Source organism: Staurois parvus, unplaced genomic scaffold (assembly GCF_062004578.1).
Source record: "Staurois parvus isolate SC_StPar_1 unplaced genomic scaffold, SC_StPar_1.0 ptg000227l, whole genome shotgun sequence".
NCBI classification, from domain to species: Eukaryota; Metazoa; Chordata; class Amphibia; order Anura; family Ranidae; genus Staurois; species Staurois parvus.
In genome coordinates, this window is record NW_028318023.1 from 109,296 (window position 1) to 181,384 (window position 72,089).

At 40.9% G+C, this 72,089-nt stretch overlaps 1 protein-coding gene across 1 annotated transcript; it reads right to left on the reverse strand.

Moving 5' to 3' along the window:
• Window positions 1-22,568: 22,568 nt before the first annotated feature.
• On the reverse strand, window positions 22,569-28,226 carry LOC149460495 (interleukin-8-like). The gene is made up of 4 exons (XM_089679608.1): window positions 27,925-28,226; window positions 24,653-24,788; window positions 23,613-23,696; window positions 22,569-23,071 (listed from the first exon to the last, which is right to left on the reverse strand). The coding sequence occupies exons 1-4, from the start codon at window positions 28,106-28,108 to the stop codon at window positions 23,044-23,046; spliced, it is 432 nt and encodes a 143-aa protein (XP_089535734.1). The 5' UTR covers window positions 28,109-28,226; the 3' UTR covers window positions 22,569-23,043.
• Between the last annotated feature and the right edge of the window lie 43,863 nt (window positions 28,227-72,089).

Below are 72,089 nucleotides of genomic sequence, written 5' to 3' on the forward strand. Positions count from 1 at the left end.
CCTCCTTAGGAGTCTCTAGAGATTTGGGTCCCCCTATAGTCATGCACAGCCAGGCAACACACATTTTCCACAGACTTGCATCCATTTTTTAAGGTGTTCATTTATGATCTGTACATATTGGCCCCTAATGTCTATGGTCCTTTTTTTAGGGGCTGCCTAATAGGGACTTGGTGCAAACTCATTACGTTTTCTCTTTATATGGATTTCACATTAAAGTGAAGTATTACATTTGACATTGGCTTTTTATCCCTTTGGGGGTATTTGCTTATTGTTAAATGCTCCCTATTTTATGGCATTACAAGCAATATCTCTCTTTTTTTATGCACCATATCAAATATTGGGCTGTTGATCTTGACATTACATCTGTTCTTTTTCACCACAAGATTTTATCGTGAAGTTCTGCCTGCCAGTCCATTTGCATATTGGCCCCTCATCGTTAGCTGGCCATACAAGTAAGTGTATGGTTCCTTTTTTGAGATGTAGTATATTACCCCTACCCCGTCTATCTTATTAGCACATGATTATTTTGTAGGCCTATTAACATCTTCAGGAGACCTTATTTGTGACCTTCCTAACCTCCATATATGTAGGGTTTTGTGTCTCTCTTGGAAGTGGACATGGTGTATAACTATTGTGAGTACTGGCACATACAATCTATGTAGATGCCTGACTGATGTACTTTGGTATATATACTACTTTCTGGTGGTGTCATATTTTTTCCTCCATAGGATCGATTTACTATATATCTGGCCCTTGAATCTATTTTGGCTTGCCCGTATCCTGGTCTCCTATGCCTATTCAACATATTTGTCTGTAGACCTAATTTTCATGTTTTTATATGCAGTAGCACTATTCTCCCTTACATTCAAGCTATGGTCCTGAAGAAGCCCAATGTACAGGTGAAACGCGTTGACCTTTTTTTTTATCTCTTATTCTGTATCTAATACCTATGTTTTAGGTGACTATGATGTATGCAAAGGAGTTATTTTTAATTACCTGTGTCTCTTTCCCCTTTGCTTCTTTTTTGGGGGTTATGTATGTATCGTGAGTCTCATACATGGCATATGACTCTTCTATGCTAATAAATGGTTGTATGTATATTATTGTATGGTCTCTTACTGTGCCCAAAAAATCCGCTAGTTTTGCCATGCTTTTATTGTCCGGTCTTTTTTCTTGTTATTACTAGGATGTAGCACTAGGAAACTCTTTTATTATTTTGCATTTTCCACAGAATTGCATCCAGGAGACAGTAACCAGTCATTGAGCTTGTTTTTTTGGATTTTATTAGGGGATTTGAACTTGGATGGGGTAAGGGGTGTATAGGATGGAAGGGAACTGCATCTGAAGACAACTTCCCGGAATTATGTACATGTCCTTTTAGACAAAATTCCTCTTCTTGGAGAGCTCTCCAGCCTCTCTACTTTTCACATTTCATCTACAACCCAAAGAAATCAATCCTCTTCTTTTTTTCTCTGGCATTATGACATAGTCTAACATATGTTCCTTGTTATACTTTATCACAATTCATTCAATACAGTAATTGTTTTGAAAGCCTTGTGAGTTTACCACAGTTTCTAAGAAGTTGCAGAGATTGGACTGCTATTGACGTCATTTAACATATTTGAAATATACAATCACAGTTTTGCTCAGAAGTAAATGTCTAAATATTTAGTACCAAATACAAAGGAAAGTAGTTTTCTATAACTGATTAAAATAAATAAATAAATAATTTTAATGGGCAGCCTAAATTGAGACAGATTCTTTAGAATAAAACACATAGAGTAAAAGCCCCTTGTTAACCATACACATACTTACATTAGGGTATTGCAGTCTGTTGGGATTTAGGCCTTGTATTTCCTATTTGTATATTATGCCCCAGCTCTTCTTGGGTTTGTATTATTTGAAATGCACGAGTGACTTACCCATCTCACCCAGCATGTGGCCAACACTTATGATAGCTGTTGATATTTGCTCACTTGGTACCAAGACTTTACAGCTCTACCAGCGAGCCAATGGAGCAAGTAAAAAACGTTAGTTCATTTGGTGTTGTGTGTTATTGCCTGAAGGACTATTCAGAAACATAAAATTTCATTAAAGAAAGTTTCTTTTAACCACTTACCCTCTAGAGGATTTACCCCCCTTCCTGACCAGGCCATTTTTTGCGATACAGCGATGCTCTGCTTTAACTGACAATTCAGCATGCAACACTGTACATATATGAAATTTATGTAATTTATTTCCCCACAAATAGAGCTTTTTTTCGGTGGTATTTGATCACCTCTGCGTCTTTAATTTTTTGCGCTATAAACAAAAAAAGACTGACAATTTTGAAAAAAAAACCCAATATTTTTTACTTTTTGCTATAAAACACATTTAGTAAAAACATTTTAAAAATAAAATTTCTTCATAAATTTAGACCAAAATGTATTCTACTATAAGTCTTTGCTAAAAAAAATCACAGTAAGTGTATAATAATTGATTTACGTGAAAGTTATAGCACCTACAAATGGCGGTATATATACTGGAATTTTTATTTTTATTTATACTAGTAATGGTGGGGATCAGCGACTTATAGCAGGACTGTGGGACTGAGGCGGGCATTCTGACACTGGGGGAAAAGCAACTGCCACTGACATCCCCAGTGACACTAATACAGTGATCAGTGCTAATAAAAAGCACTTACACTGTACTAATGACACTGAGCAGGAAGAGGTTAACATCTGGGGCAATCAAAGGGTTAACTGTGCGCTGTGAGTTTTTTACATTATGTGCTGTGTTGCGTTTTACTACTGAGACATGCTGCTTTGAATTTCTCTGTTGTGCAGAGAAATACAAAGCAGTATGTCCTTGCTGACAGGAGAGAGACCTGTGTTGTTTACACACAGGTTTCTCCCATCAGATCACCGAGTCCCGGCCGAGAATCGTTCCTGGACATTGTGTGATGGCAGAGGCGAGCAACGATGGCTAGTGCTCCATAGCAATGTCCTAGCAACAGGGCAGGCCAGGGAACTGTTCATAGGAGCACAGTTTGTTTTTATATAGACTTTTTTTTTTAAAGTGGACTGACCCTTTTAGTAAAGAGAGCAGACCCACCAGTCTTGGAGTCTTCAGGGTGAGGTGAGGAGACCTGGCCTGACAGAACACCCAGAGCCAGTGTACCGTGCAATTACAAATCACTTATGTATATTTAGCTTTCTGCCTGGAGCTTGCTCTTTAATCTTTTTTACACACAATAAAATAAAACAGCAAAGTAAATCCTCTAACTTCCCCTCCCCCTGACCCATCCCGTTCTCTGGCCGACAGGTGCAGCGGTCTCTTCCCCGCAGTCTCCACATGCCAGGGACCAGTGAACGTTATTTGGGGTTAATCAGAGGCACGTTAAATGATGGCAGGAGTGTACTGACTCCTATTTAACATGATTTTAAATGTGATTGCTTTATTCTGAACACAGATACATTTCCAGTTATAAGAGGGTGTGCACACTTATGCAACCACATTATTTTAGCTTTTATGTTTACTTCCCCCCCTAAAAGATTTCAGTTTGTTTTTCAATAGAGTTGTACAGTTTATAGGTCACTTTAAATGTGGAAATTATTTATGTTTGTCTAATTTTTTTACATCACAGAAACCTGACATTTTAACAGGGGTGTGTAGACTTTTTATATCCACTGTATATACACACATATATATATATATATATATAAATACAGTTGTGTTCAAAATAATAGCAGTCAGACATCACTAACCTGATCAATCACTGTTTTTGGTAGAAATGATATTTCTACATGGCAAATAATTTACTAGCAGGTGTAGTAGAGTAATAGAAATCCAACAGACCCAACAGTCATGACATGCATGCTGCTGATTCTGTGTAATTGAATCACTAATTGAAAGGGTCATGTTCAAAATAATAGCAGTGTGGAGTTCTATTAGTGAGGTCATTCATTCTTTGAAAAACAGGTGGCAATTATTGCCCTTATTTAAGGAAGGAAGGCAGCAAATGTTGTACATGCTGGTTACACTGCATTTCTCTCTGAAATTCTGAGGAAAATGGGTCGTTCCAGACATTGTTCAGAAGAACAGCGTACCTTGATTAAAAAGTTGATTGGAGAGGGGAAAACATATAAAGAAGTGCAGAAAATGATAGGCTGCTCAGCTGAAATGATCGCAAATGCTTTTAAATGGCAACCAAAACCTGAAAGACGTGAAAGAAAGCGAAAAACTACCATTCGAATGGATAGAAGAATAGCCAAAATGGCAAGGACTCAGCCAACAATCAGCTCCAGGAAGATCAAAGAAGGTCTAAAGTTACCTGTGAGTACTGTTACAATTAGAAGACGCCTATGTGAAGCCAAGCTATCTGCAAGAGGCCCCCGCAAAGTCCCACTGTTGAAAAAAAGACGTGCTGAAGAGGTTACAATTTGCCAAAGAGCACATTGACTGGCCTAAAGAGAAATGGCGCAACATTTTGTGGACTGATAAAAGTAAGATTGTTCTTTTTGGGTCTAGTGGCCGGAGACAGTTTGTCAGACGACCCCCAAACACTGAATTCAAGCCACAGTACACTGTGAAGACAGTGAAGCATGGTTGTGCAAGCATCATGATATGGGGATGTTTCTCATACTACGGTGTTGGGCCTATTTATCGCATACCAGGGATCATGGATCAGTTTGAATACATCAGAATACTTGAAGAGGTCATGCTGCCTTATGCTGAAGAGGAAATGCCCTTGAAATGGGTGTTCCAACAAGACAATGACCCAAACACACCAGTAAACGTGCAACATCTTGGTTCCAGACCAACAAGATTGACGTTATGGAGTGGCCAGCCCAATCGCCGGATCTTAATCCAGTAGAAAACTCGTGGGGTGACATCAAAATGCAGTTTCTGAGGCAAAACCAAGAAATAGAGAAGAATTGTGGAATGTAGTCCAATCATCCTGGGCTGGAATACCTGTTCACAGGTGCCAGAAGTTGGTTGACTCCATGCAACACAGATGTACAGCAGTTCTCAGAAACAGTGCTTATACAACTAAATATTAATTAAGTGATTCAAAGGAAAGCAAAATCTTCAAACATTTTTCAGTTTATATAGTGAATGTTTGAGTTTGTAAAGAAGAATACAAACACTGCTATTTTTTTGAACAGTCTAATATTCACTTTTCTTCAATTGTTTTAGAGGAACAACACAAATTTGATATATTTTTCTTCATGTTTTGATTTTGAATAGAATGTGTAGTGTTCCCAATGCATTTGTGTGTATGGAAATAAAAGCTATTAGAAGGATTTTGAGCTTTATTCATTTTTTTCAACACACTGCTATTATTTTGAACACAACTGTATATCATAGCTTGTCAACGCTATAACTTTTAGACAAACCAATCAATATACACTTACTGGGATTTTTTTTTTTTTTTACCAAAGACATTTTGGTGTAAATTTATGGAGGAATGTTATTATTGTTTTATTGAATATGTCTTTTAGCATAAAGTAAAAAAAATGTTTGGTCCTTAATCATTTATATAATAAAAAATTAACAAAAACCCCAGTGGTGCTAAAATACCAGCAAATGAAGCTCCTTTGTGTGAAAAAAAGGATATGAATTTTGTTTGGGTACAGTGTTGCATGACTGCACAATTGCCAGTTAAAGTAGTGCAGTGCTGAATAGCAAAAAAATTCCCTGGTCATGAAGGGGGGTAAAATCTTTAGTGATTAAATGTAGAGTACTCACCCACCTTGTTCTCAGAGTTATTTATCCTTTGATTTGTTCGTTTTTTAGATGTTTTACAAGGCCTTGAACTGTACATTGATAAAATGGACATAGATTGCAGCATTCCATGGCACAGAGCTTGCAGTCTCTGTTCATCTAATAGGTTTCCTGGGCACTCTGTCTATATGAAAGAACCCCTTATCCACATATTCTACTATGTGTCACTTTACATGGCTACTGACACCCAAACGATCTGGGACCTGTTCTGGGAAGTCTGTGGATATTTTCACAGAAGAGGGTTTCATATTTGTGCTGAAAAAAGAAAATTCACCCAAATAATGCAAAGCATGAATCTTCTAAGATGGGGGTCAGCAACCAGTGATCATGACCAGGTGGTTGGTAGATCATGGTCTGGACTTGCTGATCCGCCATCCCAAAGCAGCAGAGTACAATGCAGAGGAACTACTTGTAAAGTTGGAGCTGTAGTAGGGAGCAAGTCTTCTTTGTAGTTCTGGCTCCTGTCCCATGTGAAGTGATACCAACTGATCTCCACCTCTTATCCTGGTGCCATCAGCAGAAAAGAAGAGATCTTCAGGTCAGTGTAAAGCAATACACTGGGCATAATAGTATATGGCTGCTTTCACGCTTTCTTACAGGTTTGTTGCGCTTAGTCATTGACTTCTATTATATCCCGTGGGTTTGGTGCACTTTCTGAAAGTACACCAAAACTCCTGAGTGCAAGTGATCCAAGTGTGTTTGACAGGTGGTGGTGGTGAGGCAATATGTTGCCTCCTCACCACATGATTTAAACCCATGATTGCTGTGAAATGCGTGAGATTGTGAAACGGTAGTACAGCAATTAGAGGTTTAAATCAGGTGTGAGGAAGCGACACTGTGCCTGGTGATCATTTATCAGTCCCGTGTTGTTCACGTAGAGCTCCACCTCTCTAAGAATCCCTGTTCTAAGACAATACCTAAATATATGAACCTGTTCAGAGGTCTATCTATTCATACACAAGAATACTATGTGGCAGATGTATTTCTATTTGTGTGTTCACATTGTTAAATTCATTTTCTTTTATTGTTATGCTGTGTATTTTATCTGAACAATAGACTTTAACTTATTGTAAAATTTGAGGCTGAAATCAAATATGGAACTGAATATGAGACAAAAATTATGCAAGAGGAAGTAATGATACATGTCAAAATGAAGAAGCTCCTAACCTCCCAAGAATTATTTGCAAAGGAAAAATACATATTTGTTCTAAGAAACAATTATATATAGCATTTAGGACTTGTTCACACACTGTGGTAATGACTTCAAAGAAAAAAACATTTTTTTTACTTGTTTTAGTTACACGTGAAAGTGATGAATATTACTTAACCCTCACATATACTTTAGATCTTATTGTAATTTCAAACATCTTTTTCAGTATTCTTTAATCTGCAGCTTTCATTAAAATAACACATAGTTGACAAAATTAAAAAAAAAAAAATTTAGGGACACCTTTTTTTGCCATGCATCCAACAGGCCTTTGTAGACAGAGAATGTGCTTAAGGGCAGGAAATCATTTAAAGTGGATGTGGTTCTACAAAAGGCATATTGGCATAAAAGATAATATTCAGAGAGTAGTGATTAATGATTCATACTCTGAATGGTCTAGGGTTGTCAGTGGTGTACCCCAAGGTTCAGTGTTGGGACCCTTACTTTTTAATATATTTATAAAGGATATAGGGTCTGGGATTAAAAATCCCATTTCAGTCTTTGCAGATGACACCAAGCTTTGCAGAGAAATAACGTCCTTACAGGATGTCTCCAATTTACAAGCCGACCTCAATGCACATTTTAATTGGGCAACTACTGTATGTGGCAAATGAGATTTAATGTTGATAAATGTAAGATTATGCACTTGGGGGCTAAGAATATGCATGCATCATACATACTAGGGGGAGTACAACTGGGGGAATCAATGGTGGAGAAGGATCTGGGGGTTCTGGTAGATCACAAGCTTAATAATGGCATGCAATGCCAAGTTGCGGTTCCTAAATCCTCTCTTGTATTAAAAGAGGTATAGACTCCAGGGAGAGAGATATCATATTACCCCTGTACAAATCATTAGTAAGACCTCATCTGGAATATGCAGTTCAGTTTTAGGCACCAATTCACAAAAAGAACATTGGGGAACTTGAGAAAGTACAGAGAAGGGCAACCAAACTGATAAGAGGCATGGAGGAGATCAGCTATGAGGAAAGATTAGAGGAACTGAATTTATTCTCTCTTGAGAAGAGAAGATTAAGGGGGATATGATCAACATGTATAATTACATCAGTGGTTCATATAGTGAGCTCGGTGTAGAGTTATTCACCTTGAGGTCATCACAAAGGACAAGGGGGCACTCTACGTCTGGAGGAAAACAGATTTCATCTCCAAATATGGAAAGGTTTCTTCACAGTAAGTGCTGTGAAAATGTGGAATAGACTCCCTCAATAGTTGGTTCTGGCCAGCTCAGTAGATTGCTTTAAAAAAAGCCTGGATTCTTTCCTAGATACAGATAATATAACTGGATACTAACATTTTACTAACATTATAGGTAAAGTTGATCCAGGGAATATCCCCTTGCCTCTCGTGGAATCAGGAGGGAGTTTTTTCCACTGCAGGAGCAAATTGGACTATGCTTTTCTGGGTTTTTTGCCTTCCTCTGGATCAACTGTGGGTATAGGATTATAATTTTTTTTTTTTTTTTTTTATGGGTGAACTGGATGGACTTTTGTTTTTTTTTCAGCCAGACTAACTATATAACTATGTTAATCTAATGGATAATTAAATTTTTAAAAATACTGTATACACAGTAAGATTTAAAATAATAACACGTCTAAGATGGCAATGTTCATTAGTAAATTTATTTATGTATCTATATAGCTAGCTATATCTTCTAGTCTGTACAGCCTACATAAAGTATGGCAACCCAACAGCTCCTTAAAAAAAAAGGCAATAAACACCAATTATGTACCAAACACATTTGGTATAAAACATGTGGAAAACATTATTTGGCATCAACCTTTCTGTGCTGTTTTCCCAGTTGTGATTGCTGATGGGTTGAAGAGGGGTGAAAATAAAGGGAAGGGGGGGGGGGCAGGAGGTGAAGGGGGGTACATTGGGGCTGTCTGCTCCTAGAAGGTGGACAGCTGGTAGCAATATGTTATAGTATGCACTCAATGTAGATAGTTGAGAGTAGCTCTGCAGATTGTTGGTGGGGACACAAAAAGGGCACAAATCTCCCCTTTCACCAGTATATCACACACTTACCACCCAAAGTCCCCTCCTTCTCCCACCACGCTCAGTACCCCCGTCGACCCTTATGTATATATCTCATACACAGTGCCCCCCCCCCCCCCTGCACTTTCACCTTTCACTGTAGACACACTTCTCAAATGTAGCCCAGATATATCCCAATATTACATGGTATGTGACCCTTTGCATTCTTATGTATGCTGAATGTATCCCCCGGTATTCTTATAAAAAGGAGATCTTTACCCCTATAATTATGTACAATATGCAGCATCCATGTAAGAATATATATATATATATATATATATGCCATATGATCCTGCAACCAAGTTTGTTGATTCCCATTAACGACCCAGCTGTTTTTTTTAAACACTTCTTTGTCTGCTCCTCTATGGACCCTATCTTGTTTCACCAGCAATGTTTTGTTTGATGCTCTGGTACCTCATTGCCTGCAATGTACTGATCCAACCTGTTCCAGACTTCGTCTCTCTGTCTGTTGATTTGGTACTACATGCCCTTCACTTTCTGGCCTCTTCTCATTTCCTGACAATCTCATCATGTCCTTCATCTCCCTGTTAATCTGAACCACTTGACAACAGCACTGTCAATTTCCAGTGTCAGCAACATCAGCCCTTATCAACCCTTGTGTCACTTTAACTCTACATTCCCTGTCCTTTTACCCAGGGGTATATGGAATGGAGCAGTAGGAAAATGTGTTCTTATCATTCCAAGCTCCTTATCAAGGTACGTGACAGTAGCCATAGACTAGTCATAGACAACCCAAGTGGTAAATTATAGTGCAAACCAATGAATGCATCCTATCAGATGTAGTCATTGTTTGGCAGCTCTTCTGTACGCAGGCAGCTGTGAGTGTGGCAGCTGCTGCACATAACAACTGTTCTTTACATGGGGGAATCAATTGATTGAATCAAGTTGGGTAGTGCTAGCTTAAGGCTGGCCATACATTATACAATTTTCTAGTACAATTTTCTTTTAGATTTACCAAAACCATATAATATGAGGTATATTCTAAACACTTTCAATCTGTAAGCAATCAGGCAGGCCCTTACATTACATAGTTGAAGGTAAATCTAAAGGAAATTGAATAAGAAAATTGTATAATGTATGGCCAACCTAAAATTTAGCAAGCAGGAAGAAGATTTTTATTTGCAGAACTCAATAATTAATGTGAGCTCTGACTGATCCCTTATCTAATGGGCTTAATCTAAGGTGTCTAATGAAGTAAACCTCAAAGCAGGAAGTTTCTGATACTCTGTCTCCTTAGCTAACCTATAGTACTTTGGGAACTCCATGTCACCCGTTTGAGTTCTTTCCACAAGACAAACACTATGCAATATGGCTCCAGGTTGGTCCACTTTTATCTGTCCAAGCATGGTGCCAGACCAGCTTGCAGCTGTAGATTTATTTATCTATTACAGGTACTTTTATATAGTGCTATCAATTTACACAGCACTTTACATATAAACATATGAATTATACATTCACATCAGTCCCTAACACTCAAGGGGTGTACAATCTAAGGTCCCTAACTTACATTCATACATACACATACTAGGGACAATTTAGACAGGAGCCAATTAACCTACCAGCATGTCTTTGGAGTGTGGGAGGAAACCAGAGTACCGGGAGGAAAACCACGCAGACACAGGGAGAACATGCAAACTGCAGGCAAGTGGTGCTGTGGTTGAGATTCATACCAATGACCCTAGTACTGCCAGGCAGAAGTGCTAACCATTTAGCCACTGTGTCAAATAAAGAATGTACGATGTCTGCACTCCAAGTAAAAGTTCACTTCTTTACTATAGAGATTCGATAAAATCAAATACAATGTATCTGTATTTTTGTATTTACATGTACAATATAAATATTTAAACAATATGGGGTTGATTACTTAAACTGGAGAATGCAAAATCTGGTGCAGCTGTGCATGGTAGCCAATCAGCTTCTATCTTCAGCTTGTTCAAGTAAAGCAGATCTCCAGTCAAACCTGAAAAAAAATATAAGCCAGCAGCTACAAAAACTGTAGCTGCTGATTTTTAAAAAACAGTCACTCACCTGTCCCACAATCCAGCTGTGTCCTGTCCGGTTTCCGACCTCTGAAGATGGCCAGTGGAAGGGGCAAAACGTGTCAGATGCGAGCCGTGGTGATGTCATATCCAGCCGGTGGAGCGCACAATGGTGTGTCACTTCCGGTCCGGCATTTTATGCTTGGAATCGTTTTATTTAATGTGAGTGTTATTAACACTATTCGATTTTTTTAAATAAAAAATGGAATCACACCATGTGGCCCCTTCCTTTACTTTCCATAAATGAGTATCTGTATCCTGTGACTGCTGATTCGAGGTATCCTGCCACTTGAAAAGGACACCAATACAGAGGAGGACCACAAGCCCTATTAAACTCTGTGAGTTAGTGGGATCACTGGCGGGGAGCACGGCATGTGAATTGTCACCTTAATTAAGAAGATTAATACACCGGCACAAATTAACAGACTGCACTTTTGCACAGGTTTGTGGTCTATTATTAGTGTTATTGCATAGGTTTGTTTATATTGTGTATTATGTTTATGGTGATGTAATTGGGCAGTACTCACCTACCAACATTTATACATTTATGAGGGTCAGTATCCTATGTAGGAACAGCAGCCATTATTTGTAATATTGTTTACATATTTGTTTATAATTTATTTATTTATTTAGTTTTTTTAGACACAATCATGGAAAACAATTCTTTTTAATTTAAAAATACTAGATATAGTCCTCAGAGCAGGATATAGGTTTTAATATAAAAATCACTAGCAACTGTTGAAATGTCACAAGTGACATAATGCAAAACATTATAAAACAGACCTTCACCGTATTTCTTGCTGAATATAGCACATAAAATGTGCACACCTATTATATTATTATTTATTTATATTGTTTATTTATTGCATTGAGCAGTGTTTTATTTTGATTTTCAACTTTAAACATTATATATGCTAAAATTTGCCGTCAAAGTGTATCTGTAGCACTCTTGTAAAAATATGCAAAAGAAAATGTCAGAGTACATTTTTTTAATATACTGCATTTCTGTGTACAATATAAAACATATATCTATTTTACTGAAAAATAATTGTATGATCAATAATAAACATTATAGTAAAATACCCATTCTTCCTTCACTATAGAGAGAATACCATTAGTGAGGTTTCAGGAAACTGTTTCAGTGTCTGAGCTGCTTGTGCGCGGTGTTTGAACATTTGGCAGCATGTGGTTCCAGTGGCCACCAACAGATGTCTCTCTGAAACTTGTAGACCTGTAGCAATAGTCAACACCAGCATAAGTGTCAGTGTTTCCGGTTGGTTCATGTACCTGTCAGTGTCATAATGAACACCCCTTACCAGCGCACTATTTCCCTTCCCCATTCATTAATCACACAGACATGGTGCATGGCCTGAGGATTGTTGTACTAGGGGTCTCTAGAACCTGGTGGGGAACTGAAAGACTAGTTCCCCATCAGGTCAACTTTACTTTTTACATATTAAAGAGATAAAAGATTTGCTACATAAGGGTATATATCCCCCTTGGGGGAGATCTCAACATACAGTTACTGGTCATAGGTCATCGACTTACCATATATTCAACAGTTGGGTACTCCAAAGCCATGATCGTAGTGGGTAAAAACATATAGGGGACCAAGAAGGCCTCCCTTAAAGAGGCTTTAAAAGAGAGCCAACCGTGGTGTAACCAAACCATACAGCTTTATTGAGATCAAAAATTGGTGTAAAATTAGGTCAAAAGACCAACAATTCTCCAATCACCATGAAAATAAGGCTATATAACATTGTCACCTTACGTTACAAGCCCAAGCTCCACCTACACACACTGCTATTCATACATAGGATCTAGTGGTACATGTAGCATAACAGGCCAGTCTCAGGAACAGTCAGTCAGTGTGGACTGATTATCGCATGGCGGACTGATCAGATTGACCTATCTGGTACCACTCTAGGAGGCACCTCTATGGAGGGCCCTTGGGCTCCAGCCTTTGCATGTCTCCATCTTGGATGGTGGGAGGAGGATGTAGTATAAGCCTCGCCAATGTTCCTCGGCCATGTGTGTTTGAGGTACATTGATGAGGTCTTGATGTTGTGGAACGGTTCTACACGTGAGTTGGAGAGGTTTATGGAGGAACTCGGGAATAATTCCCGCAATATAAAATTAACCTTCATAGCGGATGCTAGAGAGATATCACTATTAGACCTTTCTATTAGGATTGAAAACTCAAGACAAAAATCTTTTCGAAAAAGACAGCAGTGAATACACTTGTCTATGCTTCTAGTCACCATCCTAGTTCCCTGGTTAGAGGTATACCTGTTGGACAGTTTATGAGAATTTGTAGAAATTGCTCTGAGGATGACGACTATAAGTGGGATGCGGGTGACTTCTGCAGTAGATTTAAAGAGAGGGGATACTCACACCATACACTTAGAGAGGCCAAGAAAAGAGCAGCCAGCAAGGAGAGACAGAACCTCATTACACCTAGAGAGGTGGTAAACGGGAAAGATAGACCAACTGATGGTCCAGTGAGAACTATTACCCAATTTGGTGCCCACTGGAATGAGGTACATGAGATCTTCAAACGGCATTGGCATATATTGACATGCTCACATGAACTATAAGCAATTGTAGGCCCAAGACCATTTATGGTCACTAAAAGAGCAAAAAATTTGAATGACATGCTTGTACAGCCTTTAAGGGTGGCCTTCTTGGTCCCCTATATGTTTTTTGCCTACTTTTTCCATATTTTCATATTGGAGAATGTCTAGTACACTTTGTCTCTGTTATTTTGTTTCCCTCCCTTCACCAGACAGAGGGATAGGAGTTTCTGCAGTAGGAAGGATATTCACTATAGAATGTCACTATAGGACTTTGAGCAGCCCAATTAAACCCCACCCACCACCCAGGGGACACAGAGAAAGAAGATATAGATTGATGTGCCTCATGGGAATGACAAAAAAAGGAACTAAGGCAGATGAGAGATGTAGTCTCCACACTGTGACATAACCATGTGGAAGGAGGCAGCAGAAAAGGAGGAACTTCAACACCTAGGATGCTTTGGGAGAGGAGGCAGTGCAAGAAGGAGGGAAAAGAGAACTGAGAGCCCGCATGAGGAGAAGAATCAAATGTGGAGAGACAGAGCTTGCAGGCACTAGTAGGGGAGTGTGCTGTAGAAGTAGAAAAGGATCTACCAGGCTGGTTGCCTGCTGTGAAGACTGAGAAGATACCATTGTTGTCTGGGATTGCTATCACCTGTTTGTGGAAAGGCTGCTGTGAACTCTGAGTAAAATTGCTGTTTTGTGCTCACCAGAGGTTGTATTTCTGTATTGTGCCTGCTGGAGGCTGCACCACTGCAGGTACTGTGCAGTGCTGCTGCTGAGGACTCCAGGGAGAGAGACGGCTGAAGTTTCATCCAACACAGGCTTGAGGGGGAAGCCTTGTGCATGCAACATAACCCCTGGCCAGGCCTTAGGAGGATGCATCAGGATCATAGGGAGTGGTGGGGAGCCCTTTGGTCACTTGTTTAATATTGACCCAGCAGCTGTTATTTCTGTTTAAAGTTGCGGCCTGTGGAAAGTCAACTTTGCATCCTTTAATTTTTTCCCATCACATTATAAATTTTCTTGTGTGAAAGTGTGTGCTCCAACAAAAGATCCAGTGCCCCCAATGCCAGCTCACTGTACTTAGACCCATTGGCCACTGGTTTAGATAATGTTTTTCATTAACTCTTTAGTCTTTAACTTCTTTAACTCTCAGTCAGGTTACCTAGCTGTTCTTCATAACAGATTTGTATCTTGTCTTGTTTTTTTGTTACAATTATATTCTGTCATGTTACAATTTTGTGTTGCTTTTAGGTGTTTTATTGAGTTGTATTATCATTGTTTGTTGCTCCACTCTTTTCTTCCCTTCAGGGCTTTTGGTTGTTAATTAAAAACCATTTAAAACCATAGGTATGTTCGGGAGTGTAGTATTTCTTTCAGAGTCATGGACACTGAGAGCAGGGGACCAAAAAACAGCTTCGTCGAGGGTGAGCCTTACAGGGGTAATGACATCACCTTTATCCCCGGCACCTTTGTTCACATTTAACTTTCAGCTGGAGGATTTCCAGGCCAACAGTTGAATGAGACCAGAGACTGTCATGTTCACTACAGTTTCCCTGCACAGGCATGTCCCACTCTGAGCACTGGTGTACTATACTTCCATTTTTCAGCGTGAAACTGGTCTTACATACCACTAGTTTTCTCATTAAATTTAGTTTTATCTTAGAACTGGCAGTAATTCTAAAAACCTGCAGCTGTCTCAGGGACAAGCTCTTAAAGTCAGTGGTGTCACTAGGGTTGGTGTCACCCCTCCCAACAATTTTTGTCCAATATAGCAGAAGTCCTGACTATCCTGGCACGTAAAGAGAGAGATGGGAAAGTTGGAAAGAGATGGAGGAAGGGAGAGAAGAAGGAGAGAAAGGGGTGTGGGGAGAGAGAGGGAGTTCAAAGGGAGGGGGAGTTGGGGTGAGGGGGGGAGAGAGAGAGAGAGAAAGGGAAAGAGAAAGGGGATGTAAGGGGGGGAGAGGGAGAGAAGGGGGTGAGAGAGAAAATGAGGGGTCGAGAGAGAAGGGGGTGAGAGAGAGGGGGTGTGAGAGGCAGGCTGGGGTGAGAGAGAATGGGTGGGGGTGAGAAAGAGAAGAGGATGAGAGAAAGGGGGGTGAGATAGGGGGGTGAGAAAGATGGGCTGAGAGAGAGGAGGGGTGGGGGTGAGAGAGAGAGTGGTGAAATAGAGATCAGTATCTGTGTGATAGTGATAAAGCAATGCGCACTCACCGGACGCGCATAACAAATGCGCCTTATATATAAATCATCCAGATGTCGTCTGATGGTGAGTGGTCCTCCCTCTATTGGGTCTGAGGCAGATGATCCTCTTCCACTAGGGGTCCCCCTATGTGTTCCTGATGGGTATTATCCCTCTGGTTGGTGACGTCACGGCGTGGTGTGGCTCCTCCTGACGCGTATCGTGCTCTAGCACGTCCTCAGAGGGGGGTCCTCAGATTGGCGACCCCCCTCTGAGGACGTGCTGGAGCATGATACGCGTCAGAGGGAGCCACACCACGCCGTGACGTCACGCGGCCGGAGCAACGTGGAGCTCCGGCGGCCATTTTACTACACCAGTCGGTCAGTCCCCTAACAGACTACTGTCTGCAACGATTTTAATGTTTGTTTACCCTGATGCATCTTTAATAAAATCTTTTTCAACGTACTACACTATGGGAGTGTCTTTGTCACCCCCTGGGGGAGTACTCTAGCCCACAGATCCACTCCAAGGATGGATTACTACTACCCAGACCAACCAGAGGGATAATACCCATCAGGAACACATAGGGGGACCCCTAATGGAAGAGGATCATCTGCCTCTGACCCAATAGAGGGAGGACCACTCGCCATCAGACGACATCTGGATGATTTATATATAAGGCGCATTTGTTATGCGCGTCCGGTGAGTGCGCATTGCTTTATCACTATCACACAGATACTGGACATCCAAGTCACCCTAAGCACTTATTTGCTGGACTATCCTTTGTTATTTTTTCAAACTTTTTTGCATATATATTTTTATTAATGATCCAATAAGGACTTATTGCTCTTCCATTGTTTCTATTATCGAGCGCTGCACTTTCTATATACATTGTTTTCTCCTAGGGTCATTGGTACCTTCTTTGTGCATAGCAGCTTGTTGCTTTTATACTTAGGCACTCATACTACTCTCTGTATACTGGTGAAATAGAGATGTTGGTGAGATAGAGGGGGGTGAAAGAGAGGGGGATGAGAGAGGAGGTGTGAAAGGGGGAGGTGAGAGAGAGAGGGGTGTAAGTTAGAGGGGGAGAAAGAGGGGGGCTCCCCCACATACTACACCAGGAGACCCTCCCAAAATTACGCTTGTATAATGTTCTACAACTTTCAGATGCCTGTAATGTACCCGGATCCTATGAGCATGGTTACCTGATCACTACATCAGCCATGGTGAAGTAGTCAGTATCTTGTCACGTCATCTAATATCACAGAGTCCTCTCACCTTCCTGCTGCCCGCTGGCATCATCACCGGTTGCATGTAGAGAGACAAAATCACAGCCCAGGACCTAGATCTTCTCTGTAACTACTTCAAAGACCGGGTGCTGCTGCTGCTTCCTCCTCTGCTCCCCTCACTGTTACCAGCAGTCCCCTGCTCATCCTGTCTCGACGGGCTCCCCTCACCCTCCTGCTAGGCCCCCCTTTGAACCACAATACTGTCTGCATAATGTGTGTGGGTTTCAAGCATACACATTATTCAGACAGACCTAAATATACTGCCCCTGTGTGACATGTGGAGCCTCTCATGGGACCACCTCACTGACCCCAGGCCACTGTGCCAGTGCCCGAATGGTCAGTCCACCCATGGAGTCACCCCTCTGGCAGTTGTCACCCGGATGCGGTCTGCATCCCCATAGCAATGCAACTGCTTAAAGTGTTGGTAGTTAGAAGTAAAGTTGGTGCATGTAACGGTAAAGCAGGTGCAAGGTAGTTTGTAAGGAAACTGCTACTAGAAAATTGTTGTTAGGACTTTATTGAACTTCACTAATTGAATTTTATTCTTGTGTATTGTAAGTATTCAGTCTGCATAGCTGCAATCTTGGTGACATTTCAGTACAAGATTCCTGCAGTGGCATGAATGATATGTAGAATCATTTCTCAACTTGAATCCCTTAACCATATTTGGGGATACACAGATTGATAAATTTGCAAGGAACCGTACTTAGATTAACTGGGGTTTCAGAATAAAAGTATGGGTTGTAAAAACTGACAGTTGAAGTGCCAGAATGAAGGTATGAAGAGGCTTGGAAGTGGGAAGTGTAGAGCTGTGCTTTAGAGCGTATTTCCAGTTTTGTGGTCAAATTGGGCTAACACTTGTTTTTTATTTATTACACGTTCCCATTCACATAGCATAACTTAAATTAAAAAAAATTAAAAATGCATTTTACCTTTTTTTAGATGCTCTTTTCTGGAAACCCCAGGTCTGAAAAATCCTACATAGTGCCCCTGTTTATGAGAGGGGTTGGGGACTTGTTTTTGTCATAATTAGCCCAGTCTGTACCTTACTGGCAGATTTTATTGTTACCTGTAAATTAGATAAACAGGGCTGCCTGTCTTAACAACAGAGTTAAGGTGGGAATACATGATTAGAAAATCAGTCGATCGGTCATCAGAGGCGTTCGTTCGTTGGTCGAAATCGTGGCCCTCATTAACCAATCTAAAAAAATCATTCGTCGGGCAATACGTAGTGTTGACATCTTCCGTAGAAGTGGAAGTGATGCAGTGTGTATGTGACCTTGTAGCTTTACCCTTCCGGCCAGAACGCGCGATATACACAACAATTAACAGCAATGAGTATAATATAGTTTATTACATTTTTTAAGCTCCTAGAAGCTGATATCAGCATTTTATTTCTGCTCCTAGAAGCTAACTAGTGTTATCCTATGTGTCCATGCACACTATTTTAGAGTTTTTGGAAGCTTTTTTTCCTGGCATAAAAAAAAGATAAATGCTCAGAAACACTACTAAAACTCTCCTAACATCTTTTTTCTATCTTTTTTTCCCTACATATACTGTAAAAATGCTAATAAAACACAAACTCTTCTAAACGCTACTAAAAAAACGCTATAACCAACCTTTTTTATCCAGCTTCAGCTTAAAAAAACGCTAGTGTGCATGGAGCCTTAAATATTTCCAGGCTTTGCTTGTTAATTTTTTATTAATGCACTTTTAAAAATGTTGTTCCTTACATTTGTCCCCCGTGTGCGCTTTGTACATTGCCATCCATTCAAAGCAATAGAAGCTGCCTATAGCATGGTATGTGTGATCCTGCACTAAACAAACAACTCAAAAGGTAAGAAATATTTTTAAAGGTTTTTTTAGGTTATTTGTATGAAACGGAATACAAAACATTAAAGTAAATGTGACTGCAAAAGTGAAAATTTATTTTAAAGAATCCACTGATTCATCTTCACTTGATCCATAATAATCATATTATGTATGGGAAATCTAACAGGGCTCTACCCAGATGTTCTGTATTGAACTGATAAACAAAGCTGGGAGTGTTCTCTGACTATACAGTTTCAGTGTATAATAAAACTGGATGCTGATCATTAGTCAAAGACAAGGAGAATAGACCTAATCATATAGGAAGAGAGGTAATTGTAGAAGAATAGAGGTACTTATAGGTAGCACTGAAAGTTTTCTTTGTGATTCTTAGCTTTTTCACACTCACGTAGGGGTGGCCAATATTACTAGTCAAATTTTGTAAGCTGATTCCTTCAAAATAATCCCCCCCCCAAAAAACAAAAGAGTTAGCAGGCGTTATTTCGTGTAGTGGGCTTGAGATTGTGCCCATTTCACACCATCTCAAAATGCATAATATAAACAACAAATAAAAATAATAAAACACAAGATATGAATGTGGAGGAGTTTTGGCTACTGTCCTTTATTGGAGCTTACCTTGAACTTTTATTAACTGATAAACCATAATCATAAACATTGTATAAACAACAATTTTAGTCTTCAAGACACCACCATAGGCACCATAGATTGAATAGAATTAGGCATCCTAAATCATGTGAATCACTATTCAACCACCAGGCCTTTTAAAATCCTGTAAGTCAAAAAGAAAGCCATCATAAATTATATAAAATAATTTTCACCCACTTGGTGGGTGATATTGCCCTCACAGAGGATAAGCTGTGGCCAAATGGGTGGGCAGTAAGCTTGCAGCTTGCTGTTGTAGGTACAACTGCTGTGAGTCTTATGTCCAATAAAATCGTTTATAATCACCTTTAATAAAGTGCATGTTGCCACATTTCATATTCCTGATATGTGTCTGTTGTACCATGTACTTGTAAGAAAAAGTATCCTGTTCTCTTTGCATTGCTTCCTTTGTGTGAAATACCTGGTGATCCTGCCAGTCCCCCCACCTTTCTTCAAACTGACCATGCTAGGTATGGAAGCACATCGCATGATCAGTGTTCTTCTTTACATTCTACCCGGGGGCACAGCCTGCGTATATGCCATTGGTCAGATTTCTGCTGACACACCCTCCTGTACAGCTTGTCACTGGAAAGATTAGTCCTGCAGACTTCACCCCCAATTCTCTATGCCCCCTATGCAGTTGAGAACAGAGGTCATGTGAACATAAAATGTGTGCGTGTGTGTATATATATATATATATATATATATATATATATATATATATACACTATATTAGCAAAAGTATTGGGATGCCTGCCTTTACACGCATATGAACTTTGAGGGCATCCCAGTCTTAGTCTGCAGGGTTCAATATTGAGTTGGCCCACCCTTTGCAGCTATAACAGCTTCAACTCTTCTGGGAAAACTGTCCACAAGGCTTAGGATTGTGTCTATGGGAATGTTTCACCGTTCGTCCAGAAGCGCATTTGTAAGGTCAGGCACTGATGTCAGACGAGAAGGCCAGGCTTGCAGTCTCTGCTCTAATTCATCCCAAAGGTGTTCTATCGGGTTGAGGTTGCAGGCCAGTCAAGTTCCTCCACCCCAAACTCGCTCATCCATGTCTTTATTGACCTTGCTTTATGCACTGGTGAGCAGTCATGTTGGAACAAGAAGGGGCCATCCCAAAACTGTTCCCATAAAGTTGGAAGCATGAAATTGTACAAAGTGTCTTGCAGGGGCGGACTGACAACTCATGGGGCCCCCGGGCAATAGGGGATCATGGGGCCCCTGCGTTCTTGCCCAAACTCAAAAAAGCCTATGGAAAAAGGTACCAGGGGCATCTCATGGGGCCCCCTACTGACCCTGGGCCCTCGGGCAGTGCCCGAGTTTCCAAATGGTCAGACCACCCCTGGTGTCTTGGTATGCTGACGCCTTAAGAATTCCCTTCACTGGAACTAAGGGGCCAAGCCCAAACCCTGAAAAACAACCCCACACCATAATCTTACCTCCACCACACTTTACACTTGGCACAATGCAGTCAGTCAAGTACCGTTCTCTTGGCAACTGCCAAACCCAGACACATCCATTGGATTGCCAGACAGAGAAGCATGATTGGTCACTCCAGAAAACATGTCTCCATTGCTCTAGAATCCAGTGGCGGCATGCTTTACACCACTGCATTGCACTTGGTGATGTAAGGCTTGGATGCAACTGCTCGGCCATGGAAACCCATTCCATGAAGCTCTCTATGCGCTGTTGTTGTGCTAATCTGAAGGCCACATGAAGTTTGGAGATCTTTAGCTATTGACAGTTGGTGACTTCTGCGCACTGTGTGCTTCAGCATGTGCTGACCCCTTTCTGTCATCTTACGTGGCCTACCACTTAGTGGCTGAGTTGCTGTTGTTCCCAGTTGCTTCCACTTTGTTATAATACCACTAACAGTTGACTGTGGAATATTTGTGTGAAATTGCTAGGAAATTTCCCGGATCGACTTATTACACAGGTGGCAACCTATCACGATACCATGCTTGAATTCACTAAGCTCTGAGAGTGACCCATTTTTTCACAAATGTTTGCAGAAGCAGACTGAAAGCCAAGGTGCTTGATTTTCTATACCTGTGGTCATGGAGGTGGTTGGAACACCTGAATCCAATGATTTGGAGGGGTGTCCCAATACTTTTGGCAATATAGTGTGTATGTATGTATGTATATGTATGTGTGTGTATATATATATATATACATTTAAAACCTTTGAGATTGACATCACCTGGTCTTCCCAGACGATGACTGAGAACAATCCATGACACTGGCAGGTCTCAGCTTGGCAAAGGGGGCAGTGCATGCTATAAATTCTGCAGGGTGCCCAAACTTTTGCAGACGCCATTTTTTTGTTTTCTGTTAGTTTGAAAGTGTAAATGATGGAAATAAAATCTAACTTTTGTTGACATATTATAAGAATGTCTAATCTGTAATTGGATGCCTTTTGGAAATGTTTCCATCTTTCCTTGGCTTCTTTATGCACATTAATACATATTTTTAGCTGGGGTGCCCAAACTTTCGATCCCCACTGTATATATACACACACACATTTTGCCTTGCATTTCTATTTTAAACTAAATGGATTGTTTTATAAATTATGAATAAATTCACATATGATTTTAAGGAAAGGACAAATATACTAAGGAGCAATACTTCATCATCTAGCTGCTGGCCCTGCCATACCTTATATATTTGTCCATGAGACCGGAATAAACAGACAGAGGTTGAGATATAATTTTTTTTTATACTGGTATTGCACCTGAAAATACTGGTTTTAAATGTGCAGTATGTAGAAAATATTTAAGGTGAAAGGAATATACAGTGATTATAATTACAAACGTGTTGCAGACCAAGCCTTTTCTGCAAAAAAACAGATTTTTATCAATGTAAAGAAATAAAGCTAAAAGACAACTCCACTGAAGAAAGCACAAACAGTAATAATGTGGTTATATTTATGAATGTAAAAATGAAATTAGACACCAACTGTATTGTTCAAAGTGTTTATTTATAAATAAATAAAATACACATAAATACAACCAACATAATATATATAACCGCCGAACACACATTATAGTTAACGCAAGTAAACTAATATGAATGTAATATTCCTCCAGTCAATTTACTATAATTATCGTATTTAAAAAGTATGGATCCTAGCTGCCTACCTTTGTAGTTATGGCACATTGAGTTCCCTAATAATAAACTGATTTATATGCTCATATTATTGTACCCTAACAAAATATGAAGCTCATTAAAGAGTCTTCTTATATTGCTAAAGTTAAACCAAGATTAAAACAATAATTTTACAGTAGATAGCAGTCATTTTTCTAACTGTCTCACTGTATCAAAATAAATACATAAATATAATTATTAATGAGATACAAAATAAATAACAACAGCAGTATAAACAGTTATAAAAATACAGGTGAGGATGCGTTCCTGAGAAGGTAGGAAATTTCATTTAAACAGCTTCTGCCTCATTTTGCTGTCTGTCAAAAGAAACAAAAATATTGTTACAAAAAAACACATGAAAATGTTATGTTATGTTAACAGCTTTTAGTTAAATACTTTTTATGGAGAGGATAATAACAAAATGCCTTACAATATCATTGTTTTATAATGTTAGTTGATTAATAAGCAATAAAAGTCAGTGCTTTTTATTAAAAGCAGAACCAAAATCCCACATAATCAAAAATGTTTAACGAGACATCCAGTGCACAAAGGGATAATGATTTTTTCCAATTACTTGCTTTTATGCTAATCAGAGAGCACTTTTAGGAAGATTCTTATAATGTTTTTTATTGCTGTTTGAGCCTTCTTGTAACTGTGATTTTTTTTTATGTGACTTTTTCTGGATACCGTAGGGACAGGAAATGGTGTCACAGACAGAAATAAACTGAAAATTTTATCTCTTGTCCCTCTATAAAAAACTAAAATAAATGTTTATACGGTAGCTGGGATTGAGCTTTAAATCAAAAAGGGCAAAATGTTATAATCATTTTGTTGTTCTCTCTGTTGTAGAATGAATACCTTTCTAATATTAGCTTGATAATTCGCTCTACCCAAGAAGCAGAAGGATCCACACAGACCAGTTTTCCATCTTTTAGAGTAATTCTGAAAAACAAAAAACAATTTTGAAATTTTATTAACTGTGATGGATGACATCAATGTATCATTAATTTGTTTGCAGAATGCATGCACTTAGGCTCCTTTTTGTCCAGGACCAAAAGACTAATGAGCCAAATAAAAGCAAAGCATTGTGGGAGAGTGCTACGCTATGGGTTGCAGTATCTGCTGGTGTGGATACTACACTCCTCAATATGCTATGAGCCTTGCCAAACTGGACTTTCATGGTCATGAGAAGACTGAGCTTGGAAGGATGGTGGGAAAGAACTTCTTTAGATTTACCAAAACTATGCAATATGAGGACCTATTTAACCTATCCATTCAATTTGTATCCAGTCTGGCAGGATCTTGCACTACATACAAGTTTGTAGATCTTAATGAGATCGTACAATTATACTGTAACATGTATGGTGAGCCTTTAAAACAGTAGTAAACCGCAGCACAAAAAACAAAAAAAGGCCATGAGCAATGTAAGTCATACCACCTACTAGCATATTATAACATACTTACCTGAAAATGAAGCCATCCAGCGGTGCGCTGTCACTGCTGTAGGTGCCTCCATCTTCACCTGGTCTTCCTTTAGGGTTCGTGGGCTTCAGCAGTATGAATGGCCAAGCATGGGTATGCCGTTCCTTCAGAGTGCATGCACCGGTGATGTCACCGGCTGCTGCCAAAGTAAAAGTCTTCTAAATGGTGCATGTTTAGGAGATAATTACCATACCTATAGGTAAACCTTATTATAGGCTTACCTATAAGTAAAATTCAACCAAGGGAGTTTACTCCTACTTTACCAAACCAATGCTGAACAATGGGATTATCAATGGACTCAAAGATGGTGTTGAAACCACCAACATGAGGCATCATATATATATATTAAACAATGTCCCATCTAACAACAGCTAATATATGTAAAGTATATATATATATATTAATACATTACTTACATTACTTCAACATTTTTGCAGTGGGGACCACTGGGTATCACTTCTATATTCGCCATTATTTTGGTCGATATTTGTTTTGATTCAAGCTTGACACACTGGCATCTTAATTCTGTTGCTGATCTCACTAAAGACATAGCTGAAAATTAAAGAAAAGAAAAATGTATATAGTTATAACATTACATGATTTTTAAATTTGCCAATTTCATGAGAGACGTTTTCCTCTTTTCACTTTTAGCAAATAAAAATGGAACATTTTGAACTTCAGAGCATTGTCAGTTCATAAACATAGTAATTGTTTTCACTTTCAGCAAATAAAAATGCAAAATTCTGAACTTCAGGGCAATGTCAGTTCAAAAACATAGTAATTGTTTTTGCTAACATTTGCACTGTTGTCCATGGTTTCTGGTATCTGTGTCTTCTATACAGAACAATTTCAGGCATCAACGTTGGAAGGGACAATGGACGGTTAAGTGTAATGTGTTAATTGCATATATCTCCATGCTGTCCTTTCTGAGATACATACAGAACTAAACACATTACACTTACCTCCTGTTGTCCTTTCCAGAGATGTTTCCTGGAGTTCTCTATTAATGTTAGAAAATTAAAACTGTCAAATGTACTTTACACCTGGGCTGCTGAGAATGTCAAAGTTGACAATGTCCTAGAAACATGTTATATTGTAATGCCTTGTAATGCAAAACATCACATTACTTTGAAAGTGTTACTAAGCCCACAACAGAAAAACCAGTCTGTATATGCAGTAAAGCATGGTTGTTATACTCACTGTGGAACCTAAGGGGTTAATCCTCTGCATTGTGTAAAAAAGGCTGTTTGATCCTTTCTTCTCTGTTCCTCCCCTTTTTAAAGTGACCACCACTTATCTCCAGACTGAACTGTAGGCATGCACATGCTGAGTTTGGTGTGTATTGCTAGAGAGGTTTTTTTTTTCTTGGGAGAGTGCATGTGATTAGCAAAGTCCAATCAGCACTGTCCAGACAGAGGTTAGGTGATTTCCATCCTCCTAGAGCAGAAAGAAAACTCCTCCTACAATCTTTAGCTAGTGCTGGGCTGGACACAGATAGAAGCCACAAGACTGCTATATACCGCTGATGAGAAAAGGTATTTAGCAGTTTATATTTACTAAAATAATTGCTGTTCTGTGTCCTGTGGGAGACCAGATATACTGAATGCGGGGTCCTGGGTTTAGTACTGTGGGAGACCAGATATAGTGAATGCGGGGTCCTGGGTTTAGTACTGTGGGAGACCAGATATAGTGAATGCGGGGTCCTGGGTTTAGTACTGTGAGAGACCATATATAGTGAATGCGGTGTCCTGGGTTTAGTACTGTGGGAGACCAGATATAGTGAATGCGGGGTCCTGGGTTTAGTACTGTGGGAGACCAGATATAGTGAATGCGGGGGCCTGGGTTTAGTACAGTGGGAGAACAGATATAGTGAATGCCGGGTCCTCGGTTTAGTACTGTGGGAGACCAGATATAGTGAATGCGGGGTCCTGGGTTTACTACTGTGGGAGACCAGATATAGTGAATTCGGGGTCCTGGGTTTACTACTGTGGGAGACCAGATATAGTGAATGCGGGGTCCTGGGTTTAGTACTGTGGGAGACCAGATATAGTGAATGCGGGGTCCTGGGTTTAGTACCGTGGGAGACCAGATATAGTGAATGCGGGGTCCTGGGTTTAGTACCGTGGGTGACCAGATATAGTGAATGCGGGGTCCTGGGTTTAGTACCGTGGGAGACCAGATATAGTGAATGCGGGGTCCTGGGTTTAGTACCGTGGGAGACCAGATATAGTGAATGCGGGGTCCTGGGTTTAGTACCGTGGGAGACCAGATATAGTGAATGCGGGGTCCTCGGTTTAGTACCGTGGGAGACCAGATATAGTGAATGCGGGGTCCTGGGTTTAGTACCGTGGGAGACCAGATATAGTGAATGCGGGGTCCTGGGTTTAGTACCGTGGGAGACCAGATATAGTGAATGCGGGGTCCTGGGTTTAGTACCGTGGGAGACCAGATATAGTGAATGCGGGGTCCTGGGTTTAGTACCGTGGGAGACCAGATATAGTGAATGCGGGGTCCTGGGTTTAGTACCGTGGGAGACCAGATATAGTGAATGCGGGGTCCTGGGTTTAGTACCGTGGGAGACCAGATATAGTGAATGCGGGGTCCTGGGTTTAGTACCGTGGGAGATCAGATATAGTGAATGCGGGGTCCTGGGTTTAGTACCGTGGGAGACCAGATATAGTGAATGCGGGGTCCTGGGTTTAGTACCGTGGGAGACCAGCTATAGTGAATGCAGGGTCCTGGGTTTAGTACCGTGGGAGACCAGATATAGTGAATGCGGGGTCCTGGGTTTAGTACCGTGGGAGACCAGCTATAGTGAATGCAGGGTCCTGGGTTTAGTACCGTGGGAGACCAGATATAGTGAATGCAGGGTCCTGGGTTTAGTACTGTGAGAGACAGATATAGTGAATGCGGGGTCCAGGGTTTAGTACCGTGGGAGACCAGATATAGTGAATGCAGGGTCCTGGGTTTAGTACTGTGGGAGACCAGATATAGTGAATGCAGGGTCCTGGGTTTAGTACTGTGGGAGACCAGATATAGTGAATGCAGGGTCCTGGGTTTAGTACTGTGGGAGACCAGATATAGTGAATGCAGGGTCCTGGGTTTAGTAACACTTTAAGTTCAAGTAGTTTTCTACTTTTCTTTTACTGATAGCATAAAGAAAAATTGTAGTTGATATATATAAAAAAAAACTAGCAATAAACTAAGGGCTCATAATAGCTGGGCTGTGTGTAGTAAAAGTGGTGTCTCTACAATGGTCCAAAATGTCACACTATCTTGTAACCAAACCAACATTGGAATCACTAATGTACTTATGTACTTATGTAGAGTTACAGCTTAAAGGTGGTTTTACACATAGTTGCCAACATTCCTAGGAAAACAAACTGGTAGACAACTTTCCTGCTACAGTAAGAATTAGCAAAAGAAAAAGGCAATGTTCTTTATGGGCTGTCTGCTGTGACAGCATGTGTGCTGCCTTCTGCCCAATGGGACATTCTATGATACATAGGAAAAATATAAAGAATGGAATGTACTCTCCTGCCAATTGGGAACTTTTTAAGATCACTTTTATGTACGCATATTATATTGCTACTAAAATAATTTTCTACCCAGTACTTTTTTTCTAGACTGAAAACAAAGGTTAACTTTTTAGTTAAGTTCAAAAGTATAACTAAGAAATTATCATTACCTTCTGCTGCAGTGGTGAAAAGCAGGAAGAGGGCAAGGGTGGCACAAGCTGCTTTGGAGAACGTCATGGTTTTCTTGAGGATTTGCTTGGCAGGCTTCCTAGTTTTCTTTAGCTGTGCTGTCTCCAAGACCTTCTGTTTTACAACTGAGAAGCGAATAGAATTTATAGGATAGTGCCTGATCATTGTGATGTCATTATTGTTTGATTACGACATTGTAAATTCCAGATTCAGTAATTTGCTGTTTGTCACACTTCCTGAGTCACGATACAAGTACCTCACTTTCAGCAAACTGTTGGTTGTTCGGTCATTGTGCTTGATCCACTTGTATAAACAATAATAATTCTGTTTTGGCTGCATTTGTAGTAACATTGGCAAAAGGCTCCTGCATGTGTGCTCTGGTTTTTGCAGATGGAAACATAATTTTATCCAAATGCGTCTTGTGGATGTCAGACATTTGCAGAGATAGAACTTTAAAGAAGGTCAGACTGTTTCCACTTATTTTTATGAGAGAGGATGCTTGAAACTGTGGGGTTTTATAACCTTTCAGAGGGCTTGTTTCAAATAAAATCGCGTAAAACTGTAAGTATATAAATATGGTGATATTATAACTCTCCATAGATCACAAACATTGGGATCAAACCTGGGATACTACTAAGTCATGCTCTCACAATGCGACTGCTATTGAAATTGACTATAAAACACTATTTTGATGATACTCACTAGATTAGCACATATTAACCCTTATGCATCCTTGTTTGGATTTGTGGTCGTTCAGACATGGGCTCATTTATCCATAGTTGGTGGACTTGCCTGGTGTTCCATTGTCTTTGGCGGCAAGTGTTCTGCATCCTGAATAACTGTCAGGACCAGGATCTGAACCCACAACCTCTGTTGCATCTGGCAGTAGATCTTCTTGCTGAGCCTCCTGAGGTGCTGGACAGCTTTATGTCTGATTACTTGAACAAATTTACTTCCTGTCTTGTTTCTGGTGAACCTTGAACTGCTTGCTCTTTCCATGACCTTCCTTTCTATTTAAGCCATGCCTTTGCAATTCCTATTTGCTGGATTATTGCTCTCTTCTCCAGCTAATATCTTGTTCCTTTCACTCTTGCTGCTGTTTGTATCTTCCACTTGATCCCAACCTCCAACCACTTGTTCCTTGACTATGCTTCTGCTTGACCCCAACCTCCAACCACTTGTTCCTTGACTATGCTTCTGCTTGACCCCAACCTGCAACCACTTTTTCCTTGACTATGCTTCTGCTTGACCCCAACCTGCAACCATTTGTTCCTTTACTATGCTTATGCTTGATCCCAACCTTCAACCACTTGTTCCTTGAATATGCTTCTGCTTGATCACAACCTGCAGCCACTTTTTCCTTGACTATGCTTCTGCTTGACCCCAACCTGCAACCACTTGTTCCTTTACTATGCTTATGCTTGATCCCAACCTTCAACCACTTGTTCCTTGAATATGCTTCTGATTGATCACAACCTGCAACCATGTTTTCCTTGACTATGCTTATGCTTGATACCATCCTGCAACCATGTGTTACTTCTTACTTACTACACTCCTACTTGATCCCTATATGCTATATCTGCTATTAGGTCCCGGCTTGCTCATCTCCTGGACAGTGATGTATTTACCCCTTGTACTGCCCTAGCCAACACTAAAATACCACCCCCCCCCCCCACCAAATGACTATGCCTTTCTTTCAAATTGGCATGTAGTGCTTGGTAACTGATGGAAGCTTTGTAATCAAATCCTTCCTGATCATTTAGCTGAAGCAGGAGCTGACAGGCTCTCCTTGCACAGGATCAGTCATAGTAGCAAGTAGACTAATCGGAAACTTGCATAGGGTAGTATTGTCATAGCAAAGGCTTTATTAAATTAAAACAGCATTTACAAACAGCTTTAAATTTAAAGTGGTTACAATCCTCAGACATGCAATATGAACAAAGCATATCCCTCTATAATGTGTACTGGTCTCAATCCAGCCTCAGTCTTCACCTCTGTTCCTGTAAACTGTGTGAAGGGGGGTCCTTTGTTTCAAAACAGCTCTTAGAGCTCTTCTCAATGTGCTCTGCAGATTGTAACTTCAGCTTTCCACCACTTGCTTTCTGAAAGCTCAGACAAGCTGTATAAATTCTGCACTTTGAATAGATGCAGAGACGATGGGGCTTCAGGTAAACAAGTACAACGTATGTAGAAGGATTTGTTTTATCACTTTGTATCACCTTAGGCCAGTCACTTCACTGAGTATATGTGAGGGTTTACAAGCACTTTTAGGCAGCTGTGGGGACACTCAATAAAGGTGGAACTCCCTTGCAGAGACTTCACAGTGGCCAACTGCTCATCTTGATTTGTGAGGTATGTTATTTTTTTTAATTTTTATTTTTATGTCATCTAAGTTGTCTAAGGTCTCAGCAGTTATCTGAAATTCTGATATCAGCCATACTGAGATGGATTACTGCTTATAGGAGGGAGGTACTAACAGACACCTATTCAGTTCTATAAAGGCCCATTGACGCCAGCAGTGCTGGGTTGCCTTGTCCAACACATTCCCAATGCAAAAACAAGGCAATTTTCCTAATGTGTTATGTTTTGATTTCTTACCAATGCACTGCATTGGTGAATGCTGAAAAAAAGACGTTGCATTTTCAAGCAAACTTGCCAGTTTATAAAATGGAGCTGTTACTATATGGATGTGCTAGTTGCTATTTGGATCAGCTTTATGTGACATTTTTGCTTTGCTTACTAGTCCTTCAATGTGGTGACTGCATTAGTGTTGTTGTTATCCAAACTTTGTTTTTGTCTTTAATACCTGGAAATCTTGCCAGCAATGTACTACCTGAGCAGTATTAACCCTAGAACAGTACTATGAAATACCTTCCCCTCTTTTTGACTCAATAACGTAAGGGCTAGAAAGAGCCCAGGAAGTTATCAGCTCACCAGATTTCAGGCAGGATCAACAAGCATGTTTTTGCACTTATTGAACATATCAAACAAAACACTTTCAAGTGCATATTTAATTGACGAAAAGGAAGCAAATAAGGGAACTTGCTTCCTTTCTTTGTAAGAGTCCTGTACTTTCCTGGAGAACATTCCTTTGTGTTAGGTCTGTGGTTTGTTTCAGAATAATGTTAGCATATGTACATAGTGACAGTGTTATTGGATTTGGACTTGCTGTCTGGGAACTGTGGTACTTTTGCCATAATGCCTGGCATTTTAGGAGTTTGAGGATTAATGTGTAAGTATATATGAAAACAACTGAGCGACAGATAATTTTGCACAATTAAAGTGGATCTCCGGACTCCTCCCCAAAAAATTAAAAGTCAGCAGCTACAAATACTGTGGCTGATGAGTTTTAATATTAGGAGAAGGAGAGGGGGCCGAAATTCCGGCTTATATCTCCACGGCGATCTGACCCCGAAGTGGGAGTAGGTGCCTGTCAAAACTAGGTACTCGCTCCCCCCAAAAAAGTGCCCAATGTGGAAGTGGATGGGGGAGAAGGCAGGTAAGTGGAACTTCCCTTTGTGGGTGGAGTTCCGCTTTAAGTGCAGTTCATACTCTGTTAAACTGTGCCCAGTGTGGATGTGGATGGGGGAGGAGGCAGACAAGTGGAACTTCCCCTTATGGATGGAGTTCCGCTTTAAGTGCAGTTCATACTCTGCTAAACTTTGCCCAATGTGGAAGTGGATGGGGGAGGAGGCAGACAAGTGGAACTTCCCCTTATGGATGGAGTTCCGCTTTAAGTGCAGTTCATACTCTGCTAAACTTTGCCCAATGTGGAAGTGGATGGGGGAGGAGGCAGAGAAGTGGAACTTCCCCTTTTGGGTAGAGTTCCACTTTAAGTGCAGCTCATACTCTGTTAAAATGTGGTAATGGTATTGATTAAAGGATTAATGTATTGGCCTTAGGTAATTCCTAAGGCCAGTTAACATGCTTGTTGTGCACATTGGCACGGCTGGTTGATTTGTACTCTCCTTACATCAGAGTTCACAGATTTTCCCTTAAAACTGAACCTGCGGAGCTTCCACTTACATCTGAATTTGCACAGTTCTCCTTTACTTCTGAATCTGCAGAGTTTCCCCTTACATCTGAATCTGCAGAGTTTCCCCTAACATCTGAACCTGCAGAGTTCTCCTTACACCTGAACTCACAGATTTCCCTTACAGTGTAAGGGATGACTCTGCAGACTCTGATGTAAGGGAGAACTCTGGGGACTCTAATTTAAGGGGTGTGGCAGACCCAACCAGGACCGGGGCTTTTGGAGAGGACTAGGGGCTAGCTTTCTACCCAATGATTATGGCCCATGGAGGGAGCAGATCATTCTCTAATGAAGGATAACAACGTGATGAACGCTGAGAGCGAGGCTTGGGTTAATTCTCTGAGTAAAGGCAATACAGTTTCCCTTCTGGAGTGGATGGAAAGATGTAATATTAATTTTATACAGGTTAATGGTTAAAGAAAGAATGGGGCCCTCCTGCAGACTGGGTTGCAGAAGCTCCTCCACTTGGGACAGAAATATTTATCAACAATTTCCCTCAAGAAATCTATGAAGATAGAGGAATTCCACTTTTTCAGAGTGTTGGAATACTGTATGAGTTTTGTCTTATGATGGACAGATTATACAAGTGAAAGCAAACACCTGAAAGCATGTGTAATGTACTTCATGTATTAAGGGGTGGGCTTGTTGATGGGCTGTCTGCAGTGGACTCCCTGATTAAGCAAAGCATTGTCTGGGTGCTTGGCTGTTGATTAACTTACTGTTTTTGTATCACTGTTAACTGTTGGCTGTACTGTTTACCATTTGCACTGTTTAGGATAATGTGATCAAGCTCTTACCTAATCAGTGTGTGATGTTTATCCCATTGTGTGTTATTTTGGTTTATTGTTCATGTGGGGACTGCCCCTATTTCTGAGTGTATAAAAGCCTGTATTTCTGTTAAATAAAGAGTTCCAGTTTTGCAACTAAGCTAGTGTCTCCTAGTTTTGGGTGAAATGCTCAGCTATGATACCTTAGCCCTGTGTTCCAGCGGTGAGGAAGCAAGTCTCTGACGGAATCACCCAATTGGGGGTGACAGGCTGTCCATCACAAGGGGGAACACTGAGAATTCTGTTGTAAGAAGGGAACTCTGATGTAAGAAATGCTGCAGTCTCTGGTGTAAAGGAGAACTGTGATATAAAGGGGTCTCTGGTAACCAGAGCCCCCGCTTACATCAGATTTCCCAGCATTACACTTTAATCAGGTTTCCCAGAGTACCCCTTACATCAGAATCCACAGAGCCTCCCTTAACCAGAGTCTGCAGAGTGCCCTTCACATCATAGTCCGCAGAGCGCCCCTTATATCAAAGTCCGTAGAGCCCACTCCTTACATCAGAGTGCACGTGGTGCCCCTTAAATCAGAGTCTGCAAATCTCCCCTTACATCAGAGTCTGCAGAGTGCCCCTTACATCAGAGTCCACAGAGCCCCCTTACATCAGGGACTGCAGAATTTCCACTTACACTGTAAGGGGGATATCTGTGGACTCCAGAATGTAAAGGGGAACCCTGTTTATGTGGGGGGTGCTGATATAGGGGGAATGTTGTGGATTTGGGGTAAGGGGGAACTCTGATGTAAGGGGGTCTCTGCTCACCAAAGTCCCCCCACTTACATCAGTGTCCACAGAGCACCCCTTACGTTGGAGTCCCCCTTACATTAGTGTACTCAGAGGCAGGAGAGAAAAGGGGAGGAGGGGACACCTCACTCACAGACAGGGGATGGAGGGTGAGCTCACTCACCCAAGACTCAGGTATCGACTGTGGGCACCTCTGATCATCTAAATGCTGGGCTTCACACTTCCTGCTCACACATCCCCTTTCCCTGAAGCACAACATTGCCAGGGAGTGTGGGTGGGGCAGACAAAGGAGGAGGAGCAGAACCAGCTATCTCACCTCTCCTGTCCATGCGGTGTAGGGGGGAGGGTGGAACTGTCAGTGCTGGCTCTGGGCTGTGAGAGAGAGACTCTCTCAGCTCAGAACCCTGACGTGGCTGGGGAGCCACAGTCCTAGCTCTACAGCCGCCCACAGTGGCGGAACTTCATGGCCCGGGCACATTTGCGACCCTAGTAGTTCCACCACTGACTTGCATTAAACTTTTTTTTTTACATTTCTTCAGTTGCTTCCTGGTTTCTGATATAGGCCAAAATTATGTCATACATCCCATGAATCTTCATGGGCATTTTTTTCTTTCATCTGGAGCAGGAGAGCAAGGGTTTTCCCAGCTAAGCACACCCTTCTGCCTACATACCTGAGCTAAGGGCAGATGGATTCCATGAAGTATATACAACATAAATCATCTGCTCTTATTCAAGATGGCTGTGGCTAGAAATGTTAGAGGGGTATACTGTATTTCAAAGTGTTTTCTCAACAAAAAAAGAGCATGGAGACATGGATAAACTGGTGAGTTTGCTTTGAATCATAAAAACTAAATAGCATTTTCAGTTTGTGGTGTTAAGATAAAGTAGTGCCAGACCAATGGTGAAGAGAGGAGGAGAGAGCCAGGTGAAGGTGTGAACTGTGCTCTCTCTATCCTGTCTGTATACAGAATTTAACACAGAGCAGATACAACTGTACAGGGTTTGATTACTGCCCACCAGATTCCTTCACAGACTGCTTCTGTCCCAGGGTTGGGGGGAGGGGAGCATAGCCCACATCTCCTCCTGGCTCTCTCCTCCTTACTGCTGGAGATCATGAGCTTCCTGATGATGATATCTTATGAAATGCATTAAGTCCTGGCCATTGCCATCACTTCCAGTGGTTGGATCCAGTCTGTGGAACGCATGCCAGCTCAGACATGGTGACTGGCGGTGCGCAGCATTTCATTTGATTCATTCCATGCCTATTTAGCGTGCCGCTGGCACTATAACATGTGAGTGCAATTATTTGTTATAAAATTATTTTGGATCTTAAAAAAACTTGCTACACTATAGAAGCCCTTCTCTTTTTGGGTGTTTGTGCTGTCATATCCCGCTTGTAAGATATTGCTATGGAGAAGACTGTGGAGACATGAGTCATTTTGATATTGTGATATATGATGTGCCTTCTGACATTAAGCATCTGGTGAGTTATTACTCTTACTGAACGTGGTGAGCACCTCTGGATTATTGGATCACTCAGTCTACATTGGCTTTTCGGGCACACGGTGTGAAAATATACTTTGTGGAATTACTATTTGGACTTCTTCTCTTATGGACACTTAAAATTTTCACCTTTATATCGTTTTTGATGTTGAATGCTGCTTATAGTATTCTATTTATGTGAGTAATAATTTTTGTAGCACTTTTTTGAGTAATATTTGATACAAGTAGCGCCTTTTTTCAATTCAATTTACTATTATCTGTAGAAGGTTATGTTAGTGCTAGTGGCAGAAAACATTTTGTATGAAATGATAAACAATTCTTCAACATAGCAGGTGAACAGGTGAATGTGCTCTGAAAATTAAAACATTTTTTCAGTACATGTACACAAGTGGCAGAGTTGGATTTAAAGCAAAAAACTTGAAATCTGATGCATTGTACAGAAGTACAACATGAGTCAGTAGAACATTACCAGGTTGTACAAAAATAACGTAACATTGCAAAACTATGTGGGCAGCAACAATACCAGACTGTGTGACCTTTACCAGTGTCCACCTTCAATCTGGATTTGAAGGGCTTTTTGGGGCAATTGCACATATAATATGTTTTGGTTCAAAACTTCTGTATTATAAATAAAAAAGAAGTGTGCACATGAGGGAAGAGGTTTCCATTGTACTACTGTATATCCTTATCTCTGTCTAAAGCAGCCTTTTTCAGCCAGGGTGTTGCGGAACCCTAAGGTTCCTCCCGAGGTTGTTATGGGTTCCATGAACAGTGATTAGTGGTGAGTTGCTCTCCCACTTACACTGACCACCACTGTAAGAGACAATTTTACACTAACCAAAAATGTAAAGCGTCACTTCTACACTGACAACTCCTATCAAGGGACACACATTTTTTTTTTCATTTCAAGTTAATACTGAAAATTATTTTGTTCTACAGAGCAGCAGTGGTAAAAAAAATATCACCTGGGTGTCAAATAGGTTAGGTTGGCCACATTAATTTTTATCCAAATTAAAGATTTTACAGATGTTTTAATGTAACATGAGCAGGGTGGATAAAAATCAATGATTTTTTAAACAAAAACATCGGATTTTTTTGATTTAAATCGGATTTTTTTGATTTAAATCGGATTTTTTTGTATAAAATGCTTTTTGAGGAAAATATATTACCATCCAAAGGTTATTCCATCATGAAATAAAGTTTAGTTTTTTAATTATGTAGAATAAGGCTGTATATGTTTAATTTTTTTGGTAAATAAATTCCATTAATCCATTCACAATGTCATGCTCTTCCAGAGGTTTTTGTAAGATTATTGGGCAGTTTCTCTGCCTACAAAATATTATCACAGATGCTTGGTTTACTTTTGCAGTTCTCAAAACTGAATTTGACTCAGCGGAGATCACATGCCTCTTCTTCACAGCAAAAATGTTATAACATGAACAGAGTTAAGAAAAAGACCTTAATCCTAACTTCTACAAACCTATGATTACAGAATCAACCCCTTCAGTGCTAAGTTTCAAGAAGTTCAGTGAATAGAATAGAAACAATATTTTTCTGATTGTTTGGAGTGGAATAGATCTGCACAAGAAGAAAGTGAAGCTAAGTGTGAGGAGGAAGGGGCTGACAGTCTAAGTTTCTTAAAATATATATATTTTGTTTAGCCAAATTAGTTAACAAACATGGATGTTTGTTTAAGCTAATAACATGCTGTAATGTTATTGTTTCAGTTGAATAAATCTATTTAAATTGTTATTATTAAGGTAATGATTATTTTTCTCCTTCCTAAGTACAACAGAAAAGTTGTCCAAATATGAATAATTAACCTATTAAACTGGGGATAAAAAAACTAATATGAAAAGTTGTTATTCTAAAAATCTTCATCTACTTGCATATTAACCTCCTTGGCGGTATTCCCGAGTGTAGCTCGGGGTAACATTTCAGTACCAAAAGCGGTAACCCCGAGCTACACTCGGGAATACCATGCGGCACTGCTCCGGCATGTGTTGTTCACTTACCTTACCCCGCGCTCCCACGATGTGTCCCCTGCAGCGTCCCCGGCCATCTCCTCCGGCCGATGCCGGCATCCGGCTTCTGTGTCCTGTCCCTGTGACGTCGGGACGTACGGGCGCCGCCGCCGCCGCCGGCGGCGGGAAATTTAAAAATTTTAAAAAATGTCATTTTTTTTTTTTTCATTTTACACAGTAAAACATTGCTGTTTCAACCTATTTCACATACATATTGTCCCTAGTGCTTTGTCCTGCGCCCTGCCTGCATTTTGTCTGTTCTTTCTGCCTGGAAACTGAGAAATGTCCATGGCGTCCAAAAAGTGTCCCTTTAGGTCAAAAGCGGTTTAGATCAGCTACAGAACAGCGATAGTAAATCAGAACCACTTACAGAATTGAGTGATAATGATTCGTGGGGGAAATTCGTCATCAGAAACTGAAAACGATTTTGCGACTGAGCTCAGCAATGTGCGAACTTGGCGCTCTATTTCACATTTCAGTGTTTTTGGTTTGATTATATTATTGAATTAAATTTTTTATTATTTTTATATTATTTTTATGATTATTTATTAAATTATAATTTATGATTTTGTGTTTCAAATTTTATCATACCCGGGATGTTTACTAGACTCTTGTTCGGACAGATTTCAATGAGTTTTTCCTAAAAATTACAGCCTACAATAAAAAAAAATACATATTTCCATGCAAAAAAATGGTACCGCTTTCAGCACCAAAAATCTGAAATAATCATACCGCCAGGGAGGTTAAAGTTATACCAGCAAGAATTAGTCTTTATGTAGAAAACTAGGATTTAAATCAAGCCTTACTGACTAGTGATTTAAATCGTGATTTAAATCAGTTTGATTTAAATCAAATCCACCCTGAACATGAGCTATAATATTTATCATTTTTAGCAGGAGTTCCCCAAAATTTGACAATTTGTTTTAAGGGTTCTGTTAAAATGAAAAGATTGAGAAAGGCTGCTGTAAGGGTTCATTGTCATTTCTGCCCTCTAGTTACTGTTATCCTGGAATTGTCCTTTAAGTGCTTATAACCTAACAGGTAGTACAGGCAGATGAGGCTTGTTCAAATCAGAGGCTTTGGTGTTGGTAAAATATCATGTTCTATCCAGTTAAGTTACATTAGTTGTCAGATTTATAAAGTCATTTATGTCTTCTGACTGATTAGTAACACTGGGTATGTTTATAGTGGACTCTGGCCAATGTGTATTCCAGAACTACTCATGGGAAACTCAGGAACTTGCCCATCTCAGTGATTAATTTGTCAAGATTCTTGTAGAACAATCAAATATTACTAACATAAAATATTATCAAATTATTAAGGATTGCTATAGTGAAAAATATTGCATTCTGTTAAACATGGACATAACTACAGGTTATGCCCCCCCCTTCTTCCTTGAGACCTCCCCTCTGTCACACAGTATACATAAATCAAGGACAGATAGTATGAGAACTGTCAGAATAATCAGTACATTACTGGGGACCCATGCTGTGGACAGAATGTGTCAGGGAAGAGGGGGGCATCAGTGCAGCTAGGGAATTACCTTTTAATCTTGATTTCTTAAATCGTACATTAGGGAACACAGAATGAAGTATAAAGCTTATGCTGCAGTCTTCATGGATTGGACTTTGACAAACAAAGCTGTAAGTACATCTCAGCACTCCTCCACTCCCAGTTTTTGCTAGTGTCCTAGGAGATTAGACATCCTCTGTCCTCTAGGAGAACAAACAACGTTTGTTTTTTTTTTAAATCAAGATTCTATTTTTCATTTAACAATTCTCTGCAGTAGTTGCAGGGTCAAAAGAGGCTTATTTTACAGCTTTCTGAATTGGCTGATCCTCGGCATTGTCATTAAGGCCATACTGTACCTAGGTGTCACTGGGAAGAAGCATAGCCAACCTCCAATATGCTAGATCTTGCTGAAGGTGATTTACTGGGTACTAGTGTGCAACAAGTTGAGCCAGTGTTAAATAGTAATTCCAGATTCATAATTCGGCATTTATAGGACTTATATTATATTTATGACAAGCTTGCAAAATATCGGGTTTTTATGATTAATCACAATTAATATTAAAATGTGTGGTTGGTCTTGAACAAGTGATAATGTTGAATTCTTCCATTATAGCTGAGCCAGAAAAATGTCAGAGTATTTGGAGTTAAGTTAACTAGTTGGAAGGTGAGTATTTAGGACATTTCTATAGGTGGGCATAGCTGGTTAGAAGATCTCTGGTGTAGGATGTCATGGGAGTCAAAAGTGAACCAAAATAGAATTAGTATGAAATAATATATTCTGTCAGTATCTGTGTGTATTTAATTTATGTTTTATAAGTTAGTAATATGTATTACATAAACAGATTTTTCGTTATACAACATTATTGAGATATTATGTTGTAAAGATAGATTCTTAGTTATACTATCATTTAAAACAGAGAAACTGGTCACATGAGTAGGCTGATGCAACATTGTCAACTTATGAAGCCACGTTTCAGATCAAGAAGATCAAGATCCCCTCCCTTCAATGAAATTGCTCTACTAAGCAGAATTTTTTGCCATACAAGGATCTGAGTTCTGAGAATTATGATGTCTATGTGTAACATAAAATGACATCCTAAGAGATGCGAAGGACACAATACACAACACACAACATATACATCCAATCACACACATACAGACACACACACTCAAGAATGGCATGAAGACACTATGGTTATGCACAGATTGGCAAACTTAAACAGGTGCATTCTCATAGAGACGTAAGATCACGGCACTTCCTTCTTCTTGCTCAGACTCATGCTGCATTGAAAAGACAAGAAGCACATGGCAGGACAGCCATGACAATAAGGTTGACACATCTTTATAACTTCTGTTTTTAAATTTCTGTTTTACCTACACTGAACTGTTATTCATGATACATTTTACATTGTTATTTTAAGCCATTGTGTGATAAAATAAAATCACATTTTATTTTTACTTTGCCGACTCTTTAATTATCTGAAATCGTCTAAAGACACTAAACATCATTATATGTGTCTCAGAACATTCTACAGTCAGCCTCACAGATCTTTACAGGTCCAGAGCCACAGTGGAACACTGTCCCTGGCCATACTGTGAATGCATGTGCCTAGGTACCCCAATGTCTTCCTGTCAGCACGAGTCTTAGCCCCTCTGGACATTTTCTGGACTACCTGCTGCCTTACAGTGACCTTGTTACAGGGTCATGTTAATGGTATTAACCCTTCCTTCAACAACAGCAAGCACCTGTGTCAACTATGCCTTATGTAGCACCCACCTAGGTAGGTGCTAGGGTTAGATAGACAGAATTATATATGTTTTTGATAGGTAAATTTAGTTGTCACTTCGTAGGCAGAGTGGCTGTAAATATTTGTTAGAAAAGTAAGCATACTTAGCTCACTGTACTTGGTGAGCTGTGATCAGCTGCTAGTCTGACAAGCTTCCTCTGTATCCAGGACACTTTAGAAATTTCTGGATGATAGGTTTGTAAATATTCAGATGGCAGCATGAATATTGATACACCCTCAGTCTATCCCAGAAAGAGGGGCTCTAAGGCATGCTAGGTAACTATATATATTCAGTGAGCACATGAGGTCTGGGTTCTTTCCTGTCCGGGACTGATCCAGCCTGGAAGAGGGCACATTGACCTCCCAGGCAGCTACTGCCATGTGGCCTCAGGTGGGTGACCAGAGAGCCTGAATGCTGATTCTGCTATACTGATTGAGGGGATGTCTACTGAAGATCTGGTCTAGTAACACAGAGGAAGGCATCCCGCTGCTCTTGGGCCTTCACATCTCTAAAGGATCCTAGAAACTGAGGACTGTTTAACCCCCTCTTGTACTAGGAAGTCAGCTGCAGGTCTAGCAAAGGGAACACCAACTGGTGTTCCAAAGAGCTTTGTCCACCTGGCCTACTTATAAAGGGACACTGCTCTGGGGCTCTAAAGAAGTTACTGCTACTACTACTTTGTACTACTGCCTTAAAGATGAACTCCACTGTCTGATTCAAGCATGGACTCTAACATAGCTTGCCCTGAAGATTAAATAAAGTCCTCAATGTGCATAGCTCCTATTTTTGGAGTATCCCACTCATCTTCCTCATCCCTATTAAAATTCTCCAAAAATAAAAACAATAAAAGCAATACCGCTAGCCGTATGAATGAGCCTATGTGCCTGGCTGCACGACTAAGTAACTGTGGAGGACCTGGGCAGTATTCCTGCAGCTCTTTGGGAGTAGCACTACACTAGCATTACTAGCCTGGGTTCTCTGAAAAGCCCCCAGCCTAAGAGTTTTCAAGTGCATTCCCTACTGCAAGTGGTCTTGTGTAGTGATTGGCCCAACCTCCTCCAAAATGTTTTGCCAGGCTACTGAATAAATGGACAGTCCCTGTTGTGGACCCAGCCATTTCCTTTCTTGACAAGATATTAGTTGTCCCTGTTGAAAACATCCGTATTTAATCACTTGCCTACCGGGCATTTTCACCCCCTTCCTACCCAGGCCAATTTTCAGCTTTCAGCACTGTCGCATTTTGAATAACTATTGTGCGGTCATGCAACACTTCACCCAAACAAAATTTTTATTTTTTTGTTTGAGATATATAGAGCTTTCTTTTGGTGGTATTTAATCACCACTGGGTTTTTTATTTTTTGCTAAACAAATGAAAAAAGCCCAACAATTTAGAAAAAAGAAGTTTCGGTTATAAAATTCTGTAAATAATGATGTGCACTGATAAGGCTTCACAGATGGGCACTGACAAGCATCACTGATGTGCACTGATATGTGTTACTGATGGGCACTGATAGGCGGCACTGATGGGCACTTATAGACTGCACTGATGAGGAAGGACTGACAAGAATCACTGATGGGCACTGATAAGCAGCAGTGAATTGCACTGATAGGCAGCATTGATGGACACTGAGAGGCATCATTGATGGGGCTACACTGATAATCAGGGCCATGATGATCGTCTCTCCAGGAAATGCCAGTTATCGTCAATTCTCTCCTCCGGCTGACAGTGCATGAGGCGAGGACTGCTGATAACCGGCATTTACTGTTTACGTGTGATCAGCTGTAATTTGACACAGCTAATCACATGGTAAAGAGCCTACGTAATTGGCTCTTTACCACGATCGGTGATCTGCTGTGGCCATTCGTTGTGCCGCATGCTTCCAGGGACGCACTTGCATGGCTAGAGTGGGAGGTCTTCATATGATGTCCTGCCAGATAAAAAGAGCTCCCACCCATCCATCATTTCCCAATACGATGGGCAGGAGGCGGTTAAAGACCCAGGGGATAAAAATCTAGAAGCCATTTCTAAGACTATATTCTCTCTTGCAGGTCCAGCTCTGCAACCTGCTATTGCAACCATGTCCAACTAGCAGACCTTAGCTGTCAGGTCCAAAGGTAGGTCCTGGGATCCTAGATGTATCCTTACCTCCACACTGGGGGGAGTTACTCCTGGTTCTAATGATGTGGACAAGATTATTTAGCTGGCTGAGAGATCATTTGTGGCTAGGCTCTGAGGAAGAAGGTTATCCCTTTGAAATGAGTCACCCTTTAGGGACCCCGGTGTGGACCCCTGTGCTTTGGAGGCTGTGCTATTTGGCCTCAGAAGTGTGGCTTAATGAGCATTTTTACTTCTATGCTTGTGAGTATTTTTAAAATAAAAATCTCTTGGATAATGCACTAGGCTGGTGCGCCCTCTCTTTTTTCTGTTGTTTTCTTCCAGTTGCTACAGGACATCCCCAGTCCTAGAAGGCAGCAAGGCTTTATGTGACTATTCGTTCACCAAGTGGATTATTGCACTTATGCGCAGGAGACTATTCTTGTTGATGAGCGAATCTGTGCCTATTGTTGTGGAATACAAATCCACTAGAGAGACAGTAGACTTCTCTGGTACTTAATAGTATCAACAATGAATTCTTGTGCCTGGAGCAATGAATTTTAAGTAGGACTTTAGACAAACAGATGAATACAGAGTTAGGGCTAGATGTACATGTTCTATCCCATAGGCAGACTGTCTTTTGTTGCTCTTCTACTTGTTGAAGGCACCTCCTTCCCTTGCATAGCCATAAAGATGACTGGTTCCTGTGTGTACAGGTCTGATTTTTTAATGGTTGCTATGAGCTACTGCATTTGAAGCTGTATTAAACTCCCAAAAATGTACTACATTGCAGCTTTTACAGGTTACCAGTTTACAGTTACAGAGGTCTAGTGCTAGAATTATTGCTCTTGCTCTAACGTTCGCAGCCATACCATTACATATGCATGCGTGACTTACGTATGCGTTCACTTCTGCGTTTGAGCTCGGAGGGATGGGAGAACTTTAACATTTTTTATCCTATTACAAGGAATGTAAACATCTTTTGTAATAGAAATAAGCATGACAAGTCCTCACTATGGAGAGATCTGGGGTCAAAAAGACTCCAAATCTCTCCTTTAACTTTAAAAGAAAAAGATCAAAAAAACATTTTGCTTAAAAAACATTGTTTAGATGCGGCCCAGCCTGCTGCGAATGTGACGTCATGATGACTGGTCTTCCAACACCAAGGAGGTGATCAGAGACCAACAGTCTCTAATCCCCTCTGTGAGCAGTCGGCCGCACTGTCAGATCATTTCTCAGGCGCATTGGTTATAACTGGAGCCACTTGGATCACTTTCATCTAAAGGCCGGCAGTCAGCTAAAAAAAAGATACCGGGGTTGTCTGATATCTTCAGTCATAACCCCATAATGCGGTCTTCAAGTGGTTAAGATTGTGGTTAAGATTGCACAAAGGCTCTAAGCATTCAGACTGGGTAAAATGTCTATCAATGCAGTCCTAGATTCCAAATTTGAATTTATAAGTTCTGGAACAAAAGTTATTGAATTAGAATTTTCTAGATGTAAAGGCTTTTACTATAAACCAGTCTTAGAGTATCATCTCAAATGTGAACCACATGCTTTATTCCTCACTCATGTTTCTTATCACAGCTTTGCTTCTTGGCTTCTGTACACTATTCTTTGGCTTTGTATTTGGCTTGGACTATGAGATTATATGTTCTTTCATCTTCCAACTGTAGAAAACAATAACACAATATCTTACAGATTAAGCAGCTCTATGACTAGTAGTTGTGATTCAGTGTTGTATCAATACAATGTATGTACTATATCAAGGCAGCCAAGGAGCACTCCCAATATTTTCCTGTCTTTCCTGTTTTAGAGGTAACGGGACTGAGAAACAAGACACTTGTGAATTTTAAAGAAGGGTTAAAAAAAAAATTTAAACTAATTTTTCAGTATGTGTCCGCCACTTTATATCCAAGAAATTGCTGAAGTGAATTCATTTTTTAGTCAGTTTTCAGATGTCCCCATTGTTTGTTCTGGTGACAGTTCTAAAATGTTGGATTTCCCATCACTCTTGGTCCTGGAGACCACCATCAGGCAGACAGAGAGGGTGAATCTACCTGGGGTGGGGGTTACAGCAGTTTGGGCTATAAATACACTTTAACTTACAGGCTAATTCAAACTTTTTGCGCTTGACAAAGAGCTGGAAAACAACAATCTTCCTGCACTTGGGGAGTAGGACCAAAGGCATTAGTGGGCTACAGTCAGAACTTGGCCTTTATGGGGTGCACTTGCCTTGCTGCCCTCACAAGACTGGGGAGGTCTAGAGGCACTGCAGTAAAAATAAACAAACAGAGGGCACACCGGCCTAGTGCAATATCCTTTAAAATCATAAATTTAATGTAAAAAGGTAAGTGTTATACTCACAAAAGTCATAAAGGTGCAAATACATCTCATGAGTACAGCACAAACAGTCCGCAAATCATCAAAGTGTACAGAAGCGATGATACATACAAAGGCTAACGTGTTTCAAGGACTTGGGCTCTTCCTCACAGCCTATCCATGATATCAACTATCCGGATAGGCTCTGAGGAAGAGGCTAAGTCCTTGAAACGCATCAGCCTTTATATGTTCATCATTTTTGTACACTTTGATGATTTGCGGACTGTTTGTGCTGTACTGATGTATTTTCACCTTTATGACTTTTGTGAGTATAACACTTACCTTTTTACATTAAATTTATGATTTTAAAGGATATTGCACTATTTCAGGTACTTATATAGCGTTGTCAATTTACACAGTGCTTTACATATATATATATTGTACATTCACATCAGTCCCTAACCCTCAAGGGGTGTACAATCTAAGCTCTCTAACTCACGTTCATACATACACATACTATGGACAATTTATACAGGATCCAATTAACCTACCTGCATGTCTTAGGAGTGTGGGAGGAAACCCACGCAGATACAGAGAGAACATGCAAACTCCAGGCTGGTGGTGCCGTGGTTGGGATTCGAACCAATGACCCTAGTACTGCCAGGCGGAAGTGCTAACCACTAAGCCACTGTACCGCCCCTACACCAGTGCCTGACCTCACAAATGTGCTTCTGGAAGAATGGTAAATGGTAAATTCCCATAGACACACTACTAAACCTTGTTGACAGCCTTCCCAGAAGAGTTGAAGATGTTATAGCTGCAAAGGGTGGGTCAACTCAATATTGAACCCTAATAAGACTGGGATGCCATTAAAGTTCATGTGTGTGTAAAGGTAGGCATCCCAATACTTTTGGCTATATAGTGTAGATATGTCTTTTTTCCAACCTAAGTATGCATTAGTTATCGAATGTGAGCTGTATATTACATTCTACAATACATTTTTGTTAGTTGCACACCTTTGTTCACATGGTTGAAATGCCTGAAAGAGCCATTACAAGTCCAGACACATCCCATCAATAGAATATTGTAGTGAAATCATAGCTTATTGCCAAATGTTACTCATCCAGATCTAAGAGGAAGTAAAGTGAGCAGGCGTTTAAAATGAAAAGGTTGGGTAAAAAAAAGGTTTGTTATTAGATTAGAAATGTCTTCTTTAGGTTTGTACATGCGTCATTGTAATAGACTATGACCCCAGTGAATTAATAATTCAAAATCATCATCATAAAAAAATATATTTTTCTTCCTACCTTAAATTATTATGCAATTCAAGCACAGCTCACTAGCTGTAACTTGAGTTTTATTTTCCACAATGCTTGTTACTTTTAGCCATGTAACTGTTATAGTATCTCACAGAGGTGAGTACACCCCTCACATTTTTGTAAATATTTTATTCTATCTTTTCATGTGACAACACTGAAGAAATGACACTTTGCTACAAGTAGTGAGTGTACAGCTTGTATAACAGTGTAAATTTGCTGTCCCCTCAAAATAACTCAACACATTAATGTCTAAACCACTGGCAAAAAAAGTGAGTACACCCCTAAGTGAAAATGTCCAAAGTGGGCCCAAAGGGGTTTATTTACTAAAGCTGGAGAGTCCAAAATCAGACTCCCTTCTGCATAAAAACCAATCAGCTTCCAGGTTTCATTGCCAAAGCTTCATTGAACAAGCTGAGGTTAGAAGCTGATTGGTTTCTATGCAGAAGGGAGTCTGATTTTGGACGCTCCAGCTTTAGTAAATAAACCCCAAAGTGTCAATATTTTCTGTGGCCACCATTATTTTCCAGCACTGCCTTAACCCTCTTGGGCATGGAGTTCACCAGAGATTCACAGGTTGCAACTGGAGTCCTCTTCCACTCCTCCATGACAACATCACAGAGCTGGTGGATGTTAGAGACCTTGCGCTCTTCCACCTTCCATTTGAGGATGCCCCACAGATGAGCAATAGGGTTTAGGTCTAGAGACATGCTCGGCCAGTCCATCACGTTTACCCTCAGCTTCTTTAGCAAGGCAGTGGTTGTCTTGGAGGTGTGTTTGGGGTCGTTATCATGTTGGAATACTGCCCTGCAGCCCAGTAGGGAGGGGATCATGCTCTGCTTCAGTATGTCACAGTACATATTGGCATTCATGGTTTCCTCAATGAACAGTAGCTCCCCAGTGCCGGCAGCACTCATGCAGGCACAGACCATAACACTCCCACCACCATGCTTGACTATAGGCAAGACACACTTGTCTTTGTACTCCTTACCTGGTTGCCGCCACACATGCTTGACACCATCTGAATCAAATCAGTTTAGCTTGGTCTCATCAGACCACAGGACATGGTTCCAGTAATCCATGTTCTTAGTCTGCTTGTCTTCAGCAAACTGTTTGCGGGCTTTCTTGTGCATCATCTTTAGAAGAGGCTTCCTTCTGGGATGACAGCCATGCAGACCAATTTTATGCAGTGTGCAGCGTATGGTTTTAGCACTGACAGTCTGACCCCCACCCCTTCAACCTCTGAAGCAATGCTGGCAGCATTCATACGTCTATTTGCCAAAGACAACCTCTGGATATGACGCTGAGCACGCACACTCAACGTCTTTGGTTAACCATAGCGAGGCCTGTTCTGAGTGGAACCTGTCCTGTTAAACCGCTGTATGGTCTTGACCACTTTGCTGCAGCTCAGTTTCAGGGTCTTGGCAATCTTATAGCCTAGGCTAGCTTTATGTAGAACAACAATTCTTTTTTTCAGATCTTCAGAGAGTTCTTTGCCATGAGGTGCCATGTTGAACTTCCAGTGACCAGTATGAGAGTGAGAGCAATAACACCAAATTTAACACACCTGCTCCCCATTCACACCTGAGACCTTGTAACACTAACGAGTTGCATGACACCAGGGAGGGAAATGGCTAATTGGGCCCAATTTGGACATTTTCACTTAGGGGTGTACTCACTTTTGTTGCCAGTGGTTTAGACATTAATGGTTGTGTGTTGAGTTTTTTTAAGGGGACAGCACATTTACACTGTTATACAAGCTGTACACTCACTACTTTACATTGTAGCAAAGTGTCATTTCTTCAGTGTTGTCACATGAAAACATATAATAAAATATTTACAAAAATGTGAGGAGTGTACTCACTGCTGTGAGATACTGTATGTTCACTATGTGACTGTTACTTTTAGCCCTCCTTGTTGCTATATTGCAATTGATTGTTACACCTTACAGAATAGAACCTACTATGAGAAATTGTTTTAATATTTTTAAGTGATTTAGGGTTTCTATTAATTATATTATACTGTATATGAAGACAATGAAATTATGCTGGGCAATAGACAAGCTACAAGTGTGGTTGATGCCACCACTGCAATGCTCGTCTTTGACCATTGGACAGCCAATGATGACTAATTCATTGTCCCCAGCAGATATATTCTCAGCATGCCGAGAACAAGAATGGATGTACTGTATACTGCACAACACATATGCCATACAGTGTACACAGATAAAAAAAATAGCTAAGATTTTTTTTTTGCAGAAAGAGCCTTTCAATGTCCATTATGCAAAAAAAGAAAAAATAACTAGCTTAGAGATTTGTTGTTGAAGGTCTTAAGTCTTTTACTGCTTGGACAGAATAAGATATTTTCATTACCTCTATTAGTGTTGAGATTGATGCTGCAATATCATAATTTATAAAATCGATGCCAGTCTTCAAGAACTTTCCATGAACTGCGTTTAAAGTGGATCTTGCACTAAATTATGACCCCCTCTCTTAACAAACCATCAACACTAATCAGAAAAGGAGAAAAAAGTAGATTTACTTAATATGGTAACATGCTTCTTTCTTTATTGATTTCACATATTTCCTGTGGTCCATCCTGTCATTGGCCACATTTCATGCCACCATTTAAAACATGCCAGATCTTGCGCATGCTCTGTATGAGATTTGCACTGCTTGTATTGTTTATATATTGTCATGATGTTAACAATGTGGACTTCATTATGCCAGCCATCATGTTGATGAAGCAAAGGCAACGTATAAACAAAAACATTTTTGAAGAATGCCCTTTCCTGGAGATCTCACAAAATTTGTAAACACAATTTCCCTGAAAGGCACTGGTAATGTAGCCTTCTCGGAGTGGGAGTAGCTGTGAGGCACTGGCTACATCAAAAGTTCCTCTGAATACCAGTAAGGGAAATAAAAAAAAATATGCAAATAAAAATTTTATTTTCCATATCACTTAAAAATGTTTATAGATCAGCATGCATAGCTGCATATGCCTGGGAGTTTTAGGTTTTGAAGGGGAAAAGCACATTTTAGTACACACTGCCCTCTCCCCTTATCTAAATTTGTTGTATTATAAGTGTACAAAAACAAACCCATGTAAAAAAATGTAAAAATATACTTACTTTAACACTGGCTTTTGCCCACAGTGCCTAGGCAGGAGTGACATCACAATCTTTCCATAAAGGATCACCTGGATTCCAAATCTCATGAAAAAGAAATATTCATGCATTGTGCTACAGCATCTTTTTATGCGAATTGGTATTGGCAGAGTTCCAGGGATTCTTACCAGAACCATTAAGATGCCCCCATCCCGTAAAGGAGACAGATGTAAGGCAAGTATGTTTTTTTACTGGTATACATATGACATTATCAGATGGGGTAGGGGCAGCATATAATAAGCAAACCTTGAATTTACAGAATATGTAAACTCTCACCATATAAAACAACCCATTCAGTTTAAAATAAAAAATTAAAAGTAAAACATTTATGTATACTTAGTGTATAAGTGACCACACCCCCTCTGTTCTCAGCTGCTTAAGGAGCTAGGGGAGGAGAAACAGCATCACACTGATCTTCCCAGTGAATGGCAGTGTGGGGGTTGTCAGCACAAGCCTGATCAATGGATTAGCTCCCAGCACAGCTAGAAAACTGACCATGCCTAATGTGGTCAGTTTTTAAAAAGAAAGCAGAGGGACTGGCAGGAACGCCATATATTTCACACAAAGGAAGCAACACAAAGAGAACATAATACTTTTTCATACCTGTACATGGTACAGCAGGCACTTATCAGGAATATGAAGTGTTGGGTTTACATATTCTTTAAGTCTCAGTCAGTTATTACTAGTCAGATTACTTGTGTATTAAGGATACACACTTTTTCAATATGAAGCCACTGAATTATAAATATAGTAACTAATAATAAAATAGCAGACACTACAAAGTAACTAGATAATCAATTTGAATTAGATCATTAATATACTGTATAAACAGTGGGAGAACACTGATATAGGTTAACAATGGTGCAGTGCAATATTTTTTCGCAATATGACTTAACTCCATGCTATTGCCAATGGCAAGTTTTCTCTGATTAACACACATCCTTGTGGTTTTAAAGTTAACATAAACAGGATGTAATCTGCATCACTCAACTTATCACTTGTCAGTCATTTTCTGCTGAGTAATGAGAAGTCCATGTGTCAAGAGACACGCAGTATAGAAAATATTTGCCCCACGTTTTCCTAGTTTTAGCAACTATTCTGAATAATGCAGTGTAAATTCTGCAAACATACAATGTCTACAATATGTACTTTTTTGCCCCCATTCAAATCTGAGTGTTTTGTTGCATTTTTCTGAATCGTGTCAATAATATGGAAGAATCCCATCATTTTCAGTAATGTCCAATCATACCTGAGCATAGTGTCACTTGTTGCACAAATAAAAGCCTTTTCTCGGGCAGAATCATGCAATTTTTGGCACCATAAAAATGAATGACAAGCCTGATTTTCATGCATTTTCTCACCTATAACTATCCTGGCAGATACAAGAAGACAACATATGATAATACTTTCAATTGGCCAAAACAAAAATGCCTGACGCTTGACAACACATGAAACACAAACACAATATGTTTAATAAAACACGTTCACGCAAGTAAAAGCACGTAAAAACTGCCTAATTAGACTCACACATAAGTGTAAATGTGGGCTCTCAGTCAATGCAGTTATCTTGTTTTTGATTTGGTTTATTCAGGCAAGTTGAATCATGACCAGTAAACAAACGCAAATGGCGAGCGCTATAGAGACGGGAGCAGCTTACACAAGAGATAGTGACAAAAATCTCAATAAACAAAATCAAAAGTGCAGCACGTGAAAACATATAAAGTGAATAATAAAACAATTTGGTGACAACAAATATATAAATTAGATATAAATGAATCATAGTGTAACCAACAAAATAATTAACAAAAAAGTCCTTCCAATATAAATCTGTATGTCAGTGGTGTGATGATAACAATCATGCCAAACAGTGTTCAGTCCACAGTGCTCTGAAAGCAATGTGCTATCCACCAACACTATGCACTCACCAGAGAGCTACTTGTTAAGTAGCATGTATGTCATGGGGTCTATACCATCCACTCTCCAGCGGCTCTACTAGTCCGGTTCAGTCTTAAAAAAAGATGCTCACCACACGGAGCCCGGGGATTGATATACAGTGTAGTGTTAATTTAAAAGTAATCCATAAAAGCATGCTGCGTGGAGCAGTAAAAATATTACATATGTCACATACCAAGATGGCCACCGCTCCAGAAGGCGGATGCGGCGGCATGACGTCAGCACGTAGGTTCCATCCAACGCATTTCGTGCACATGCACGTCCTCAGGGGTATGCCCATTGCCGACATCAGGATACAACACCATTTAAATAGCCTGCAAGGCACACCTCTAATTATCGAGGGGCATTTTGTTGAAGTCCATTGCTAAATTACCAGATGCCATTTTTTTGAAGACCAATATCCAATAGATGTAGGCGCATTAAGGACTTTCCCCACACTATATCACTATGGTACATTAGATCAGCCTTTCTCAACCGGGGTGCCACCAGAGGTTTTCAGGGGTGCCGTGGGGAGAATGGCTATCACTTGAGCCCGAGCTTCCGATCCTCAGCCGCACTGTACGCTGGGAGCCGTCAGTCCGCTGAGCAAAGTGAAAACAAAGGGAAGGGGACTATCTTCTGTGCTCTCTGCTTCCCCCTAGAGTGCAGTACCCGGCTGTGTGATGGAAGCTAAGGTACTGTAACTTTTCATAATTCTGTATACATTTGCCCGTGTGTGTGTGTAAATGTATGTGTGTACATGTGTATGTGTGTGTACATGTATGTGTGTATGTGCACATGTGTGTGTGTGTGTCTACATGTGTATGTTCGTGTACATTCAGTCAGGTCCATAAATATTGGGACATCGACACAATTCTAACATTTTTGGCTCTATACACCACCACAATGGATTTGAAATGAAACTAACAAGATGTGCTTTAACTGCAGACTGTCAGCTTTAATTTGAGGGCATTTACATCCAAATCAGGTGAACGATGTAGGAATTACAACAGTTTGCATATGTGCCTCCCACTTGTTAAGGGACCAAAAGTAATGGGACAATTGGCTTCTCAGCTGTTCCATGGCCATGTGTGTGTTATCCCCTCATTATCCCAATTACAATGAGCAAATAAAAGGTCCAGAGTTCATTTCAAGTGTGCTATTTGCATTTGGCATCTGTTGCTGTCAACTCTCAAGATGAGATCCAAAGAGCTGTCACTATCAGTGAAGCAAGCCATCATTAGGCTGAAAAAACAAAACAAACCCAATCAGAGAGATAGCAAAAACATTAGGTGTGGCCAAAACAACTGTTTGGAACATTCTTAAAAAGAAGGAACGCACCGGTGAGCTCAGCAACAACAAAAGACCCGGAAGACCACGGAAAACAACTGTGGTGGATGACCGAAGAATTCTTTCTTTGGTGAAGAAAACACCCTTCAGAACAGTTGGCCAGATCAAGAACACTCTCCAGGAGGTAGGTGTATGTGTGTCAAAGTCAACAATCAAGAGAAGACTTCACCAGAGTGAATACAGAGGGTTCACCACAAGATGTAAACCATTGGTGAGCCTCAAAAACAGGAAGGCCAGATTAGAGTTTGCCAAACGACATCTAAAAAAGCCTTCACAGTTCTGGAACAACATCCTATGGACAGATGAGACCAAGATCAACGTGTACCAGAGTGATGGGAAGAGAAGAGTATGGAGAAGGAAAGGAACTGCTCATGATCCTAAGCATACCACCTCATCAGTGAAGCATGGTGGTGGTAGTGTCATGGCGTGGGCATGTATGGCTGCCAATGGAACTGGTTCTCTTGTATTTATTGATGATGTGACTGCTGACAAAAGCAGCAGGATGAATTCTGAAGTGTTTCAGGCAATATTATCTGCTCATATTCAGCCAAATGCTTCAGAACTCATTGGACGCCGCTTCACAGTGCAGATGGACAATGACCCAAAGCATACTGCAAAAGCAACCAAAGAGTTTTTTAAGGGAAAGAAGTGGAATGTTATGCAATGGCCAAGTCAATCACCTGACCTGAATCCGATTGAGCGTGCATTTCACTCGGTGAAGACAAAACTGAAGGGAAAATGCCCCAAGAACAAGCAGGAACTGAAGAGAGTTGCAGTAGAGGCCTGGCAGAGCATCACCAGGGATGAAACCCAGCGTCTGGTGATGTCTATGCATTCCAGATTTCAGGCTGTAATTGACTGCAAAGGATTTGCAACCAAGTATTAAAAAGTGAAAGTTTGATTTATGATTATTATTCTGTCCCATTACTTTTGGTCCCTTAACAAGTGGGAGGCACATATGCAAACTGTTGTAATTCCTACACCGTTCACCTGATTTGGATGTAAATACCCTCAAATTAAAGCTGACAGTCTGCAGTTAAAGCACATCTTGTTCATTTCATTTCAAATCCATTGTTGTGGTGTATAGAGCCAAAAATGTTAGAATTGTGTTGATGTCCCAATATTTATGGACCTGACTGTATGTGTGTGTGTGTGTGTGTGTATGTGTACATATCTTTGTATGTGTGTGTTTATTTTTATATGTGTGTATATGTATTTTACTTTTAATCTCAACCCACTATTCCTGTCCTATCAGAACTGTTTTTTAGGATTTGTTCATAATAGCAGCAGGACTGTTGCTCCTCTGAAAAGCAACCCATGCTCAGATCACTTTTCAGAGGCATTTGACAGGTGGTAAAGAGGCAATATGTTGCCTCCTCACCACCTGGTTTACCCTAGCATCAATCACCACACCACAACTGTGTGCAAGGCGCACACAATTGCAGGGCGGTTGTAGTTCAACTCCATACAACTGGAGGTATACTTCCAGCTGCGGCAACAGCATGTATATACCCACAGCTGCTGTTTCTGCAGCTAAAAGGGGAGCAGTTGGGGGTGGTAAAATCAGCTCAATTTCATGGTTTTACTGCCCTCCAACCTCACAGGTGAACAGGCTCTTGGTTCACATCTGTGTGGCTGTGTATAGGACAGCCCATTCATTTCAATAGGCTACCTAGCCCGCAGAAATGCAGGGAAAGTTATCCCTGACCCTAGTTTTAAAACTGCACCACACCAAAAACACCAGCATTTGCCAATGTATGGGGTACCCCTAAAGAGCAGAGCATTTGTCTGGGTGTCAGGAATGAGTGCATTCCGCGACACACAGTAACGTGAACCAATCCTTGGACAGGAGTGCCTCGTGACTGAAACATTGTCTTAGGCCCCTTTCACACGGATGTTCCGTATGTCTGTTTTTCATCTGTCCGTTTATGGATGAAAAACGGACCCCCATGTATTTCTATAGACTTGCGGGTGTAAACGGATGAACATCCTTTTACATCTGTTAACCACTTGCCTACCAGGCACTTATACCCCCTTATTTACCAGGCCAATTTTCAGCTTTCAGCGCTGCCGCACTTTGATTGACAATTGCGCGGTCATGCAACATTGTACCCATATGAAATTTTGATCATTTTTTTCTCACAAATAGAGCTTTCTTTTGGTGGTATTTAATCGCCACTGGGCGCTTTACTTTTTGCGCTATAAATTTAAAAAAGTGCAAAAAATTTGAAAAAAAAAAAAAGTTTATTTGTTTCTTTTATAAAATTTTTCAAACAGGTATTTTTTCTCCTTCACTGATTTGCGTTGATGAGGCGGCACTGATGGGCACTGATAGGCGGCACTGATGGGCACTGCTAGGCAGCACTAAAGGGCACTGATAGGCAGTACTAATGAGGTGGCACGGATAGGCGGCACTGATAGACAGCACTAATTAGGGGTCACTGATAGGCGGCACTGATATGCAGCACTGATAGGCGGCACTGATAGGTGACACTGATGATGGGTACTGATAGACGGCACTGACTGGCATCACTGCTGGGCACTGACTGGCGGCACTGACTGGCACAACCTCTGGGCACTGACTGGCAGCACTGCTGGGCTGCACTGGTGGGTGGCACTGGTGGGCAGCACTGGTGGGTGGGCACAGGTGGGTGGCACTGGTGGGCACAGGTGGGTGGCACTGGTGGGCACAGGTGGGTGGGCACAGGTGGGTGGCACTGCTGAGCACATGAATGTGGCACTTCTGGGCACAGGTAGGTGGCACTGCAGAGTGGCACAGGTGGGTGCACTGCTGGGCACAGGTGGGGGCACTGCTGGGCACAGGTGGGGGCACTGCTGGGAACGGGTGGGCGGGGCTAGTGGGCGCACTGCTGGGCGGAACTTGCGGGTGTCACTGCTGGGCACCGATCATCAGGGCACTGATCATCAGTGCCCTGATGATCGGTGCCGATCCCCGCCCTGACAACTGCCGGTTCTCGGCAGTACTTTCCTCACGATCTGACAGCGTGAGGAAAGTGCAGCCGAGAACCGGCACTTGCATTTCCCTGTGATCAGCGTGTCATTGGACACCGCTGATCACGTGGTAAAAGGCCGGTGGGAACGGCCTTTCACCACATCACGTGATCAGCTGTGTCCGTAGGACACAGCGATCACGGAGATCGCCGGGTGCGCGCCCCCTGGGGCGCGCAGGAGAGCACGTTCTGGGAGGACGTCATATGACGTCCACTCAGAACTGGCCGGCCGCGGTGAAGCCGTCATTCGGCTATGCGCGGTCGGCAAGAGGTTAATGTCCGCATCCGTTTTTTTGGGGGTTTTTTGTATGGAAGAAAACCCTATTTTTCTTCTGAAAAAACCCCGGTGCGGAAGAAAAATGGATGTCAATGGATTGTATGCAGCCCAGTAGGTCAGGACGGGGGGGAGGGGGCGATGGGCGAGCACCCCCCCCCTGAACCATACCAGGCCGCATGCCTTCAACATGAGGGGGGTGCTTTGGGGGAGGAGGCCCCCCCAAAGCACCTTGTCCCCATGTTGATGGGCACAAGGGCCTATTCCCCACAACTCTGGGCTGTGGTTGTGGGGGTTTGCGGGCAGGGGGCTTATCAGAATCTAGAAGCCCCCTTTAGCAAGGGGACCCCCAGATCCCAGCCCCCCATGTAAATGAGTATGGGGTACTCATTCACAAAAAAAAGTGTAGTGTGAAAAAAGACAGGAGACAGTCTTTGTCAAGTCCTTTTTTAAAAGAAGGAAAATAAAAGAATGTCCCCCGAAGTAGATCCAACGTCAATCACGATGCCCGCTGCCCTGAAAAAAGAAAAAAAAACAAAGGCTCTGCTCCAGACGCTGGCTCCCGCTGTCTGACTGTTCGGCTGGTTTGACAGTTCTTAAATATGTAAGGGGCAGGGCCACCCGGTGACATCACCCGTGTGACCCACCCCACCCCATGTGACTTCATCAACTGAGGCATGCTGAGTCACTGATGTCACATGGGAGCCATACATGATGGCCCCTCCCTTTACATATTTAAGAACTGTCAAACCAGAGGAGCAGTCAGACGGCCGGGAGCCAGCATCAGGAGCGAAGCCTTTGCTTTTTTTTTCTCTTTTTGGGGTGCCGCGGCAGCCAGCGTGATTGATGTTGGATCTACTTCAAAGGTCATTCTTTTATTTTTCTTCTTTTAATAAAGGACTTGTCAAAGACTGCCTCCTGTCTTTTTTCACACTACACTTTTTTTTGTAGAATGAGTAGCCCAGGGCTGAGGGGAAGAGGCCCTTGTCCCCATCAACATGGGGACAAGGTGCTGGAGGGGAGCCTTCCGCCCCAAAGCACCTCCCCATGTTGAGGGCAGGTGGCCTGGTATGGTTTAGGAGGGGGGGCGCTCGCTCGTCCCCCCCCCTTTCCTGAACTGCCGGGCTGCATGCTCAGATAAGGGTCTGGTATGGATTTTGGGGGGGACCCCACGACATTTTTTTTTATTTTGGCGTGGGGGTTCCCCTCAAAATCCAAACCAGATCCAAAGGGCTTGGTATGAATGGAGGGGTGGACCCCACGCCATTTTTAAAATTATTATTATTTTTTTTTACATTCAGCTGCCAGTGGGGAACCCTGCTGCAGCTGATGACTAAAAATGGATGAAAAAATGATGTAAACGGATGAAAAAAAGGATTTAAACTCACATGTTTTTTCTTTGAAAAAAAATGACTGAACTGATGAAAAAAACAGAACGCTTGTGTGAAAGGACCCTTAGAGTAGGGGCCCTCCGGAAAATTGCTTCAGGTTTCTCTGGTAAAAAAAAATCTCTCAAAACTGAATCATTTCTAAGAATGTTCCAATGCTTAGTGATGATGTTCTTAATCTGTGAATGTTGGACATAAAAGTTAGTAATGAAGGGACATATCATCTTAGAGCGTGTACCAAACATCTGGGTGCTGAGTAAACTAACTCAGCCACCTGTCCAATAACCTCATCTAAAGTTGCTGTTTGATATCCTTTTTCAAGAAATCTACTTCTTAAGATGCCAGCTTGTGAGTAACAATCACTCATTTTCTGACAATTGCGTCTAATTCTTATAAATTGGCCCCTAGGTATGTTCCTCAGCCAGAGAGGATGGTGACAACTATCAGTTGGAATGAAACCATTCCTATCAGTAAGCTTGAAATATGATTTAGTAATAATCCTAGTGCCAGCATTAATTAACGGCTAATCAAGGAAATTGATTTATTTCTGTCTATATGAATGAGTTAAATTGAAGTTATTCTTATTTAAAGTACCGATAAAATTATTCAGAGACTCTTCATCCCCTTGCCATAAAAACACAACATCAACAACGTATCGTTGGTAAAATGTTAATTCACTGGAGTAAATAAGTCAGTCCCTGGAGTAAATTAAATCTTCCTCCCACCTGGCCATAAAGAGGTTAGCCAAATCGGGAGAAAATTTAGCTCCCATAGCTACCCCTCTAATTTGTAAATAGGACTTTTTATTGCACCAAAAATAATTGTGGGACATGGTGAAATCGAGTAATTTTTGAATATTATTAATATTGTCTGCTTCAGCTAGGTAATATTCTACAGCTTCCATCCCAATCATGACCAGTAACTTATATGTTGTAAACTTTATACCTACAGTGAAGGAAATAAGTATTTGATCCCCTGCTGATTTTGAATGTTTGCCCACTCACAAAGAAATGATCAGCCTAAAAATCGAATGGTAGGTGTATTCTAACACTGAGAGACAGAATAGCAACATAAATTCAAAAGAAATGCATGTCTAACAAATTATGCACTGATTTCCATGTTCATAAATTAAATAAGTATTTGATCCCCTTCACAAAACATGACTTAGTACTTGGTGGCAAATCCCTTGTTGGCAATCACGGAGGTCAGACGTTTCCTGTAGTTGGCCACCAGGTTTGCACACATCAGGAGGGATTTTGGCTCACTCCTCTTGGCAGATCCTCTCCAAGTCATTAAGGTTTGGTGGCTGACGTTTGGCAACTTAAACTTTCAGCTCCCTTCACAGATTTTCAATCAGATTAAGATCTGGAGACTAGCTAGGCCACTCCTGAACCTTAATGTGCTTCTTCTTGAGCCACTCCTTTGTTGCCTTGGCCGTGTGTTTTGGGTCATTGTTATGCTGAAACACTCATCCACGGCCCATTTTCAATGCCCTGGCTGAGGAAAGAAGGTTCTCACCCACGATTTGACGATACATTTCCCCGTCTATTGTCCCTTTGATGAGGTGCAGTTGTCCTGATCCCTTAGCAGAAAAATACCCCACAAGCAGAATGTTTCCACCACCATGTTTGACAGTTGGGATGGTGTTCTTGGGGTCAAAGGCAGCATTCCTCATCCAAACACGGCAAGTTGAGTTGATGCCAAAGAACTCAATTTTGGTCTCATCTGACCACAACACTTTCAACCAGTCCTCCTCTGCATCATTCGGATGTTCAGTGGCAAACTTCAGACGTGCCTGGACATGTGCTTTCTTGAGCAGAGGGAACTGACAGTTGTTTTGTGTTTCTTCCATTTGTGAATGATTGCACCAAATGTTGTCACCTTCTCACCAAACTGCTTGGCGATAGTTTGGTAGCCCATTCCTGCCTTTTTTAGGTCTACAATCTTGTCCCTGACATCCTTGGACAGCTCTTTAGTCTTTGCCATGGTGGAGAGATTGGAATCTGATTGTGTGATTGTTCCTGTGGACAGGTGTCTTTTATACAGGTAACAAAATGAGATTAGCAGCACTCCCTTTAAGAGACTGCTTCTAATCTCAGCTTGTTACCTATATGAAAGACACCTGGTAGCCAGAAACCCTGCTGAATGATAGGGGATCAAATACTTATTTCCCTCATGAACATGCAAATCAGTGCATAATTTGTTAGACATGCATTTCTTTTGAATATTTTGTTTCTATTCTGTCTCTCAGTGTTACAATACACCTACCATTCAGTTTTTAGACTGATCATTTCTTTGTGAGTGGGCAAATATTCAAAATCAGCAGAGGATCAAATACTTATTTCCTTCACTGTAGTTACATTGGTCCTCCTTGGACAAAGATAAATATGTATATGCCATACCTGACCGATGACCCTGAAAGCTGGAGATCACTGAAGTAGACACAGATACGCATGGTTGCCGTTCAGAGAATGTTTTGCATCTCCTTTTTTCATGCGACCTGGCTCTTTACCAGTCTTCAGGTCCCTGACATCATAACTGTGGGTTGCCAGCTGTAACTCCTTGTGGCTTCGCAACTGGCTGCCCACTGCGCATGTGCCAGACACTCTGTGCCCTGTGAATGGTCCACAGTCTCCTGACCTGTGATTTGTCCCAAGAGGCTGCAGGGAGAGGGATCAAGGGATGAACTGCTGATCCGACAGCCTAGTCGATCAAAATCAGACACCCCCCCAAAAAAAAACATTTCAAATATGAGAGGGGGGGAGGAGGAGGAAAAGTGGAACTTCCCCTTTTGGGTGAAGTTTTTTTCTTTAAGCTACCTGAATAAACAGTTACTCCTGGGAAGATCAGCCCAACCACAATGGTCACCTTTGCAGTTTACTGTTGCACCCATTGCATTGATCTGCATCCTTAGTTATGCAGTTAATGGCAAATTAAATATGTATACACTAGGGTGCACTTACTGTAGATTAGAGAGCATTTAAATCATGAGGATACTTTTAGTACATAATATACCATTTAACTTGCATGCAACTCACTTAGGTGCTATTTAAATGTGTTTAACATAAATGAAAAACAAAAGTGTGTGTTGCACTAGTTTTAGGACTTGTCTACAAGGGTGGCAGGCACTGCTGATCCTTTGAAAAGCAATCCATACTGGGATCACTTTTCAGAGGTGTTGAGGAGCCAATATGTTGCCTCCTCACCCCATGGTTTAACTTTATAATCGCTGTGCCATCAACCTCGCCTCAATTTCTTGCATTGCACATGGTTGCAGTACAGTTCCGGTGTGGCCCCATAGAACAGCATTAGTCACATTCGGCAGAAGCACCACCTGCTAAAATCGAGTGTGCAGCTGTGAGTGGCTGTATCTTTAGAGTTCATGCGGGCAGTCAGCTGGAGGCAAAACCACAGCTCAACTGCATGATTTTACTGCCCCCCCTGACCTCATGTGTGAATGAGCCCTGACAGAATTGGTAATTGCCAGAATAATCAGGCAGGAAGTTGCTGTAACTTGCAGTTTACTAAACAGGTGCAAAGTTACAGTATACACAATAATGCAAAACAGGTTCAGAATGGCAAAAAGCATGCAAAGCACAATGATACAAAATATGTTGATGATGGCAAAGAACAAGCAGACACTGTAGAGTCTGATTATGAAAGCTGCACCAACACAGACTTTTCACAGCTATGTCTCTGTGGATTAATCAGGGTAACGCGGCTGCATAGCATAGTCTCTATCAGACTTTTTAACAACAGATGGGTACTTGTAATTATCCTCATGAACAGCGTCCCTCACAGTGAAATCCAGGGTAACAGCCGAGAGGATCCAAAGACAAAGGGCCAGTCCTACTGGAACTGGAGTACTCTGGTAGCAATCAAGGAGGGACACCCTGGAGTAGTTGGGTCTCTTTGAAAAGGTGTGTGCTGTTGGGCTCTGGTCCGCCTGCCACCATGCCGGTTCTGACAGAAGAGGGCCACACACCTGGTTGCAGATCACTGTCTCAGCTTACACTGTTTCATCTGGCACGACCTTTCTGAGCTGCTGATCAAAGGAAGCTAAGAAATGAATACACCTTGGACATGTCTAGGAACCCAGGGGATTTTGGGATATCTGAGCATGGTGAGTATATCGGTACTCCACCACAATTACATTCACAGATATGTCTAAGGTGACCTACATATGAAAATAATGTAAATAAAGTCCAACAGTAGAGTGTATATACCTACCCAAAAGGGGAAGTTCTGCTTTAAGGACTGCTCCCCCGCTCCCCCTTAAGGATTGGCACCTTTGGGGGGGCGGGAGGGGAGTGGGTACCCGAATTTGACAGTTACCTGCTCCCACTTCCGGTCCGATTGCCTAGGAAACGGAAGGTGTCCTCTATCCCTCCCTCCCTGTAGTCTTTTGGGACACGTGACAGGTCCCTGAAGACTACAGGACCATTCATGAAGCTATCACAGCCGGGTGCCCACACTGAAGATGCTGGCCTCCTGGAATACAGGACAGCCGGTGAAACGGACTGCGGGGGGACACACTGCGGGACCGAGGGACAGGTAAGTGGCTGCTTTTTAAAAGTCAGTAGCTACAGTTTTTGTAGCTGCTGATTTTTATTTTTTGACAGGGTGAGTGGAACTCCGCTTTAATGTTAAAGACTGACACATGCTCAGCTCAGAGGATAGGGTAGAGTTATTCTCTAGTGTTAATTAAAGTTACCCCGGAACCCCATGTAAACCTTTGATTACAATTAACACCAAAATAAAATCTACCGACCAATTTATATAAGCTTCTCCTAAAGAATATACACATCCTAGATTATAAAGTGAAGTGTGTATATTCAGTTCCTGTTAGGGGATTATCTTTCATGTCAGCAGAATACCTCAATATCCAGTAAGAGTTTTCACTTCTGTAAACAGGAAGTATCATTTCATATTACTAAAACAATAAATCATATATATATATATATATATATATATATATATACACACACACACACACACACACACACACATATACACACTGCTCACTGCGCTTTTTAATCAGACTATAGCATCACATCAATTAACCTCCTGAGATTATGACCTGGTCAGTTAAGTAGCAGAGGGGGTTGTTAATCAGTTTCAGCTGCTTTGGTGTTAATGAAATTAACAACAGGTGCACTAGATGGGCAACAATGAGACAATCCCCAAAACAGGAATGGTTTTACAGGTTGTGGCCACTGACATTTTTTTCCCTACTCATCTTTTCTGACTGTTTTTACTAGTTTTGCATTTGGCTAAGGTCAGTGTCACTACTGGTAGCATGAGGTGATACCTGGACCCTACAGAGGTTTAATTACCCCAGGATGGCACATCAATACCTGCCATTGCCAGGTTTGCTTTGTCTCCCAGCACAGTCTTAAGAGCATGGATGAGAATCCAGGAGACAGGCAGTTACTCTAGGAGAGCTGGACAGGGCCGTAGAAGGTCCTTAACCCATCAGCAGGACTGGTATCTGCTCCTCTGTGCAAGGAGGAACAGGATGAGCACTGCCAGAGCCCTACAAAATAACCTCCATCAGGCCACTGGTGTGAATGTCTCTGACCAAACAATCAGAAACAGACTTCATGAGGGTGGCCTGAGGGCCCGATGTCCTTTAGTGGGCTCTGTGAGATGAGAGCAGGTTCACCCTGAGCACATGTGACAGACATGAAAGGGTCCGGAGAAGCCATGGAGAACATTATGCTGCCTGTAACATTGTTCAACATTACCATTTTGGTGGTGGGTCAGTGATGGTTTGGGGAGACATATCCATGGAGGGATGCACAGACCTCTACAGGCTAGACAATGCTACCCTGACTGCCATTAGGTATCAGAATGAAATCCTTGGACCCATTATCAGACCCTATGCTGGTGCAGTGGGTCCTGGGTTCCTCCTGGTGCACAACACTGCCTGGCCTCATGTGGTGAGAGTATGCAGGCAGTTTCTGGAGGATGAAGGAATTGGTACCATTGAATGGCCCCCATGCTCGCCTTACCTAAATCCAATAGAACACCTCTGGGATATCATGTTTTGGTCCATCCGACACCAATAGGTTGCACCTCAGACTGCCCAGGAGCTCAGTGATGCCCTGGTCCAGATCTGGGAGGATATACCCAGGACACCATCCATCATCTTATTAGGAGCATGCCCTGACGTTGTCAGGTATGCATACAAGCACGTTGGGGCCATACAAACTACTCAGTACAATTTTGAGCTGCTGCAATGAATTTTCAGCAAAATGGATTAGCCTGTTGCATAATTTGTTCACTTAGATTTTCAGGGTGTCTTTCAATTCACTCCTCTTTAGGTTGATCATTTTCATTTCCATCAAACGATGGGGCATCCTTACATTCCTAACACATTACCCAGTCCATATCAGTATAGATATCCACAGATATCCAGCGTGATATTTTTTCCCATTGAGATCTGATGTGTTTTCAAAGTGATCCTCTAATTTTTTTGAGCAGTGTGTGTGTGTGTATATATATATTTATGAAAAACAGTTGATAGAGGAATTAGTAAGATGTATGACAACAGGAAATAGATATAGCTAGACCAAGTTTAGAAGGTGTGAACCAGGAAGAAAGCAAGAGCCAACACTAAATCTGCCTTTTGTATACTGTCTACTTATCACAAACTGGTAAAGATATATAAATATCCCTGCAGATTATTCTCATGTTTGTTTTTTAAACATAAAGTAATGGATAGCAACTCATCTGAGCAGATGAGTATTCAAAGAGCTTAAATATGCAAATATGGGGATCAGCTCCTAAAATGTCATAACAGCCAAACCTGTGACTGGTTATTCCTAAACAAAAGCAGCACAGGTGTATTTAAAATCGTTTCTTGCTTCACTGAATATATAAGAAAATATTTTTGGAAATATTTTTGGACTTGGACACTTTGGGGTTTATTAAAATATATATATTTTTTATTTTTTTCATATATATTTTTTTCATATATTTTATATTTTATTCATTTGGTACTATGTGTGGTTTTATTTGACACATTTTGATATAGATTATAAAAGTATAATAGTTGGAGTTAATTTGGGGGATTTATATGTTTATCACAAAAAAGGATTTATCAAAAGCAGCACAATTACAAATCCAGCTCATAATTAAATTTTAACGTACTCAGTGACCACACAATGCGATTGTGATATGAAAATACAATAAACTTAAAAAAGCCAATTTTTGTCAGGAAAACGTGTTCTCTTTGGTTGGCATGGGTTGTTTTTAACTTTGCAGTTTGCTTTAATATAGTTACCAATATTTAAAAAAGTTTTTAGGGGCACCTTTTTTTCTGTGTATTAAGAAAGCCTCTGTAGGTGGGGCATTTCTTTAATTAGGGGTGGAGAATTCATTGCAGTATGGAGTATGGCTGTAATCAGGATGTTGGTATGAGGTATGGCGGTGATTAGGACACTGGTATGGTGTATAGCGGTGATCGGGATGCTGGTAAGGCATATGGCAGCGTTCAGGGCATTGGTATAGCAAATAGGGGTGATCATGGTGCTGGTATTGAGTAAGGCGGTGATCAGGATATTGGTATGGTTGTATGGTTGTATGATTCTGAGCTTTGGTGGCACTGGGACAGGTGACAAGGGCTGGCTGCTTATTTACATTACACTGGGGGTAGTGATCAAGGACACTGAGGATGGCTAGCACTGTAATCTGTGCGTGTACATGCACTGTGACATACACTCACAGGCTGCAGTAATGGTTCTCTCTGCTCTCCCAGCTGATCTGTTTGAGAACAGAGAGAAACGATCCTTACTTTCTGGTTTGGCATGTTTACAATGTGATTGGGCACAGCAGTCACATGGTAAAACACCATGTGATGACCTGGACACAGTGGTAATGTGATCTGCTGTGTCCAAGGGACATGCGGATCACTGAGCTCTCGGGTCCGAGCCTCTGATGTGGAAGGACGTTCAGAAACGTCCACCTGCATCCTGTCTATCCGTTTATATACATAGGCCAGGTGGGAAGTGGTTAAGGCCAAACTCCAGGCTCTAAGCTGTATAGTAACATTAAATATCGAAGTATTCAGTATTCATTGATGTATGGACCAATGTGACATAATCTGAATAGGCCTGCAGGCTTGAGTTAACACCTAGCTGCTTATGAACCTCTAGCAAGATACTGTAAGCTTGTGGCTGCAGATAAAGGTGGCCAGCTATCACCTCACAAGCCATCAACAAAATCCCTGGGCCTGGCAACTGCTGTCATTTCCCTAGATCAATGGGAATGTTTCATCTCTAATAAGATCCAAAATATTAGCCACCCTTCTGATGGTACGCACTATGAGCTACATGCCAATGCAGTATAGTATGGCTTGACCTCATAGCACCATGTAGGCACTGATTAATAGTTTTATGGACCCTGCACATGGCACCCGTGTATTATTTGGATTCCCTACAATCAGAATAATGCACTGGTGTCGGAAATCCTAACTCCAACCCAGCTATCAGAACCGACTGGTCCATATGACCTTCAGTCACTTGAGGAAAGAAGAACTCTTCTCACAACCCCCATAGTACCACCCCCAAAGGCGACTGGCCAAAGCGGAAGAATCCATCCCACATCTTTCCTCTATAAATAAGGTAGCATGAAAATGAACAGTGTAATCCATCTGAAATATGTTGAAAACAGGGTGGTTACTGAATTTCCAGTATGTTCCCACCAACAGGATAAAATGATGCCGCCCAGAAAGTAAAGATTATTTCTGGATTTCTCTATTTATTTTTATAGAAATTGACAATATTTTTGAATTTCATTTTCTTTTTTGTTATTTATATCTTTTACCTCTGTGCATACAGTATTTCTATGCACTGTCTAGGGATATTAAGGCATAAAAATAAGTGTACTGTCTAAGAAATGAAATCATAACAGCTACAGGGATTGTTGCATTACTGTACTAGTGCCTTGTATGATCGGTTGTTTGCTGTGGTTCTCTGTAATTGCATCAGTTGGCCGACAAAGAGCAAAATGGGCAATCTGATTGCATGCGGAATAGTGTCAGTATGTGGAATCCACTTGGCATGGACAGATCTCTGTTCCAACAACAGGGATCTATGTGTGTGCACGTGTGTGTGTGTATATATAACCAGTCAGCTGACAAACTGCAGTTAGTGGCAAGCTACCCCAGGTTGTGTGTATGGTGTATGAGGGTAATGGGAAAGGTGAAAGTGTGCCAACTTACAGGATAGCTTGCAGAATCTCAGAAGCATGTGGGAATATCCCAGCTGTTACACAACTCTTAGAGTGCACCAGATTGTAAGCAAGATTTTATCTGTCTTTTTTTTACATGGATGTTTACATGTTATGTGCAATTAAACCATGGCAATATCTAATGTTTGTGTAGTATTATGTTCAGCAGACTGTGTTCTTCTATTGTTGTGACTTAGATGACGTTCAGAGCACATTTTATGCCCAATTCATGCAAAACTCTACGTAATCCCAAGGGGTTCACATACTTTTTCTTGCAACTGTATATGTGATAGTCTGGTATAGGTATCGAAGAAAACACCACGTCACTAGGGAATTGGTTCAAGCCTTGCTGCACTCTAGGACTGGGGATGTCCTGAAGCTACTACAAATAAAACAAACACAAACGGGAGCACCAGCCTAGTAGATTATCCCACAACATTTATTTAAAATCAACTTAAAATGTACTCACAAGCATGTGAATAAAACTCGCTTATCTAGGTACTTGGCTGTAGCCCAGTGGTCCTTGATTTGGCACAGTCCAGAATTAAGGGGACCTCGCTGAAGTCTAAAAAGGCTGACACGTTTAGAAGGGAACTTCAGAGCCAACCAATACAAGTTCCTTCTATTAAAAAAATCATACTCTCTTACACAACTAGAAGACCTGAAGCATCACCCCAAAAATGGGCGGGAACAAATGGGAAGGGGCGGGGAGGAAAGAGGCTGGCCCTCTAGGTCAAAAATCAACATATTGGCAAAACAAATATGGGGTAAAACACAGATAAAAACTGACATATAGAAATGCAAGTGGATAAATCAATCAATCATATTGGCACTAAAACAGTGTCAATGGCATAAAAATACTTGTTCACAAACCTGTTATCCACATTGTTTTTACTCCAGACTTACAGCACTCTTAGTGATTTCAGCTGGAAGATTTAAAGCAGACATATTAAAAAGTATATAGAATAATGCTATCACTCCTCCAAGATGGAGCATAAACCATGCCTGGAATGCACACCAATGTGAAAAGCTGGATATTCCAGCTGTAGCTGCGCTCCAGACATCACTTCCATTCTGGCAGTGTCCTCCATTTTGTAGTGGTTGGTCACTAGAGGCTCAAGTACAGACATACATCATTGTGGGCACTATATGTCACGCCATATCTCTGTGCAGTACGTGATGCCCTTAAGTTACATAGTTGTACTCAACATGAAACCTGCTAATTTGAGCTATAACCTAAATACAAAGGCACTTTTTACATACCATAAAGGTGGATTAGCTGATGGTAAGGTGCTGCAATGTGGACTTTATTGCCTAAATATGATGGGTATATGGCATATAATATCCAGGAATAATACAAGCGTCTGCATCCCAACTGTCCTCTCAGAGTATTACAAAAACAAGAGGCTGACTGAACAATAAAATAAAAATGGAGTCTCATATACTCCATATGAACCTATATTATAGCTAGTATGTTTACCATACACATAGGGCTACATATATAGTTACATAGAATCATTTAAAAAAAGCATGCATAAAAACATATATATTAATAAAAATGTAAACAAATATACATCATTTACTCATTCTGTTCTTTTATATTAATATTTCTAAAAAGGATCTTAGAAAAAGACTCCTCAGTGTTAAAGAATGGTGCCAATATAATATTGGAGAGCATGCTATTGAAAATTGGTAATATCAATATTAGTAGTAATAATCATAATAATTTTGAATGATAAAAATGAATCCGTATACAATAATAGATTGCAAACCAATGGCAACTCCCTGAATCAACTGTATTCATGATTTTTTTAAATTATTCTATGTACTAAATGTACTAGCTATAATATAACCTTACAGTAAGAATACAACTCTCATGGATATATGTAATATGTTTGACAATGCATGAGTATTGCTCTCTGTGAGCATGACCTGAGAACCCCAAACCAAGTGCGTACCTACAGGGGTCGCATTTGCGACCCGGTGTAGCAGTAAGATCTGTATCCCGTGAAGATCTGTATCCATTGTAGCAACTGCGCATGTGCCGATTTCAGGCAAAAGAAGCAGAGCGTTGAGGTACCTGAACTCAATTAACCCTTTACATGCCGACTGGTCAGCAGGACACAGGCAGGATCGACAGGGGACACTGTACCTGAACTCAGTTAACCCCTTTACACGCCAACTGGTCAGCGGGACACAGGCAGGATCAGCAGGGAACACGGTACCTGAACTCAATTAACCCATTACATGCCGACTGGTCAGCGGGACACAGGCAGGATCGGCAGGGGACACTGTACCTGAACTCAATTAACTCCTTACATGCCTACATGTTGAGTGGTTGGTGGGACACAGGCAGAATCACTTAACTCCTTACATGTCTAATGACAGGCAGGATCGGCAAGACACAGGCAGGATTATTTAATTCCTTACATGCCAAATTATCGGCAGGACACAGGGGGATCATTTAACTCCTTACATGCTGAATGTTTGGTGGGGACACAGGAATGACACAATCTCGGGCACCTTGACGCCCGAACAAGACACAGTCATGTGTCTTCTTTATTAACAGGTGCCAATCTCAGGGGATACAAAAATGAGCAATATGACAAAAAAGTCCCACCAAAAGGGTTCATGCCAACATCCCAATACACTTGAACCAAAACAGAACTGTAAATGTTCCCCTGGGACTTTGTATGGCATGAATCATATAAGTTTTTAAAAGAAAATATTTATTACAAACAGTTTGCATCAAAACTGAATCAAGAGATTCAATATAGTGACTCATAGTACAATGCTACATAAATTAAATACAAAACACAGATAATATGCATGAAACCTGACAGTCTGTGATGCATCAACTGACAAATGGGTTATCAACCCAGAAGGGACTTCACAGTAATGTTGTTCAGACAAATCCAATGCGTTTTGGAACTTTTGTTTCCTTCTTCAGGGATTAAGTATGTCAGGTCTACAACATGAACATCATTTTAAGTAAATATTAACAATAGAATACATCATTTGCATTAAATAATATGTAAAGCAGCTGATTACTCAAACACTTACAAATTGCACCAAATTGGATCGTAAATGACAAAGATTGATGGAAAGTTGCATGAAGGTGCTCTCCGAATGACACGTCAAAGAGAAAGCAGGTAGGGATGATGCAGCGAGCCATCCACCAACAAGGATCACACAATGACAGCCAATGGAGGAATCTGGTAAGTATGACAATAACCATAAGGGGCGTAAAAGGATAAAGCACAGTATAAAAAGCACCCTACAACCATGCCAAAGTGAAGATACCAAAAGGTATAAATAATATAAATCAATATGCTCTTCTTTTGGTAGAAAAGAGGAGATCGTGATGTGTAGATAGACAAGCTCTCTTGCATGCCATTTTAAGACAAGAGTTGGTATACCCATGTTCCAATAGGCGTTTTCTCAAAACATCTGCTTCCTTGCTGAATAGTGAATCATTAGATCAATTACGTCTATACAGAATGGAAGCCACTAATGGTTTAGGATGAAAACTAGTTGCATGCAATATGGTATTCCCTGATGTAGGTTTATGATATAATACACTCATCAAATGGCCATCAGCAGATCTATGAATGCGGACATCCAGAAAATTAATTGTAAAATTGTCAAAGGCCATGGTGAATTTGAGATTAAAGTATGACAATACTAAGGGGCGTAAAAGATAAACTATGGTAGAAAAGGCACCCTACAACCACCCCACAGTAAATATACCAAAAGGTATAAATAATATAAATCAATATGCACACAAATAAAATCCACCCCTCCATAGGGGGAACATTTAGTAGCATTAAAACATAAAGTGCTCACCAATGTAGCCTCTACATATCGCATCTATAGCCACTTCAGAATGGTCAAAAAACGGGTGCCTAGGAGCTGTTATAAATAGTGATAACACTGTTCAACAGGTAAAAAGTTTTGGGCATAAAATTAGCTAATCTTACATAATTTTGGGGTGCTGAAAATGAAAATGACCCTAAAAAATGTTGATTGGCTCTAGTTTCCATGATATATTCACCCATCTAATGACGTAAGCCATTCAAAATTATGATGCAACTTCAGCTGCATATTGCGCAATTGATACTGGTGACCAATAGAAAATTGCATGTATACTGAGATGATGCAATATTAGCCTTTAATTGCATCACTTCACTGCATAAAAGCTGCAGTATCTGTAGCTGATTGTAGTTCGACAGCGTCTTTACATTTCGTTTTATGCTTATATAGGCTACTCAGTAATGCCTCGAACTTGTGTGAATAAAGCAGATAATTTCTGCTATATCTGCGGTGAAATAACTTTTATCTCACAAAAAAGGAGGATAACAGGAATGATTAAGAAAGCCTACAACTTGTATTTTGGCTGCAAGATAGGAGACCAGGACAAGAGCTGGGCGCCACATATATGCTGCAATTCTTGTGGGACGGCACTGGAGCAATGGTTGAATGGAAAAAAGGCATCTATGCCTTTCGCTGTGCCAATGATTTGGAGAGAGCCAACAGATCATGTTAGTAATTGTTACTTTTGTATGGTGCCTCCAACAAAAGGGCTAAATAAGAAGAAAAAGTTATCTGTGCACTATCCAAATATTCCATCGGCAATACGTCCAGTTCCTCATGGAGAGGGGCTACCAATTCCTAAAGCACCAGAATCCTTTGTGGTTGAGTCAAGTGAGGAAGAACCTGAAGCGTGTAGTCACGTGCAGTTGTAAGAGATAGCCCTTTCCTCGAATACAAGAGAAAAGCCAAGAGAAGCAAAACCGACACAAACTGAAGACAAAACTAGTGAGAATCCTAAGTATTAAAATGATTCAACTTAGCTTATGGCTATAATTTTTCTTGGTAATCCTATGCAATATATTATGCCATTTAGGCTTTGTTATGTAGTCAATATCACTTGCTTTATATTTGTGGAAAGACATCTATCTATATAATTATTGTGTATTATGTAGTCATTACGCCTATAGTAGAAAACTTTCCGTTTACAGAAAAACTAGAGCCAATTGACAAATTTCATTGTTATATTTGAACTCAGAATGTGAAATTCATTAAGAAATGGATCCTTTTGTTTCCAAAACTGGCAAAAAATAAAAATTTGTTGAACAGTGTAATCAGGTGATCATGCACCAATGAAAACTATGGTTCACTGGTGCCAAATATATTGCATGGTTGAATAAGTAAATGCTGCCCATAGCAAAGCTGTATAAGCAGCTTAATTCCAGCCACGTGCACACGCGGTGCCACCCCATGCAGACATGATGCCGGCGTGGTGATGCCGGCACCGCCACGAGTGCACAATGCCGCTGGCGAGCCCAGTTGGCCCCATGCCTAATGTGATCCCATAGGTGAGCTCAGAAGTCCAAAAGGTAGAATGGGCACGCTGACCCCTGCTGGGCAGAAGGTACACCACAGGCAGCAAAGTCCGGGGCCGGAAAACAAAGAGCCGCTGGGTGGAGTGGATACAGAATATTACAGCCTGCATTACTATCAGAGGAGAAAGAGGGGATACAGACTATCACGGCCTGGATTATTATCAGAGGGCATATAGAAGGGATACAGAATATCACGGCCTGCATTATTATCAGAGAAGAAAGA

Excerpts from the sequence above, each read along its gene's own strand:
- LOC149460495 (XM_089679608.1), bottom strand. The coding sequence starts at position 28,108 with ATGATCAGGCACTATCCTATAAATTCTATTCGCTTCTCAGTTGTAAAA. Across the intron at positions 24,789-27,924 it reads TTTCACCACTGCAGCAGAAG|CTATGTCTTTAGTGAGATCA; the intron begins GTAATGATAATT and ends TTTAATTTTCAG. Across the intron at positions 23,697-24,652 it reads TGCAAAAATGTTGAAGTAAT|AATTACTCTAAAAGATGGAA; the intron begins GTAAGTAATGTA and ends TTTGTTTTTCAG.